Source organism: Camelus dromedarius, unplaced genomic scaffold (assembly GCF_036321535.1).
Source record: "Camelus dromedarius isolate mCamDro1 unplaced genomic scaffold, mCamDro1.pat HAP1_SCAFFOLD_18, whole genome shotgun sequence".
In the NCBI taxonomy this organism is placed as follows: Eukaryota; Metazoa; Chordata; class Mammalia; order Artiodactyla; family Camelidae; genus Camelus; species Camelus dromedarius.
In genome coordinates this window covers 221,352-293,440 of record NW_026989818.1, presented here as the reverse complement: position 1 = coordinate 293,440, position 72,089 = coordinate 221,352, and the positions used below count along the sequence as shown (strand labels likewise).

The window sequence follows — 72,089 nt, the reverse complement described above, 5'->3', positions numbered from 1 at the left end:
AATTTTGATAGGGATTCCACAGAATTTGTAGATCACTTTGGGGAGTCTTAACATTTTTAACAATATTGTCTACCATTCCATGAACATGAGATATCTTCCATATATGTAGATCTTGTAAATTTTATTTCGGTGATACTTGAAAATGTTCAATGTAAAAATCTTGTAAATTTTTGTTAAATGTATCTCTCATTTAATTTTTAATGCTGTTGTAAATGGAAAGGCTGAGCTTCTTAAGGGTGGGACTATATATCAATTTGTTTATTTCTAGGATTCCCACACAGCAAATACACTAGGTTTATATTTGCTACATAAATCTATCCACAACTCTTCTGACCCCCATGTTATAAGAAACCAAGACTCACGTTAAGCTACCTGAACACCTATCTGGAAGTGAGAAATGAGACCCTTGGGTGGGGCTTTGTGCAGATGATACTGAGAGCTTATTCAGGATGGCTTCATCTTAATTCCTTTTAAACAATCCTTTTGGTGTATTTAGACAGATACATTAAGAACATGACCTTTTGATGTGCAGAGGAGCTAAGACTATAATTTTCAAATAATTTCGAGTGAGAGTGTTGTTCTTTAAACCTAATTTTCATCAGTCTTTGAAGATTTATGTTTCAGGAGCTTTGACTAAAGAACACCTGTCTTTATTCAATAACGACAACTAAATGCTCAAGCAACATGTAAGAGTTTGAGCAAACTGCCCCCGCCCCGTAGTGCTGGTTGGCTGCAGTTGTAACTGGAGTCAGCACTTACCTCTCCCAGTACACTTGTGCTGATCTGCTCAAAGGGGTTCGTCCAACAGTTTGTCAGTCTGTTCGAGAAAGCCATAAAACATTGATTTAAGGTTGCTGGAATGCAATATATTCTTATTAATATTAAGTAAGCACATATTGAGTGCTTACTGTATGTTGGGAATTGTCCCTCAGCCTCACATGAAGATTATTTCTCTTAAAACCTCACATATTTCCTTGTTATTCTCACTTTACAGATTAGGAGACTGAGAATTAAGTCTTCTCTCTTTTGGGTGGAGCTCATTATCAATGACGGGAAGTTGTAAGGAAAAAGATATTGATTCATCCTGAGAAAATATTTTTCTGAGAGTCAGCAATGAAGAGGGTGACCACTGAAGAGGGTGATCATTGTTCGATTGAGATGAGCCCCGGGTTGTACGGAGTCAGCATCCCTGTCCTGGACACGGCACGTGTAGGGCTGCGTGGTGGGTGAGGCGGCGAGGCCGTGCAGGGAACATGGATGCTGGGCCGTTGGGCTGTGCTCAGGCCGGTGGGGCTTTCTCCTAAGGGCAGTGGACCGTCATTGACAGATTTTAAGTAGGGGAGTGGGGTGCTCTCGTAGATCACTTTTGTCTTGTAGAATGCTTAGAAACATTTAGAAGTCTCGGAAGGAGGTGATGTGATGAGTCAGATTATGGTGGCTGCGAGGTGTAGCAGTGTTCAGTTTTCAAGTGGTTTTCAGTCCCAGGCTTGTGGCTCAGTAGCCGAGTCATTTTGGATGACACACTCAAGGAAGTGAAACAATTTATCTAATCAATTAAAGCAGTGATGTACCGACTTCCCAAGACTGCTGTGGACATCCAGTGAGATTACGTGTGTGCAGTGTGCAGCGTGGTCCCCAGCAGAGAGTCAGTGCTGAGTGAGTGCCATTGAGTACCTGGTAGGACAGGTGTGGGTGGTGGGACTCCATGACTGAGGAAATCTGGGCCCTGAACGAGGGGTCCAGTCACATCTGTGAGTGATGGGCCTTAGCTGGGATAGGGAGGGAGACCTTGTCCCCCGACCAGGGGCCCTGGGCAGGACTGCTATTGGAGGAGAACCATGAAGTCAGCTCTTTGCAGGTGGAGTTTGGGGTGCCCTTGAGACATCTAAGTGCAATGTCACGAGCTCAAAGAGGAGGTCTGGGCCCGGGCTGTGCATTTTCCTATAATCTCAATCCCTGAGGATGCTGAGATTTGATCACTGAACGTGAAGACATACTTTACAGGACAAGTGAATAGTAGTATCATCTCTGTCATCAAAGCTCGCGTCTCTTTATTCATCACTCACTTTGTTAATTGAGTACTTACAGAGCTCACTTTACCACCCTCACTTGGGTTCAGGCTCCACAGTAAAGAGCTGGTGAGCCTCCCTCTTTTCCAGAAGAAGACACATTTAGCTGGTAGCCTTCTGTACCTCGCCAGACTTAGAATTTTAGTTTGTTGTATTAATACTATTTTCTGTTGGCCATCTCCTGACAGGAGAGACGTTTTACCTCATGATCATGTTTCAATTAGCTGTTACTGAGAATTGCTGATCTGATCCATAGTGTATGTATTATATTAATTTTGTACAGTATTTATCATTTTTCTGTCTTTGTCCTTTAATTTTGTATGCCCCTTCAATGTTCTATCCTAATTGGGGCGTTATTTTTTTAATTAAAAAATGTCTGTTAGCAGTTAAGAAAACAAAAACAAAGAAAAATGCACATGATATCTAAATTTAGAAAATATCTAGTGTGTTTTCTGTCTCGGCAATGGAGTGTTCTAGAATCTCGTGAAAGCCTTCATTACACAAGTTCCTTGAAATGCTGATTAAGAAATAAAACCTTCCTTCCTCATCTTTCAAGCTGCACAGCTAATTGTCAAGAAAGTGAGGGGAAATCCTCAGAAGCCAAGACAAACCAGAAAGCAGGGATTCTGGGTGATACATGAGCCTTAGAAGCCCTGGGGTGCCTGTTGGCTCCTGAACTGAGATTTAGTTGCCCTGACAGGAGGGCAGGAGGTGAGCCCGATTCCTCTCACACTGGGAGTTGGATGGCTGATCATATGTAAGGCCAAGCCCATCCCGAGAAGCCTGGTTTACTAAAGGTTGAACTAGGAAAAAAATCCTCAAGGCAAGAAAGTAAGGAATGTCAATATTTTTGGAAGAGGGGAAAAATAACAAATCCAAAGTAAGGATATAGTTTAAAGCTGTTCTGGCATGAGAGTGACCACAAACTCCTGGCAGAAAAGCACAGCTATTCCTGGAATGAGAAGTTGTGTTTTGAATGGATCAGTGAACAGCCATTCTGAAAAAGGCCTCCAGAGTATTGTGGATCAAGATACTGGACCGCAAACACCTCTTTTCCAAGGGTCATTTAAATAATCAGAAATGTTTTAAAGGAAAGAAGCCACAATCATATTTCTATTTATTGGCATTACTGTATGCTAGGAATTCAGAGGTAACTATGTGAAGGAGACTTAGCATAGAAGCTGTGGATGTGCCTGCACGCGGGACATTTCACAGAATTGGCCGGACTTATCTGCAAACAGAAATTCCTGCCAAGGGACTCTGCCCATTCCCAGGGGAAACATTGCTTGCAGACAAGAATGTTTATTAGTTCCTCAAAAGGAACAGGCCTGGGAACAGGAGAGTCTGAGTGTAATTAATATAAGGAAGCCTTAGATGTAGTACACATGCGTCAACCTAAAAAATGTTTACTCTCTGCTTGGCAAGAGTTACTCCTTTGTGTAGATGGTATAAAAAATAAAGGAACCCGAATCTCGGGAGACAATTTGCACCACAGCAGCTCTGTGATTCATTTCGTCGGCAACAACTATGGAGTTGTCTCCTATTTTATGGACCTTACTTTCTCTTTGGGGAGACAAACTGACATAGTCGGGGAGCTTGGTAGAGGGAGGTGTTAGTCTGTTGCAATTAGCCAGGAGAGGAGATTAAGAAAGCAGTGAAGGGTGGGTGAACATTTTAGATGAGGACAGACAGCCTTGCTTAGTTGACTTTTAATTGCAGGCTCAATGAGTAGTCACTGGAGGGAATAGATCTTACGGAGGATGGACTTAGCACAGGCCTCTTTAGAATGGACAAGTGAACCTGGAGAAAGACAGTCAAATCTCTGCAGACATTGAAGTTCACTTGAACGTGCTGTATCCCTGAGCCAAAGATCAGACAAGTAGAAAGCACTTCTTGAGGACAGAGTGTTTTTTAAGGTTCTCCAAGAATGAATCCCAGGGAACTGAGATGGCAAGTTGTCAAACTGTGACTTTGCAATTTGGACGGTGTATCCACCAAGGTTATTGGCATTTTATGGGTTTCCATTTCTCGTTAATACATGTCAGGTGATGAGGACGTGGACACACGTGATTGACACCTTGTCGAGGTGACTTTGGGTTCCTGCCTAGAAGCGCGGTCACAGCTGCGGCTGCGTCAAACATCTTGCCGCCCATCCCGCTCCCTGGCTCCGTGATCACTGCAGAGTCATCCCTTGTTAACCTGTCCATCTCCTCTGTGACATCATAACCCATGAAAAGACCGGAGCGTATTAACTTGGCTTTCTTAAAGTCAAAGGAACAGATCTAATATGGAGTCAGATTTGTTCTTTCCTATTTCAGTAGTGCCATGGAGAAGGAAGTTTGGGCAGCTTTTTGTAGGGTCCTGGAGGATTTCTCTCTCAGCGTCTGGGTGCCTCTGTTGAAAACCCTTCATAGCTGTCTGGCGTGCTGTAAAACCACTCCACCTGTTTTGCTCTGAAGATGTGATCAGTTTATAACTCATCTCTACTCCTTGGAATACAACTCAATAAAAACTCAGTTGGTTTTCCACCAGCCATGGGCAGGGTCGAGGGATAACATGTTACTATTTTATAAAATAATAATAATAATAATTAATAATAATAATAATAATAATAATAATAAAATCAATAATAATATTAATAAAATCAATAATAATATTATTAATAATAATAAAATAAGTTTAAAACAGCACTGGGCACATAGGAGAGAGTCAATAAATGCTTCCTGGCTGAAATCAAAAGTGATGGCTCAGTGATTCCATGGCTGCTGTATTTGCTGAGCTTGTTACTCCTTTGCTCCATTACACTTTTTTTAAACTGAAAAAGAAATACATGCATATGGTTAAAAACAATTCAAACAGCACAAAAATACACAAGTGAAAGAAGTTTTCCCTCATCCCCTGTTCTTCCAGCCCTCCCTGGAGATGTCACTGTTTACTATCCTTTGTGTGCTTTTCCAGATATGCTATGCACATTCCCACCTATGTATGTAAATTCCTTTAAAGTTTTAGTTATTTTTAACTTAAAGGGATTTAAATCCTCAAGTGGCTTCTGCCTCGGTAATAGAAAAATCAAACCTGACTCCATATTAGATCTGTTCCTTTGACTTTAACCCTTTGCTCTGTCTCCTAGGCTTCATCTTGCTTGTAAAACAATGTTGCCTAGAGCCTGAAATATACAGAAGAGCCTATTCATAAGGCTCTGACCTTTAAGGATATTTAACACTTTTCCATTCATAAAATGATAACAAGTTACAGAATAGAAAATAACTTTTGTTTTGTTGGAGGTTTACAGAGATTTGACCCAGGCAGATAGCTGCAAGAACAAAGGATTCTAACAACAAGGAATTCCTACACCAAGAAGTTTGCAACAACCAAGCACATAGGAAACGAGCCTGAATTCTGACTTGGGGAGATGGTTTTCCAGGACATTAGTTTGCCATCTAGCTCTACAGAAACTTGCTTTTCCATGCCCCAGCAGCGGGTCTCCCAACTTATTGGCCTGTCCTGCACTGAGGAGAATGAATTTGGACTCGGTAACACTCCTATCTACCTAGCAAGCTGGGCACTGGAACTGAGGACAGCTCTCCCACACCCAGGAACCTACTGTGAGCCCTTGATGCTTCCACTTGGGTTAGGTGTGTTTTACCCAGGAGGGATGGGACTATGCACCAACACTCAGGCAGTCTGCTCTGTCTGGGGCTCTGATCTTGTACCTCCCGCTCCCCGCAAGTCCAAAACCTGGGACAGTGGAGCTAAGGCAGAGATCGTGCCTGCCTTTTTCCCAGCCTGTAAAAGGGGAATATGTACACTTCCCAAGGTAGTTCTGAGAGACAACACCTGCTGGTGCTTGGTTCCCAGAGCAACAGGAAACCCAGCTTCACGTGGGGACAACGGGTTTGATCCCGGTAGGGGATATGCAGAGGCATCGCCTGGAGGGCTGGACCAGGGAGGTAAAACTTGAGCTGCGGGCCTTGAAGGGTTACAGAATGGTACAGAGGCAGGTCTGCCGCCTCCTTCGGGGTGCCCCAGAAGTAAAGCTTTTTCTCTACATCTCCGCTACTACCCTCCCCTCTCCAGATCCCTACCTAATCTCTGCTCCTCCTGTCCATCTGTCTCCCTCCACTTTTCCCCTCCTCTCCTCCTCCCCCATCTTCTCCCTCCCTCGATGCCCCAGCCTCTATCACAGAACCAGGAGAGGATCTCTGGCCCTCCTGCTCATGTGCAGTCGGTGCCAGCTGGACCGCGGGTTGGAAGCTCCAGCTCCGTGCTGGGAATCGGCCCCAAAGTCTTCTCAGCTCTGTCAACCAGTAGGCCTTTAGCTCCTGCCCGGGGCCAGGGCCTCTGGCTGTGGAAATGCAAGGTGGGGGGCTCCCGGGAAAGGGGTCAGGCGTCTGCGGGAGGGAGGTCCTCGCGTCAAAGCCCGCGAGGGCGCGAGTTAGCCTGTGTTCAGCTGAATTTCTCGGGCCAGACCCCACTGCCCGCGCCACCTACCGGGCGCCCTGGCCACAGCTGTCCAGGGCCAGGTGTGCACCTGCCGCCTCTCGCCCAAGCCGGGCTCCCCTCAGTCCGCGGCTGGCGACCCCTTCCCCTCTCCCGCCCACAAGTCCTCTCCTCCCGGGCTTCCTCTCCTTGGCCGCAGGCTCGTCCCTGCCCATGGGAGGGCTGTGTCCCGGGTGGGCGGGTTCTGCGGACCCGATCTGGGGCGGGCGGCTGGGGCTGGGGCTGGCCTCAGAGCGGGGCTGCAGCCCGGGTCCCCACCCCCGCTTTCCCTGCCCTGTGACCCCGGGGCTGCCCTCCTTTCCCTTTCCAGCTCCCTGAGGACCAGCTCAGCGGCATGCGCACTGCTTCCCGGGCTTAGAGCCTCAGGCTGTATAGCCCAGTTTCTCCTGATGTAGTCTGGAAAAGTGAGCGCCAGTGCTGAGGGAGTTTCCGTCTCCCCCTTCAGTGTTTCTGCCCCAGGTAAGTACCTTGAACAATTTCAGGTGTTATGATGGCGGTGCTTGTTGATGTCATGTGTTTTTATATTGCCAGGGATTACAGTGTTGAAAGCAGGGCTTGGTTCAGTTAAAAATGAGCTGAAGGCATGAGGCTGTGACATGCTCCTTCCTTCCCTCTCCCAGGGTGAAACTTGTGACCGTCGATTTTAAAAACATACTTACAGTCCCTAACTAGCCCAGCCCAGCTAGTGTGGGTTAACAGGAACAGCACCACCAGAGGCGTTGGAGACCCAGGGACATTGCAGTCCTAAAAACTCCTGGCACAGTTTAGTTTGTTTTGGTTTTTTGTTTTTCTTAAATTGTGGGGTAGACTAGTTGTATAGAGGGAAAAATAATTGTCAAGGAATATTTTTTCATATAACAGCTTTATTGTGATATTGTTCACACACCATGAATTCCACCCATTTAAATGGTACAATTCAGCAGCTTTTAGCATATTCACAGTGGTGCAACTATTATTATTCCAGAACGTTTTCATCACTTCAGAAAGAACAGTGGAAATGAATGACCTATCCACCCCTCACCAGTGGTGGTTCTAAAGAAGTTTCTTGGCTGTTCCTGACCATAAATTAACTTGTTACATTCCATGAAAAGTCTCGTAGGAATTCTAATCAGAATTGCATTGAATCTGTCTATCAAAACAGGAAGAATAATTGTCTTTATGGCATAAACTTCTTCTACCCTTGAATATATCTGGGACCCTATCTTTTCATCTCTCCAGAGCCTGGCCCATGGGAAGTCCTCACTAATTGTTGGGCTTGTGAATGATGAGATTCTATACATCATTAGTTGCCACTGTAGCCTTTCACAGAAGAGAAAAGTAACCTCAGTGAAGCCAAGTGACTGCCTGATGGTCAGAAAGAGTGACAGTCAGTGCTGGAGTGATCCAGTGGACTTGGTGCTTGTAACCAGAATTCTCCACCACCTACAGCTAAGGGGATAAGAGTGTTCTTTTATTTTATCTTAATGGCGTTGATTTTATTTATACTTATTTTTTAAAATTATTTTTAATGAACTGTAGTCAGTTTACAATGTTAGTTTCAGGTGTACAGCAGAGATTCAGTTATAAACATATGTATATGTATATACATATGTTTTAGATTGTTTTTAGCACAACTCATTACAAGAAATTGAATATAGTTCCCTGTGCTATATAGTAGGTCCTTGTCATTTATTTTATATTTATTAATGTGTATCTGTTAATCCCCCCTTTCCTGCCTGCTAACCACAGTTTGCTTTCTATGTCCATGAGTCCATTTCTAGCAGCATCATTTTTCCTAGTAACATACGCTGGTTGACTGCTTTCAGCTTCAGTAATTCCATCTTATCTGTGGGCACTTTTCTTCTGGTGGGCCTTTATGTGGTTTGCACACGTAATAGAGATTTGTACTTGGGAGAACTCAAGGCCTCGTGTAGTCCCTGGAACATAGTGCCCACTGAGTTGATGCTTGAACTGGGGAAAAAAGCAGAGTAAATGTTGGAATTTGCACTATGGTTGAGACTTCCAGTTTTCTATAACCTGTTTAGCCCACCTTAATATTGGCTGCCCCCATACTGGGTAATTTGGTGGAATTTCATGATATGGTGGTGTAGAGACAGGGCCTTGTATGCTTCTTCTCTTTCCTTTTTCTAACACTCATTCTCCTGGGTCTCCCAGATCCTCCCCCAGCAGTGCCCAGGGCTGGCTTGGTGCTGCGCTGAAGCAATATTTGTTAATAAGTCCCTTTCCTCATCTCTTCTGAACTTCCGTTTCTTTCTCTGCACAATGAGTGCTTAGACTAGATAAGTGCTTTTCAGTTTCTTTTAAAGCCATGTTTCCTTTGAGAAACAGAAAATGCAAATCTCTCCTCCCATCCCAACCCTTTAGATTTTGATATGTCCTCCAGAGAGTGACATAGCTCTTTGTGGAAAATTGAAGTTATTGTGATTCCAGATGGCACAGAAAAGACTCTTCAGAAATTTATTGCAGGGAGAGGGCAGGAAAGGGGCAGCATGTCACAATTTCTAGTGTGAGCCCTGGAACAGGGGCTTGGGTTTAAATACGGTGTCTGACGTGGCCTCTCTCTAATCTTGTATAATATGATAAACTTCTCTACCTCAGTTTCTTAATGTGTCAAGTTGGGGTGATAATATTTTAAGGCTTTTGTGAAACATTATACACATAAGCCATCTGTGTCTCGGTAGAAACAAGACCTGCTAGGGAGTCAGGGATTTCTTTAAAAAAAATCTTGTCCATAGCACTCTGTCGGTGTGTATTTTGAATTACCTGGAGGGCGAGGGTTGAGTCTTAAGTCCATCGTGGGACAGGTGGCCTATAGTTCTCTGTGCCCCCAGATTGCCCCCTCCTCCCCAGTCCTCTTCCTCAGTCCAAGATGAAGTTCCCTAGTAGATTTGCACAGAGGTCTTGTGGAAATGGTTTTTCATTTTATTGTTTCACCAAGGAGGGCTGCCATCATGATCTCTGTGGTCAGGTTTTGGTGACCTGAAGGCTATGCAATTGGGGGTTTCTATTAAATAAAAAAAAATATTACAAATAGAAAATTAGAACAAGGGTGGTGACAGGGACTCTTGGAAGTGGGGACCATTAGTTTTGTCAGCTTCAGGTGCAGTGGCCTTTGGCCACGAGGACCCATCCTCATGCTCTGAAGTTGGAGGGATTAGTGGGTTCAGTGGGAATGTTAACTGAGTGTATCTCATGGGCTAGGCATTGTCGTACTTGTACTGTGTGTTCCTTATTTGAGACAATGAGCTCATTTAACCTCAATAGCCTCTTTAAAATATTAGACTTTTTATTTTGAGATGTAATGTAGGTTCCCCTGTACTTGTAGGAGATAATATGCGGAGGGCCTATGGAACCTTTGCCCAATTTTCCTTAATGGTTTCATCTTGCAAAGTTGGGGTACAATTAATTACTGACTCACTAACCCCTTGAGGTTTGTGTTACTGCCCTCATTTCTATCTATGATTAAACTGGGGCTTAGAGAAACACACAGGCCTGCCCAGGTCACCCACATGTTTAGTGTGTAGTCGGGTGTAAAGTGGGCTTGGGATTTCCAGGAAGTACCATTATGATGGTCTGTGGCAGGGAGCAGCATTCACTTTGCTTGTTTATTCATTCATTCAACAAACATTTATTGAGTAACATCTGTGGGTCAGATGCTTTCACAGGCTTATCTGATTCTTCAGCAGTACTGAGAATCAAGTATTGTTTTGTTTTTTTTAATCTGAGAAAATTAGCTCTGAGAGTTTATAACACCCCCCAAAGGAAATATAGCTCATAAAATAGGGATAGTAAATTTGTACAGTCCCCCCTCTTTATGCAGGTGGTACTCTAGTCATTTTACATTTGTAAACTTCCATAATCAAGATATATTATTGTAAGACAAGGATTTTTTTTTTTAAATTGATGTATAGTCAAGTTTACAATGTTGTGTCAATTTCAAGGTGTTTTTTGAATTTTGAATTAAAAAATATTTTTTGAGAAGGGTAATTAGGTTTATTCATTTGTTTAATTTTTTTAAAATGAGGTACTGGGGATTGAACCCAGGACCTCGTACATGCTATGTATGTGCTCTACCACTGAGCTGTACCCTCTTCCCCAAGGCAAGTTTTCTTATCCATTATTCTGCAGTTTAGGAGTTCAAATAAATTGGTGTTGAAATCCAGATCTTTTGATCCTACTGCGGTTCTTTTCTTTATAATCTACTGCAGGGGGGTGGGGAAAGCAGTTCCTTTGTTCATTTCTTTATTCCGCAGTGTTGAGCACTGACTTTGCATCAGGGTCTTGCTAGGTGCTTGGAAACAGAAAACAAGAAATGACCCTTCTGTGCAGGGGCAGGAAGCCTAGACCAAAAGCTGGGTAATGTGATCCGAGCTACGGTAGCCATGTACAGACTCTGAGGACAAACTGTACCCCCTGCTTTGCTTGTGCTTCCCTTGCCTTCTGGCTGGTACACACCAGGTCACCACAACCCAGAGGCGCCCGCAGCCCACAGCACAATATTTACCTCGATCTCCTCTCCCCTCTCGGCAGGGCCTGCAACATGCGCATCCCTGACTATGTGCAGTGTGCTGAGGAATACGAGACTCTCCCCGTGGTCGTCCAACCCGTGGGGATCATTTCAGAGGACAATTTCTTTTGCATCTATAAATGAATCTCCTTGGTGAGCCAGATCAGCCCGTGCGGCTCCCAGTGGGCACTCTGTATCCACTACAGGCACCACTATGCTTTCGAGAATGCGTGGAGTGACTTCCAGACCAACCGCACGGTCGTGGGCCTTGTCACCATTACCGACTGCCTCTCGGCCAAGGCCTTCGAGAAGCTCCATGTACAGAGGAGCTGTATGGCACCACGCTTAATGACTCTCAGCTCTTTGTCTTTGTGCTGCATGGGGAGGTAGCCGAGCAGCCGCGCACCAACGTGGCCTTCAAACTACGAGGACTGCCGGGTGGTGGAGAAGAGGATCGAGGACTTCACTGAGTCACTGTTCATCTTGCTCAAGTCCAAGTGGCTGGATGGGACCCTGACAAGTCTGGGGAAAGGATCCCACTCCTCTGCACCTTGTTTGAGAAGGAGGACTTCATGGGACTGGACACAGCAGGTAAGTCTACCTGGAGGCCCGGCCACCCTGGCTGTGTGCCGGGTTCCTTCCCTACATCCAGGAAGGGATCAGCATGGAAGAGGTCTGTCTTGTAGCCAAGGGTGGAGGGAGGTGCAGCCCGATGGCTTACAGACATTTAAAAGTGAATCTGCCTTTGTTTCAGAGAGATCCTTTTAGGGTCATTGTGGAGACTTCCTCCCGCTTTTCAGCCAAGACCCCTGGTGGGACCCCTGGAGTTGCTGTCCAATAGAGTAGCCACAGCCACTGATGCTATGAGCGCTGGGGAAGAGGCTGGTCTGAGCTGAGATGTGCTGTAGGTCAAATGCACATCAGATGCTGAGACTTGTCTAGTAAAAAGTATGTAAACTATCTTGTTACTTTCATATATTGATTACATGTCAAAATGATAGTATTTTACATACAGCAGATTAAGTAAGATCTGTTCTTAAAATTAGTTTCTAGTATCTGTTTTTTTGTTTGTTTGATTGTTTCTTTGTTTACCGTTTTAAATGTGGCAACTGGGAAGCTTTCTTTACATGGCTCTCATTTCAATTTTGTTAGGCAGCCTGTCCTGGGACAGTCTCATCCCTTTGCTTATAAATGAGATGCTGAATCCCGAAAGGCAGAACGAGATGCTGGTTGAGCTGTGTCTGGAGCCGGTGTCTCCTGCCTCCCAGGCTCAGCACCTGCTGGGTTCAGGCCCTCACTTCCTCCCCGACAGCCAGCATGCCAAGTTAGGACATCAGAAACACCTCCAGGGAATTCCGGATGAACTCCTTATGCAGGGAAAGGCGTATCACGGAGTATGAGACAAAGCAGGGAAAGATTCATCCTCACTTTGTCCCTGTGATTAAGTCAACGGCCCCACTTTTGCCTTGGAAGTGCAGACGAGCTCTCCTGGGCTTACTACCCCCCCACCTTCTGCTCTGTTTCCCCGTGTATCTATCATGCATTCCCTCGGGCAGAAGAGGTGAGATGCCTTTGCCCAGAGGTGGTCCCCCTTTCCTGGGGAGATTGAGGGAAGCTGTGCCCCCACGGCCTACGGCCTCGGGCCTTGAGTCTGGAGGGCACTCATGGCGGTACCACAGGTGACGGTCGGAGGACCTGGCACGGGCCTGCTGTGGAGGCAGTGCTCTGTGATTCTTGAACTTACCTAAGATCAAATCCTACTTTCTGGTTGTTGGTAAGTTGGAGGAGAAGATGCCAGAGAATTGATAAAAAGAAAGTCCAGACCAGTCCTGTGAGTGAGAGGCACAGGGGGCCCGAGTCCCACCTGCGTGTGGTGCCTGGCGGGCTCTGGATGAATTTTCTCTTCCTCCCGGACATACCTCTATGACTTTAGTAAGGGGTGAGACATGTAGTGGCCATGATCTGTATTTGTCCTCGCAGAGCCCTGTGATCTACACGTCCGCACCCCCTTCTGTTCCTTGGGGATGAGGTGGCAGGTTTAGGTGCTTGGGCACTGCTGTGGGCACAGCTGCCAGCACCGGGCTACACCGAGGCTGGCTCTGTTCACCTCACATGTCACCTCCGGCTGAGCCCCCAGGCGTTGGTCAAGGTAGGTGCATCAGTGCAAAGTAAGCAGGGACCATGTTCTCCCCCTTGACAGACTGGTGGGTGAGCAGTGGAAGCCTGGAGCCCTGCCCGAGCCCCATGGCCAGTGCCTCCTCTTTTGTCATAGGAGGCACTGGTGACATTTTTGCTCAGCAACTGCTTGGTTCTGAGTCTGCAGACCCACCAGAGAATTCCAGCTTGTATTTGCGTTTTGAAGTTTGCCCTTTGGATTTGGCGGAGTAGCTGGATGTGTGCTTAGCCCATAGTGTTGACACTGTCACCATTGTTTACCCAGAACCTCGTGTACCAGGCATGGCTCCCGGCATCAAAATACAGCAGCACATTAAACTCCCTCCTGGTGGATCTGTCTGTTTTGGTACCATAAGGGCTCAGCCAGCATCTGAACGTCAGTGAGATAACGCGGCCAGTGAGCTCGGGTCAAGCACGTTCTCCTCCAGTCACTTTTACTCCATTGTTGCTTTTACTATTCCACAGTCATTAATTTTTAAAACAATGCTTTGGTGCAGGAGCAGAGACTAATTCTCTCCTGCTACTCTCGTTGGGAGTGAGTAAAACTGTCCAGCCTGTAATGCTACCACATTTTGTGGCTTAAGACCTGCCTAGACGCATGTATGTGGAGTTTTGGTTAGGGGCGCTGACCACGTTGGGGTCCCCAAGCAGTGTCGCTCCCCTCAGGCCCCTGCCTTCCCTGGAGCAGGAGGTGAGGGTGGGTCTCACCATCCCCACGTCCCTGGGCTCACACACTCACGTAAATTCTTGTACATGCTGTCAAAGTCATTTTTGTTCTTGTGTGTTTCTAATTTTCGCTTGTTCCTCTTTTCCTTTTTCTTTATTCCTTTTTCTCTTTTACCGCGCAGTTGCGTCTGAAAAGGTGGCTGTGCATATCCTGCATTGGAAATAGCTAGATCGCCCTCCGTGCTGTCTCCATCGCTTTAAAAAGCAGAAACTTTTCAGGTGCCTTGATCCATGCATTATCCTAGTCATCTTGTTATTTTCTAATTTTTTGGAATATTTGCTTTTTTAGCACATCACCCACTGGTGTTTGATATCTGTTAAAATCTTTTCTTTGAGGAACCTGTTTGGTCCTCCTTATATTTGGTGACAAATGCACCCTTATTCAATTAGTTTAATTGTTTTGAAGAAGTGAGAAGCGAATTGATTTAGGCGGCTGTTGAGGGATTCTTTTCATGGAGTATTTAAACTTGTCAAGTCAAAGTCTGCAGCATCTTGCTCGATTCCTGCTTTTACACAAACGTGCTCAGCACGCGGTTCCTGGCAGTCTCTGTGTGACGTGCGTGACGGCGCTTCCTGACCGGCGGTCACTGGTGAGGAAGTGGCAGGCTTGGGGGTGAGCAGCTGCAGGGGACACTGTTGGAGGAATCAGTCACCGTTTGGTTATTTAATTTTTTTTTTTTTGCATTCAACTTCCCCGTGCCATTTACTTTATTTTGCCTTCATAAAGGGGCAGAAGTGGGTCTAAAATCCATGCCACTCTTTTGTTCCCTTTACGAGGCTGGTTTTTCTGAGTATCAGGACAACATATACTTCTCCTAAGTAGCTGGATTACATGGATCTGGTGGACACAGGGACTGTTAAAGGGACCGTAGCTTCCTCTCTGCTCCAGCCAGTGGGCATTCAGAGCCGGGTCTGTGGTTTGCCTCAGCAGCCGTGCAGGCCTCCCTGCACCGGCCTTTACTTTTAACCCATGTTGGCATTAAAGAGCTGACTCCGTGTTTGTTGCAGCTGACGTCCCCCACTGACAGCCGTGTCGTTAGTTTGCGGTAGTGAGTCTCCAACCCCCAGTCAGCCATGAAGGAAGATGCTTTGGCCAATCTAAGACCTTGGATTCTCACCCCCACCCTTGTTCATCTCACCCAGGGGAAGAGTTTGGCCACCACCATCATGCTGATCATGAGGTCTTGTTTCTCCTCTCATGCTCTAGTCCAAATGTGAACACTTCATCCTTCACTGACTTGGTCTCGCTTGAGACAGGCCAGACATTCTGAAAGAGTCCATCACATTCTCGGGGGGGAACAGAACAGAAGTATGTCTCGCAAGTAGAAGGAGTCTAGGCTGTCCGGGTTGGCAAATGCAGGCTGGGGTCTGTGATTGTTGGGCTGTGCCCTGGACACAGGCCTTTCCCGTGGCTCCCAAGGGCCAAGGGGTCGGAGTGAGGACAGCCTTGCTTGGGCTCCTCCATCCTCATCTGCTCAGTGGCAAGTGTGTCTGCTAATAGGAGCTCCGCCAGACCTCGGGATCTTCAAAGCTCAGATCACGGGAGAACCTTGAGTCCCTTCTCCAGAGCCTCCTTTGTGAGAATCCAGTGCCTTCTGTGGTGACCGGCGGCAGGAGATGCCTCCCCCTCCAGGGAGCACCCTTTGGAGGACTGTGACTCAGTGCACCTTGCTGTGAGCTTGTGGGGATCCGGCCGTGGTCCCTGCAGAACCAGACTTGAGATGGGCTTAGCGACAGAAATGACAGGACTAATATTCCAGGCCAGGGCTGGAGTGAGGGAACAGGGGAAATTGAATGTGACCTCAAACACATAGGTGAGTGCTGGGTCTGTTACTAAAATGGGGAGCATGGGAGGTACCTGCCAGATATTGAATTCCAGAGTAAATGGTGGACATGAGGCATTTTTAAGATGCCATTTTTCATCCAAGTTAGGACTTCAAAGAGGCACTCGGGTCTATGGCCCTGGGGCTCAGGTGAAGGAGCCGGACTAGAGATACACGTTGGGAGTCGTCATTCTTAGCTGGTGTTCACAGCCGCGCATGTGAATTAGATCATCTTGAGAGCTGCAGACTGAGGCTGAGGCGGGGCAGGTCTGTGCCTGGGTTGGAGGAAAGCCCAGACCATGCAGCTTTGGTGTGTCAGTCAGCGGCGTTTAGGATTTTCAGGGCAATGTCATTTATCCTTAAGGGGCCGGGGGTTGGTCAGGGCCAGCCTGGAAGAAATCTGAAGGGAGGGTCGTGGCCACGTGTGTGTCTTGGGAAGTTGCAGAGTCTGCAGGGTCCGGGAGGGTAGACTCCTCAGAAGCTGGAGTTGGAGTGGGGCGTGGGTTGAAGGTAGTCACAGTAACATATCAGTGAGGGAAGGAGGCCTAGGGAGTCCCCGCTCTTCCTGACTCGCTTTCCAATGAACAGAAGGCAGACAGAGGATCTGAAGTGAGAAGGGATGGGCGCTGGGAGGGGAGCCAACCTGGAGAATGGTGCTTGAAAATTTCTGGAATAGTCTCCCTGCAAAATAGAGGTTAAAAAAATCCAGAATCTTAAGAATATTGATAGTGACTGGGGAGAAGGCAGTTGTTTTTCTGGCCTCCTAAGGGTAAGGCATGTATCCAGGGATACACAGAATATTCGGGCAGTCTATTCCGGGCGTTTGGTACCTGGGAAACAGCACAAGTTTAAAGGGGGACAAGGGCAGTGGAGGGAAACTAGCCAGGCCCCGTGTCAGGTACCAGTCGGCCGCCCTACTTGCGTTTTGCATTCTCATCCATGCTTCCCAGGTGGGCGGTGGCAGCCCCCTTTTGCAGATTGGCAAGCCTTCTCAGAGGGGTTAAGTTATTGGTCCATTTAGAGGGTAGTAAATGCTGTAACAGGATTCAAGCAGGGTCTTGTCAGACTTCAAGAGCGTGTTTTCTCTACTAATTCCTGTACCTCCCTGTTGTACGTGAAATCGTGTAGTGGGTCAGTTTTGGGCCTTTCAGAAAAAGTACGATTTAAGTGCCTCAGGACTGATTCACAAAGCTCAGTGTTCTTTGATTGTTCTGAAGCACCGCAGTGCTTTATGCCCCACAGGGGTAAGGTCTTACTCCTTTGACGATGAAGTGGTTGCAAATGATGTATAGGTGCAAAACCAGACTTAGCAGCTTCTGAAGGGAAACTCTCCAGTTCTCCTTTGATAGACTTTCTTCTACGGGATGTAGCTGTGCTGCAGCATAGGCCTGAGCTGTCCGTATGGATTGTGGGTTTGATATCCAAATTTAGCATAAAACAGTCAGATGAAGAAAATCAACGTTCACAATTTATTTTTGGGTTTCATTAGACAAGATATACTATCAGGTAATGGCCCATATAGCTAATGAAATTGAGTACAGAACATTGAATTTCTTACTTTTTATTTAGAGTTTTCTTACTGCATAAGTTTGCCTGCTTTGGAACATCAGCTCCTCCACAAGGGAACTTGTCAGTTTGTTGGTGTGATTGCATTTACACAGTGAATGTAATCTGGGCTTCCTCAGCCCAAACTCTCCAGTGCAGAATCACGGGCTGTAGCCATCTCTTAGTCACGCAAATACTTCTAAAATTATATGATGCCAGAAATGAAAGAAGAGAGAGAGAGAGAGACATTGCCTTTATCAAAATTCCTTTCAATTCTGACTGTAAACTGTTGTTGAGCAGCTCTGGTTTCCTTTGGATATGAATATATACATTTCTTTGCATGTAACCCGGGTTTTGGACTAGAACACCAAGCCCTTGCTTTCCGCAAGCCACAAAAATAGTAGCCAAATTGCACTCGTGTGAAATATTTTATTCTTTTTCTGAGAAAGAATCCTTGAATTTGGGACTTCAGCTGTGATTTTTGCTTTTTGCTTCTCCCACCCCTCTTGTAATCTCTCACTCCTTCCCACGTGGCCCCCAATAGGTCGTGGTCCCAAAGGAGCAAGCAAACACCCAGTTGGACACCATGCAGTGCTGCAACAGAGGGAGACCTGCCAAGACCTAAAGGATATTATCAGAGAGGACTTCCTGGAAGAAATGGGCTCTACATTCAGTTGTGAAGACAGAGTAAGGGTCAGCCAGTAGAAAGCATGAAGACTGTGGCTCATGTGGCAGAGCAGCCCGGGTAGAGGCCTGGAGGCTTGTGCGGTGGGGACTCGGGGAGAGTGCCATGTGTGGTCCAGGGTTGTGGGTGCCCCTGCTGGGGAGGACACTGGAGAGGGCCTGGGGTGGAGGGCTTTCGAAGAGCTTGGGTTTTACTAGAACTGACACAGGAGGCAGTGAAGGGTGTCAGCAGGAAGTGACCCTCAGGAAAGGTTCTTCTGGTTTTGCTTCTGATATTCTACAGTAGGAAAGGTCGGGATGGGCGAGAGCAGGTCTGGCTGTCCCTTTGAGACCCACCCCATCATTCATTTATTCATAACACACACACTTCTGAGTGTCTAGGGGAGAGAGGATGGACCCACATTAGTAAGCAAAATGCTCCTTGGGAGCTTAGCAGTGTCAGAAGTTGACTTAGCCTAGAATGTTCTAGGAACAGAGGAACAAATTGCGGAGGTTGGAGGGAGGGAAGGCTTCCTTAAGAAACAGTCAAAATGAGCCTGGAGGCAAGTGGGAAGTAGGAGCAGGTCAGGGGGCCACTGAGGTCACTGGGGACCTGGGTACTGAGGTGAGGATGGGCGAGCAGGGTCGGGGGTGGGGCTAGAACTCTACCAGGGAGCCTCTGAAGGGTTTGAAGTGGGGTGATGTAATCAAATTTATGCTTTGGGAAGGCTGCCTTGGCTCCTTGTGTGTGTGTGTGTGTGTGTGTGTGTGTGTGTGTAGCGGGGAAGAGGGGGAGGGTGCCACCAACTGGGGAGTGACATTAGAAGACCATTCACAGGCTGGGAGGCCACAAGTGGGAGAGGGGTATCGGGGCTGCTTGGGGACGGCAGGGGCAGTGTGGATGCCGGATTTCCTTATGGGGAGGGCTTGTTAGCTGGGCCGCCCTTGCGGCGCCTTTTGGCTTGAAGAAAACAGATGGAGGCCGCCAGGTGGACTTTCCTCTTCTCTTCTTCCCTGCCTTGTGTGATGATGTTAGCTCAGCCAACATTTGGAAGAGAAGAGCTAAGTTCCAGGGTAGCCCAGGACTTTGTTGAGCTGGTTCGAGTGAGATCTGATAGGATTTATGTTTGTGTTCAGATCTGCATGTTCACTTAGCTAGAAACGTCCTGTCTTTTGAATTTCCATAGGGGTTTTTACTCTTGATAAAGATTGCTTTCTTGGTGAGAGGAAATTTAATACAGCTGTTGTCTTTCTCAAAAAAATCATATCTTTTAAGAACTTTAATATTCAAAAAATAGGAATATTTAAAAATGATAAAGTAAGGCTTTGGTGTAGTTTCTTTGGTTTCCTAGTTAATGTGGACTTAGAGCCTTTGCATTACTTAATAGCACATCCTTGTCAGTATTTAAAGGGCTGTTAGTGAGCGCCCCAGGCCCCACCTCTCAAAACATCATTAAAGTTTGCTCTGAAATAGTGAGGTCATAAAGGTCTTGTTTGCAGAAGCCAAATACTTGGTTTATAATATGAAGCATTGCTCCATTTATAAAATAATAATAGGTTCAAAATTAAGAAAGTGGAAGATAATTGAGTTTTTTAAAAGCTGAAACATAATCTTTCTTGTGCTAATTTTGAACTGGAAGTTTCGAAAATAAAAATCCTACTGTAATATCATCTACGTGGAATACATATATGCTTTCCGGTTTGAAAAATAAGTCCACAGTGGTTTTTGAAGTCAGGAGCATTCCAGCTCAGATACTGGCATTGATGGTTGCTGGTTTTCAATGGCAGAGCCTAAATTTGCCTTCTTAGCTTTTTTTTTTTTTTTTTTTTGTAGTGAGAGGGTTGAGTAGTGCTTTACCAGCATGATTTTGGGGCAATTTGGGGGCAGATATTGTGCACCAGCAGTGAGATATTTCCTTGCATTTTATTTTCTGGACATCACCAAGGCACATGTGGGGTTTGTGCCTGCAGGCTGGGATGCTGCAGGACTCCCTGGTCCATCACAGTATTGTCCTGGAGCTGCTCCTGTCAGTGAATGATTTTCTGTGGCTTCAAGGTAAGGTGGTCTGATGCACATGATCAGATGTGTAGTTAAAGTGCTATTACATGAAATAAGAGAATCCTAGAAAGATGAGGGAGGAGAATTGGCTGAGCTGATTTCGGTGGGGAGTCTTCTTAGGTGACTCCCTCCCCGTGATTCCTGCCAATATCCTCCCCAGCCCTGCACGGTAGTCCTGCCGAGGCAAGCATGCACTTTGCTCAGAAACGGACTGAATTTCTTTGTGCCTCTCTTTGTTGGCTTTTTTTTTAAAGCACATCTTGCCCTTTGCTTAAATGCCATCCCTGCTAGTCACCTCTTACACTCATTCTTCTGGAAGTCGTCCATACATAGCTGCTGAATGGATGAACTGAATGTAGTATCTCCATGTAGTGGAACATTATTCATATGTAAGGGTGAATAAAAAGGAAAAAAAAAATAAAGGGGAAGATGAAAAAGGCCACCTGTTCTGGGAAGTCCACCCTGACTGCTCAACCCAACCTTTTCCCTTTGAATCCCCACCCCTTATGCTCCACTCTACTCTTTTTGATAGTACTTACCACCTTTTAATAAACTAACGTTTTCAAAAAAAAAAAGAGAGAGATGCTGATACCACTTCAACATGGAAAAGCCTTGATAATAGCACGTTAATGAAAGGAACCAGACATAAACGGCCACATATTGTTGACTTCAGTGATCTGAAATGCGCAGTATAGGCAAATGCAGAGGCAGAGAGCAGGTGATGGTTGCAAGGGGCTGGGTGGAGGGGGATTAGGGAATGATTGATAGTGACAGGGGGTTTCTTCTGGGATGATGGAGTGTTCTGGAAATAGATGGTGGTGAGGGCTGCACAACCGTGAGTGTGCAGAAGACTGCTGAGCGCTGTCTCTGGGAGTGCCTGTGGTTGGGGCGGCTTTATTTTATTCTCACCCTGCAATGTGAACAGTCATCTTGTGCTGAGGCAGTTCTACTCCTGTGAGTGGTGAGGCTCAGAGACTTTGCAGAGTCATGTTTCTTTTCTCCCCCTTGCTGAGTGTAGGCAAAAAAGGTTTAATCCTGAGAAAGTGCTCCATCTGCAGAAATGTCTTTCAGTTTTGCATGGTGTAAAAATCTTGAGAGCTTTTTAATCGTTGAGGACAGTCTGTGAGGGGAAACAGCCCGTGAAGCCTGGGTGCGACCTGGAAGAGCCGCTCTTACCTCCCTGACAGGGGTGGGGATTTCACCGCCGTTCAGGCAGTGAAGGGCCCAGACCCGTGAGCAGAGTTGGCAATCGTGAATATTTATGTGTATTCGCTGCTTCATCTTGGGTATTAATTTCAAGCTGAGTCAGTTTGTGGCGGCAGCCTCATCCTACATCAGGAATCTATATTATGTGCTCTTTGAGGTGGAAACCAGACAGACTTTATTATTTAACAGTCTCCCTTGAATTGATATCTCAGATTCCTTTGTAAAAAGTAAAACAGCAGAAATACACACGTCCTTTAATGCCAGTGTGACCTGGATCGGGTTTAGTCTCTGTGCCTTAGTGGCCATAACTGCGGGTGGGGAAGATGATAACAGTGCTTCCCTCAGAGGGCCTGGTGAGGGGGGAATGAGAAGCACAAATTGAGGACTTACACGAGATGCTCATGAATGTCCGAAGTTAGTGCTCTCAGCCTGGTGAGGCCTCAGGGGCAGAGATGTCAGAACAGAGCATTCCTAGCCGGAGCTACATCCGTGTTGGCAGCTGTTATGATCACTATCACCACTGTGGGTTATCAGGTAGTTTTAAGACTTGGTAATATGAATTCTTGAATAATGTTAAAAGACTAGACATCTCAGATCCAGTTTACATAGTTTTCAAGATTTCCTCTGAGAAATGGATGTTTTATTCCCCATCAGAAGTCTGAGATGAGTCTCTAAAAAAATTCTGTATTCCTCCATCTTTTTGCTTTAATTCTCCATTTCTTAAAATAAAAGTTTTTAAATGGAGTTACTGGGGACTGAACTGAGGGCCGCATACATGCTAAGCACATACTCTCCCAAATGAGGTATAATCTCCCCCAGAATTCTTTTTAAACTTTACTTTCTTAGTATTCAGAGGTTAGAGGCCTCTAATTCTTTTTCTGGAGACTTGTCCATGAACCTGTAAATCTATTATTAATGGACAAATCTTGGTTTATTAAAAAAATCAATAGAATATTCTGCAATCCATCCAAAAGAAAATGCTCATTGATTTAAATGTTTCTCCTTTATGGTGATTTCTACTTTCTGGTCTAGCTTAATTTATTAACACCCATCCTCATCATCATAATGACAAAACTCGCTCTGAATGGACACCTGCCTAAGGCTAAAATACTTTCCTCATGTTTTACTTCATAGCAGGTGTTTGAGGGTAAGTATCAGTGTCTCCTTTTTTGCAGCCAAGGGATTGAGAGATGGAGCAGCTTGTCCCAAATTGCACACAGCTGGCAGTGGCTAGCTCAGTGCTGGAACCCTGGCTGCACAGAATGCATTTTTAATTGCTCCTCTAATCAGCCTCCCGTTGAGTGGTTTCCCGAACACCTGTGACTCCATAAATGGCCAAATTTAGTGATCTCAGCCTGATGAGGACTTCAAAGGAGAGACACCAGTGAGAATGTGAGACAGAGTGGCATAAATTAAAATTGTACATTTTTACAAAAGTTTTATTCTCAGGTAATGACTTAAAAAGTTAATTTTTTTTTTTAATTTTAGTGCTCTTTGAGCACTAAAAACAAAACATTAAAAATAATTATAGTGCAAAAGAGAAGTGGGCTTTGAAAGTCCAACCATTGCTAGTGATGTTACTTGCTTTTCTCTAGTGGCCCTTATTGACAGAAATACTTAGAAAGACTGAATTGGTTTTATGTAGCCTTAGTATGGAAGAAAAGATAGTCAGTGAATATTGTAAGTAAAATCATTACTCTTTTCTTTCCTGATGATGAATAGGTAAGTTGTTTTTATGGCTTAAGTACATTTCCTCATTTGTGAAATTTGAGTAATATCGTTTTCCTTGTCTGTGAGAGTTAGACGCCTTGTATACAAAGAACCCAAGAGGTGCTTAATAAAAATGTGCTGTCACAATGACAGGTATTTTAGAAGGATCAACTCTGAATACTAAAGGGGGTGGCTTATTTCTGATGCATATTTAATAAGTATATATATGATATATATGAATTTAGCTTAAAGTAACAAGGATTCATTTATTTTTTAGTGCACTATGAAGTTTTAATGAAATCTGTATCATTCTATTGAGACAGGGATTAGTTAAATTGCCTTAAGCAGACTAACTTGAAGATTATTTACACAGAATGTGTATTGTTACAACTCAGAATTCGTGTTGCCGTGTAACATCCACTCAGACATTTAAATTCGTGGATTCTGACCAGATCCATTAAGTTTAAAAAATCCACATTTATCATTTTCAGGGAATAATATTCTCCCTTTTGTGATTAAAGAAAATTTTGATTTTTTTTCTTGCACTTTTAACAGGTTTAAAATATCAAAACATTGATTTGACATGTAACTTTTTTAATAGAATAAATCTCATGCTGTTTTAATATGTAAATAAACGTTTTTGTATTTCAAAAAACTTTTACGATTTCCTGGCTCTTTGAGAAGTATTTTGCAAGATACTTAGATTACCTACTGTTGGAAAAATACAGACGTTACTTTTATGAATATAGGCCTAGTAAAGATCTGTTGGTTTTTGCTACAGTGCAAGACATGAGGCCTAGGAGAGCTTTGCTGCCGATTGCAAGGAGGACAGATCCCAGGTCTCAGTCTCCCCTCCTGTAAACTGAAGAGGCTGGACTGGTTTCTTTCCTCCTCTAAGATGAGTTTCCATAAGCCTATGTCTTTTGTTTATATTCAGGAGTATTAGCAATATCAGATTAAATACTGAATACCCCTCCCTTACCCCGAAACAAAGTGCAGTATGTGCTACAGAAGCTTTTAGTTATCTGATTCTCGTTTCTGATCCTACAGGCAATTTTTGTGTTGCAGGTTTCCCGGCAACCTGGAAGGTCTTTTTAGCCATAGGTGGCGCTGTTGCACCTTCTTACCTTCTTAATTTTCCTATTTGTTAAAGAAAGCTTAAACAACGTTATTTTATTTTGATTCCTTTGCTTAATGCTTCAGAATAGCACAGTCTCCATTATGTCTGTCTACCTGGAAAAATTATTCTGCTTATATCTTAGATTTATTCTGTCATCTCGCTGTGAACATCTCAGACTTGCTGTGCAAACAATGGCAAAATCGGACTTTTCTTCCAGTGCTAGAAACCAGTGAGCCGGGAATTTATAAAACAGCTAGAAGCGGCCTCTGGAACACCTTAAAGCTGAAAAGTGTACTGGGTTCCCTAAGTATTGATCCCGCCGCTGTGTGTTAATTAGTGGTAGGAGATTTGGTACATATAGGAAGGGGTGTAGTTTTTTGACTTGGGTTTGCGTGCACGCGCTGCCACTGAGCCACGTGAGCCTAAGTCAGTTCGTTCTGAGATTTACCTCGTCTGTGAGATGGGGATGCTCATATCTGCTGTGTAGAATTGTGAGCATTAGAAATTATGTAAAGTGTTTACCACAGTGGGTATGTCAAGAGGGCTCATAAACTTTAGCTACTGTTTTGTGAGAAGCCATCATTTTATAGTCTTTGGCAATTACTAAGAAACAGGAAAATAAGGAAAGCTGGTTTTATGATGAAAGATATCTGAGGAGGTTCCATATTTCCTATACCCATAATTTAGCATCAGCAAAGTCAGAACTGTTACACAGTCGCCCTGAACCAACGTTAAGCCACAGAATTTTTTGTTACTTCAAATATGTTGGGGCTTAATGGGATCCAATACTTATACACATGTTGTCTCCAGCAGCCAACTGAGAGATGACAGAAAAGAGTAAGCAGGCGATATATGTCTTCATTTTTACTGATGAAGCCACGTTCTCCATGAACTTCAGGGCTGTGGGAAAATGCGTGTCATTATACTGTGTCCCAGAAGTAGAGACTCACCCTGTCCCAGGTAACTCTGGGCCACAGCGAGCCTTCCCTTGAGAGGACCTGCCCCATCATGCACAGGGCTGTCCTGCCATGGAGCTGAGCATCCCGGGTGCTTCCCAAGTGTGGCCAGCACTGGAAGGAAAGGAACAGTTTCACATACTCTGCTTGTCTCTCTGGACTCACACCTCACTCTGTTAGTGTGATAAAGGCTAGCTGTGGGCCATGGGTCTGTGGTGTGGAGAAGCACTCTCTGTGGCCAAGAGGAGTGGGGAGGAGGCATCCCCTCCCTCAGTTTAAACAGGTGATGATATGGAACAGAAGGGTGCTCCCCAAGAGTTTATAAAAGGAGAAATAAGGATTTTCTTTGGGACTTAGTCTAGCCAGGAAACACAGAAGATGATTAGAAAAGAGACTTGTAAATCACATTAATATTAAGTTGACATTTGTTGAGCACCAATAATGTGCTACATTTTTTTCTGAGAGTTTTACAGAAATGAATCCTTCAATCTTCTCAACAATCGAGTAAGGAATGTTTGATTTTTATCCCAGTTTTACATTGTGGAAACTGAGGCACCCAGAGGGTAAGTTGGCCAAGGTCACAGAGCTAGTAAGTGGCAGAGCTGGTATTTAAACCCTGGCTGTCTGGTTTTGAGGCTACCAGGGATGGGCTTGGGTGTTTAGAGATATCTGCATCCCTGGATCTCTGTACCTCTGTGCATCAGTTTGCCCAATAAGGACAGGGAAAGGAGAGTTACACAGGTGCTCACAGTCGTGTCTCAGCCACTGTCCACGAAGAGTGCACCGTGATTAGTGTTAATTGTTTTCCAGGCAGTAGATCTGTTGGTATAACAGAAATTTAGTCCATTGAGTTAATCTAGAAACCCTTCCTGCTCTGCTTCTGTCCATGTTTGCCATGTTACAGCCTGCCCGTGATTAGGCCGTGGAGGAGAAACTGTACTCATGGTTGAACTCTGATATTTCAGTCTGGTTCATAGTTTCACATATTCTGTTACATTAATAAGTTAAGTTTCTGGTTTTCTTGCATCAGTGTCTGGTGAGTTTGGTTAATGTGAAACCAGTCCATGGGAGCCCAGGTGTGCTGACGGTATAATTTCTGAGCACGTTGTGGCACTTCTACACGTGCAGTCCTGACTGGAGGATGTCCGCCTTGCTCACTGATTTCTCCAAACAGCAGGGCCCTCTCCCACCCCCGGATGTGAGGCTGGGAGCTCTCTGAGTAGGCCAGTCAGCGGCCAAGTCCACCAATCAGAAAATGATGAAGTACCCGGAAGTGGGTTTAATAGAAGAAAAGGGCTTCCAGGTAGTCCGATGGGCTGTTCGAGTCCATTTGGTGATAAGCTGTTCACTGTCTGTGGTTGAGCTGATTCTTTGCTGTTGAAAAGTCTGGATTAGATGAAGGGATTTTAAAAAGCAGAAAGGAGTGATTTCAGGTGGTACGTCCACACCAGTGAGAAATGATGGATGACGGCCTGTGTGAGGAATAGACAGAGTCTTACAAACTTCATAAAACAGCTTTAAAAGCTCTGCCATCTGAGTGCACTTCATAAGGGGTCCAGATCATCACTGGTCATGCTGAGAGGGCAAATAACTGATGATGGCATAAAGGACACGGAGGCATCAAAAAGGTCTCAGTCATGTTCCCTGTTTAAAGAATGTGACACAGTGTAATATATTTGAGCTGGTTTTTCACGGAACAATTTTTCATGTTTTCTGGGACTCCCAGCTCCCGAAGTTTCCACGCAGCTGGGTGTCCCCTCACTGCAGCTCTGTCAGCACTTGTCCTGGGCTGACGTGATGTCACGGGGAGCAGGACGGTCAGCGTCCCCTGCTCCTCCGAGCTCCGTCTCCTCATCCGCAGTGCTGGGCTTCTCATCCGTGTCTACTTAGAAGGGTTGCTGAGAGCCACACCTGATGGTTGTCAGGGGTGATTTGTGGTTGTCCCTGTGTTTGACATATAGTCAGTATTTGATAGAAACACATGTTTTTTATTATAGTTCTGGCTCCTACATTGCAGTGGTTTTTAGTCTGCATTTTTTTATAACTTTTTTCTTATATTTAAATAAGCACTTTTGGGGGGGGGGATTACTGGGGATTGAAGCCAGCACATTGTGCATGGTAAGCAAGTGCTCTACAACTGAGTAATACCCACCCTCCTTGTCTTCACTTAAAAATAAATATTGCAATACACAAAATAGCTCTTAAACACCATCATGGGACCTATTTTCTGTATAGACAATTGAATACATATGCTATTTCAATAAGAATAAATGTTGGGACATACCTTTCTGAATCTGTTTACTTGTTTAAAAACGATAATAGCTAGTGATAAACACGAGACTTGGATCCAGTACTTCTTAGGGTCTGCTTTGACATCATGGGAAATTACATTCTACAGAGAAGGCAAATTGGGTCTCGTTGATATTTGGATGATTTAGCAGATGATCAAGTCTTTCAAAACTTGACAGTTTTGTATTTTAAACTAACTGCAAAGTTATCTTCTAGAAGTTGGACTTCCTAAGCTTGTGAAGTGCTCAGTAATTCAGTGTGTATGTGTTTGTGTCTGTGTGAACGTATTTGTGTGTGATTTCAGGAAGGTAGAAATAAGTTCCATGTAGCCCTCTGATACCTTCCTCCTCCAGTTCAAGATGTAGGCATATATTTACACAAGTAAATTGATATTCTTTAGTCATTTGACATATTGGTGGGAATACGAGGTTCTCACACTTGTTTCAGAAGGGTTGGGGAGCATCAGGTTTGAAAACAGGAGGGGAAAGAGGCCGGGAGGCACTTCACACTCTGTGCAGGGTTTGAGGAACAGTAGCTTTTCTTTTTTCTTCTAAAGCAAACTGGCGCTGAATTGTAACATACTATTACTCAGAATTGCTTTTCTGATCAGATACAAGTGCCTCAGAGTTTTCAAGGCAACATGAATGATGAAATCCGTTTTAGGAGTTATCTTTAAAGTAGTGTTAATTTTCAAGTAAAAGGCTATAGCCTGTTCTTTCTTCGAAGGGTAAAAGACGTTCTCATTGATCCAAGTGCATGATCAATGTGCTTAGTTTCTTTGGGGTTTTTTTCTTTTTTTTTAAGTGCTTGTTTCATTGTGGTTTGAATGAATGTTTAAAATTTCTGAATTTTGTTCTTTAGAACATGCTGATTTATCAGAACTGTTAAAAACCTGATTGATCTTTCGTCTTTGTTTGGAGGGGCACCCTTTTGATTTCTGTTGTCTGTTAAAGAGGGAAATTCTTCCTCTAGCCTGCAGATCATTAAGTGAATGGTTTGCAGTGTGCCTTTAAAATTCTTTGAATGCTTTGAGCATGCTTGTCTAGTGAATTTTGAATTGACTCATAGTAATGACTTTGCTTTGATTCTGTGGCTTTTGCTCCTCTCCGCAAGAATTTGAATTCTCTGCTGCATTTTGTATACGTGTTCTTAACAGGGGAAGAAATTTTACATTTTTTACAAAGGTGGGTTTTCCTATCCCCTCTGAATGCCTTCTATAATTGATACAACAAAAATCTGTTATTGCAGTGCTTAATTATTTCATAAACTAATTTTTGGCTTAATCAGAAGCAATGAGAAAGAGTGATAATAAAAAATATGAAAACCTTCCTTCCTTTGAAGAATAGAAATGAGGTGGTCAGGTTCACGCATGTTTTGTGCTTGACACACTTACTTTCATGTCATTGTGTATCATGATTCGGAGATGGAGTTGCTTCAGGTTTTATAGATTTTTGTTTGAACATTTTTGTTGTATTCTTTCTCCAGGCTGATGTTTCCTGTTGGGCTTGTGGAAAGCGTAGAAGGGAAACAAATTCTTTGTTTTATTTTCAGGAGGCCTGAGTTGCTGATGAGAAAAGAGGGTGGGCTGAGGAACAGAGTGACACTCCCTCTCCTCCCGGCTGAAACTGATGAACAATGAAATCAATTAAGTTTATCAGTATTTGACCAATAGAATTCAGCGAGCCCAAACTGGCAAGTTATGCCCAATGGAAAGTACTGAATTCACCTGCAGAATTAGGTGCTTTGCCAATTAGAAGCAGCTTAGAGCAATCAGAAAAATTAGTTCATATGATGAGATATAAAAGAATGTAATATCTTCTATTTCTGAAACTTTTCTTTGTTAAGTTGTGTAGAGCTAAAATTAAGTTTCAAGCGCCAGGAGTTAAGAGTCTGGGTGGTTCTGTGGGATCGTTAGTCAGGGATGTGTCTAGATCCTGCTAGAGTGTCTGAAGCTGGCAGGAAAAGACCCAGAGCTAGGATTTGTTATCCTAGGGTGTCCTCCATAATGGTTCCATAATGGTTACATGTCGGAGCCCAAGATTAGGTTAACAAATTGTAACAGACCCCAGCCGCCTGTCAATGTTCAGAAGAAAAATGTGTGCTTAGTAACTGCTTTGCAAGGAGGAGCCTGTGCATCCTCACTCCTGTCTCCTTGCCTTAAAAAGCAGAGACAATGCTTTGCTTGCATAGTTGATGCTTTAGATAGCACTCTGCTCATTTCAAAGCAAGGACCCAGGCCCTCAGCTATAAAAGCTGGGCTTGTGTGCTTTTAGATAGTCTATTATCCCCAAAACAAGGACCTGGCTGGTCTTGTGGTCTGCTTTGTAATTCACATATCTAAAGAATGTATCTTATTCCCCTCACCCCATGACGTCCCTAAAGATACTCTAAGCCTTTGTACTCATTGTGGATTCTACAATCTCTGTCTCCTCCCGTCTTTCCTCAAGTTCCTACTTACGATCACACAACTGTTAATGACTTTTTCCTTTCGTTATACACAGTAAATATAGGAGCATTTGAGAGGCTCGTGCAGTTGGCTCCCTACTCCTTCTCTTTTTCTGGACTTTTCCCACAGAGTCTTGAATAATCATCCCGTGTCGGTACGACTTCTGCCAGCCATAATCCACAGTTCCAGGTGAGAATGATGCAGGCTTTATCTCTCCTACCCAAGGGAGAGAGAGAAGAGAATTGAGATCTGCTCCCTTGTGGTCCCTTCCTTCCCCAGGGCCACTCCAGTTCACCTGCAGCCTTCTGGCCTCTGCTGTCAGGGCCTCTGTCCCAGGACTGACTGCAGCCATTTTTTCCCTTGTCAACATTTCCTGTGCCTTTCAGAAGTTGGTCTCTTCTCTGCAATTCAACCCTGGCAGATGTGATGGTGGTCAGCGTGCTGGTGGGCAGTCACCTGGGGACTCCCAGGAGCCATGCTGATTCTCCTGAGTCTCTCATTCGGGGTTACAGAACTGTCGAGCAACGTAGGAAGCCCATTCACGTGAGGGCAGCGCAGCATTCCATCACTTTCATTTTATTTTTGAAATTTCAGTGGAGAAATTATTTGTAGCAAACTGTTCCAGTTTTTTGGCTGACTGCTTTCCTCACCACCATTTCCTTGTTGGATGTGGTGCTTGTTTTAAGAACCAGGTTTCTTCTCTGGTTATTTCTAGCAGGTGGGCTTGCCGAATCCTTGATCTGCATTTGAAGCAGAATGCTTCATCTTGATGTCAAACTGATTTTCTTCATTCTGAATATTTCGTATACACTCAGCAACTGTTTCAAGTGAACTGCTCTTGTCCAATTTCGGTTAACTCACATTTGCTGATCTCCTGCTTTCATGCTGAGGGCAGTTTCTTCTTCCTGTAATAAAAGTTAGCAATTTGCATCTACTATGGGAAGGTACTGGCCTGAGGTGCTTTTGTTCTTAACAGTTTTAATACAATTCACCCATTAATATTTACACCGGTTTTTACTCTATGCCAAGAATTGTGCATCCCAGTCAATCTTAGAATATTTTCATCCTCCTAACAGGAAACCCCATATGCATAAGCACTCATTCCCATCTTCCCCATCCTCCCCCAGCCCCAGGGAGCCACTCTTCTCTCTATGTGGATTTTCCTGTGCTGGACATTTCATGTAAATCAAGTCAATTCATGTAAATGGAACCGTCTATCGTGACTGACTTCTTTCACACTGAGTAACGTTTTCAATGTTTGTCCATGTTGTTGCCTGTGTCAGTACTCCATGCTTTGGTATTGCTGAATAATATTCCACTGTATGGCTGGGCCCCTCTGTTTACCCATTCATCACGTGATAGACATTTGTGTTGTTTCTTCTTTTTGGCTGTGATGAATAATGGCACCGTGAACATTCCTGTAGGAGTTTTTATGTGGACATTTGTTTTCAGTTCTCTTACGTGTGTGCACACAGAGCAGAATTGCTGGGTCATTCAGAAACCAACTGTTCAACTCTCTGAGGTCCTGCCAGGGTGTTTTCCAAAGTATCTACGCAGCGTTACATCTCACCAGCAAGGGCTGCTATCTCTGATTCCTGTGTGTCCTCATTAGTTTTTGTTATTCTTTTTTTAAATATAACCTAATGTAGTGAGTGTGAAGCGGTTTCTCCTAGTAGTTTTGACATGATTTCCCTTACAGCTAATGATTTTGAACATCGTTTCATTGTGCTTATTGGCCATTTGTATATTTTCCTTGAAAAATACCGTTTGGGATCCTTTATTCATTTTTTAATTTAGTTGTCTTTTTTGTTGAATTGTAGGAGCTCTTTTTTATTTGGAGATACAAATTCCTAATCAGATAAATTGTTTGAAAATATTTTCTCCTGTGTGTTGTTTTTTTCACTTTCTGGATGGTGTCCTTTGAAGCAAAGTTTTAAATTTGATGAACTCAAATTTATCTCTGTTTTCTTTTTTCCTTGTGCTTTTGGGGCAATATTTAAAATCTGAGGTATTTTATTTAAAATTTACGTATAAAATAATCTTAATTTTTAGGACCGTCCTAGGAGACTGGTGCTGTTGTTGTCCCAAGTCTATGGATAGGAGGCTGAGATGCAGAAAATTTCACTGACTTATGAGTGTCAAAGCTACCCAGTGCTGTGGGAGTTCAGAGCCTCATGATTGTCCCCAAGCATCTGTGCTCTTCAACACCATGCTCCACTACTGCCTGGAATCGTTAATTAAAAAAGTATTTCCTTTTTTGGTTTCTTGTTTGTTTGTTTTCTCATTGGGAACCTCATCTCCTTATTTTCCTTTCGGATATCAGTGTAGGTTTATTTTAGGTCTCATGTAGGCAGAAGCATTGCTATCAGTTAACTTCTTTATTACTCACTCTCCAGTGATGATTGTTGCTATTTGACCTAATCAAGTCATGTTTAAGTCTTTCCTGCTCATGACACTGAAAAGAGTCATGACTTACAGAATGCTCAGAGAAGAAAATAATTGATTGATTTTATTTTGCTACCCAATCAAACCAATCAAATAAAAACCCCGGTGTTGACACAGACGGTAAGCCCTCCAGGATAGGGTCACTGTCTTCCTTGCGTTTCGTTTGTTTGGTCACAGTGTCTGGATAGTGACTTGCTGTCCAGCAGTTTTGTGAGGATACGGTGTTCGTGAATCATTGTAAGGACAGAATTTTGACAACAGACTGTATTGGTCATTTCACTAGGGAAAAGATAATATAGAAATACTGCTCAGATCTATTTTAAAATTAAGTTTGGAATGTTGAGAAGAGTTCAAGAAACCATACAAAGATCTTTTTCACTTATTTTAGATGTATCTTAGGCATATTATGATTACATAGCAGAGTAACTTATCAACTAGATTTGACAAGAGGGGTGTATTATTGATTATTTGTTTTAGTTGAAATATTCTACCTGGGAAAAAGTAATCAGTGCCCATAAATGAACAAATATGTTTGTATTTCTATGTAACATGGGAGCAGACTTCATATGTTTCTATATAATATATATGACTGTGTGTTTTAATCTGTCTGTCAGTGTATTTATAGTTTTTCAGCAATGTTCTAACTTTAGAATTCTTCTAAGAAAATCACCCCCGATTCTAGCGCAGTTTGTACTGTGTATCCTGTCTTATGCATGGGATTCCACTGTCTCCTCAGTGAGGAATTTCCTCCCCTACTGAGGTAGTATCAGAGTTAAAGGAACTGTGATTTCTAGGCCTTTGCTCTCCATGTGTTTGCATTTGGCTGTCAATCGCGATTTTCCCTTTCTTGAGTTTTCATTGTTCAATTAGAATTTTTGAAAATAAGTGTTAATATGTTGTATTTGTCTCCCTAGAAACATGTTGTGTTTGTGCTTTTCAGTTTTCAATTTCTTAAAAATGTAAATGCACTCTTGTTTTTAAGTAGTCCTTTTTCACTAGATATTTGTTTACCTCTTTATAGTTAAAATACTTTTTTTCCAATAAATGAATCTGTGTGCATGATTTAAAAGATACCTTACTTTTTATTTTCCTTATTATAACAATTATTTTCATTCTAGAGAATTTAGAAAATAAGGATAAACACAGTAATAACTTAAAAATGGCCTCTAATCTCACCTAGAGATACAGTTGTAAAGTTTCAAATTGAGAATTACAAGTCCTCTCATGTTGTTCTTCTTTTTCAAGATCGTTTTGGTTACTGAGACCCTCGAATTCCCATATGAATTATAACAGCAGCTAATCAGTTTTTGCAGAGTAGCCTGCTGGGATTGTGATCGAGACCACTTAGAATATACTGATCACTCTGGGGAGCACTGCCATTCCAAGAGCACTGTCTTCTGATCCAGGAATGTATGTGGCGTGTCTGTCCAGGTATTTAGGTCTTCTTTAATTTTTTTACAGCAATGCTTTGAGTTTTCAGTATATTATCTTACTTTATTTCTTTGCCTTTATACTGAGGACAAGTGTGCAAGGTACCGGGATCAGAAGTGTATTTTAGCCCCGCCCCTTGCTGCCAACATGGTCGCTGCACTCTTGCTTTGCCTTGTGTACAATCTTGCACAAAATAGGACCTCAGTAACTCTCTCTTGAATGAATGATTATATGATTGTAGGATGATGCTTGAGAGTCCTTGTGATTTTTTCCTCCAGCTTTCCCCAATTCTTAACTATGCCCTTTCTCTTCCTAAACTCCAGCCTGGTTTTCAGCCTGCCTGTGGCATTGATTTTCTCTATCTGTAGACTCTTCCTTTCACTGGTTCACGATAATGTTACATGTGGGCTGTAGAAACTTGCTAGATGTCAAGAAAGAACAAATCCATTTCATGCTAGTATTTTTACAGTGTGGTATTTTTTATCGATTGAAATTAAATCAGGCTGACCCCCTGAGCCCTCCCGTGAGCTCTTTTCACTTTCCTACATCTGATACTGCTCTGGTTGCTACATGTGCCCTTCCCGCAGCCTTGGTTTTAGGGTTGAGTAAGTCATCATCAGTGGAGCCCTCTCTTTAATAGATGAAGAGAACATTGGCTCCTTCTCCCTGGTTGGGGACTTGGATGAGATGAGATACCAGATAAAGAATGGAGCTCCACCTCATTCTGACCCCTGTTCTTTCCGTTCCGTTCTCCAGAGGAAAATAGTGCAATTCAACAGTATAAAGGTTGATTGTGAGCTAATGAGACAGACAAGACAATCAATCATTTATTAAATATCCTTTCATGCCAGAAACAGATGTATTATACACACAAATATCACACAAAGCATGATAATATCGTGCTTACAGACGTGTGTCCGAGTTCGAGTCCTGCTCTGGAGTGACCAGTCCTGTGAGATGGAGAAATGGTAGGTTGGCTTAGGCTCTCCAGGACTGGTTTTCTGTCCTGCAGACATGGGGCTCGCTAGGCTTCCCTCCCCCGTAGAGGTGCTGTGGGGTGTAACTGTCACGCGTGCACAACTGCTCGTTCCTCGTAAGTGCAGGATAGCATAAATTTTGCGGTGATGGCATATGACTGCCCCATGTAGACTCTCAGTGCTCCAAAGGGATGCCTTGTGGTTTGGAGATGGGATTCTCATTTCTGTAAATACCCAAGGATTGTGGTATTGGGCCCTGCTGATTTGAATCTATTCTTTAGAAAGTACATATTGTAGATATATTTTTCAAGCATGTGTGCTTTTTTTCTTTTATTATTTATAGTTCTACCCTCTCATCTCTTGGTGTGACTTTTCATGGAATCCAGGAAACAGTCCTAAGCTACCTGCCTCTTCACTCTTCTCCGTGGTGGTTTTCTTCCCTGACTAGAAGAGGGTTTTGCACAGGAAATTTTATTTGTTCCCCTTTTCTTGGAGTCTCTCTTTCGGTCTGCCCATCTCTCACCTGCCCATCTGTCCATTTATCTACCCACTCATTCTTCTGACTTGTTCCAAAAAGCATTTCAGGCAGCTTACAGAAGAACAGATACCAAATAAACAGGTTAGAAAATGGGGCCAAGTTCAAACTGTGAGGCTAGGAGGCGAGCCTGTGTGAGGGTTGCAGCCGTGAGACACACGCCTCTGCCCTGTGACTTATAAGATCGACAGCAAGAGTGTGCCTGATGCTCCCAGCAGACACAGGTTAACAGGGTTTGTGGGAGATGCTCACTGGCTGTGAAATAAATAAGTGGCTCAGGAGAAGCCCAACCTTTCCAGCTACAAAGGCTTAGGAGAATATTTTGAGTGTCTTCCAAAATCAGGGTATTGCATTGTTTCTTTTGTCAGAGTTCAAAGTATAGCTGGTTACATTCTATACCTGGAAATTTCTCCAGAACTCCTTACCAAGTGAGTGCCATTGCTCGGGAATGAGGTGGTTCTGCTCATTGACGGGGGTTGGCCAGAAACCGAAAATGACAGCTTCAAAGGAGCCTGGGATTTGTCAGTTATGTTTTGTCAGTGCTGTACATTTCAGGAAATGCTTTCACACTTTCTCTCCATCTGAGGCGGCAGCGTGCTCTCTTAGCAGCATCAGGAGCTCAGAGCCACGGGATGTTGGGGGCTGACTGCACTGCCGTCAAGACAGCCAAGCTAGTCACTGCAGGAGTGGTCCTTTCACATAGTGCATTTCATGTTCTATAGTAGAAGGTTTCAACAGGGAGTTAATTAACTGAGTTAATTAACATTTAATAAATATGAAGCTTTGATGAAAAGACGGTTATAGGCAGAATATAAGTTGTGAACACTTTGAAAACGGTTTCATTACTGAAATTTCAGTAGGGAAGATACACAGTTTATCTTATTTGTGCCTCTCTTTTAAAGTAACAAAGAAACAAGACAGAAAAGGCAGAGGATGATTTCTGTTATTCCTCTCGGCTTGCAGGTGCCCTCACATCCAGTGGCATCGATCCAGACACCAACACTGACACTGGCCATGCTCAGAACTGCCTCAGCCCTGAAGACACAAGTGACAAATAGAAGGGGGCCGCACCCTGTTACAGCAGGTGCTCTCACTTTGTGGGTCCTTATGTAACTGCGCGGTGTTAATCAGGATCGCCAGTTCTACATTGTGTGGCGCTGCTGCAGTGTCTCCTAGTTATTTGTTTCTGTAAGTACTCGTGTATTATTCTCCAATGTGTGGTACTACACATCTAAAAATGCTTTTTTCAGATGAAAAATAATGTATATTTAATACAATAAGTCTGAACAAAGGGACATAAAATGCTATCCAGGTCCCACTACTCAGAAATAATAATTAACACTTTAACATCTACTTTCTGTTCTTTTCATCAGTGTGTATCAGCTCTGTCATAAAAACCAGTGAGCACTCTATGCCTGTTTACTGTGTGGAGACCTCCATTTTCCATTCGGCTTATTACATGTTTTTCTACAATATTCTATCTCCCCTGGCATGATTTTTAATGACCAGTATAGCATTATGTCTTGTGGAGGCATCGTCCATTTCACTTCGGGCTTAAATAAACTTTTAAATTCCAAGTGTACTTAACTGAAATACTGAAAAGAGAACTGTGATGGTACCGAAAGAGCCCTACCTCCCTTCCACTTATTTCCTGAGTGTAAAAGCTGTTGCCAATGTGGTGTATATATTTCATGACCTTTATGCCTATGACATATATATATACCCATACATACCTACATACATACATATGAGAAGTCTATGTATATGTGTGTATATATTCTTTTTTGAAAAATAAGGCCATACTATATGTTTTCTGCAGCTCGCTTTATTCACTCAGGGGTATATCATAGATGTCCTCCCACTCCAGACTCACCCGGTCATTTCAGATAGAGTGGAGGGGTCTCCTGATGTGCAGGTATGGTCTCTTGTGCAAGGACACCTTTGGTGGGAGAGTGCTGTAGACAAGGCCCTGGGCCACGGGGAAACGCCGGCCCCTCAGTGCCCACAGCTCACCATGATTTACCGCATCATTGTCTTGATGGTGGACACTTAACTTTTCTCCATTTTCCACTGTCAGAAAGGATGTTTGACTGGCATCTTTCTTTAACAGACATTCCTGTGATCTTGTATGAGCATGCCTTTAGTTAAGTCTTCTGGAAATTTAGTCCCTGGATGTGACATTTACTTTCATCACAGGCTACTTTCAAGTGACTGGAAATTCCTTCTCCAGTGTGGAATGAGAAATGTAGAATTACTTATGTAACCAATTCTCCATCGCTGGATATGATTTCACTTCAGCTTTTCTTCCCACCAGTGTAAACAGTACATCTATTTGAAGTGATTTTTTTTCTAAACGAAACGATTCCTAGAAGTGGGGTTGAATCAGTGTGTACACACGTTTTTCAGAGTTTACATATCCATTGACATATCATCCTCCAAAAAGGTCGCTCACAGTTTTTCCTCCCACAGATTGACACTAGCTACAATATCTTTTAAAAATATTTACCAATAAGATGAGCAAAAGTGCTTTTTCATTGTTTTAGTTTGCATTTGATGACCAGTGAGGTATTGAGCATTTTTCACTGATTAGCCATCTGACTTTTGAAAAGTGAATGATCCATTTTGTCCTTTGCACAAATTTAAGTGAGGAAGCTTCTTTTTGCTTTGTGACAGCTCTTTGTATGTTATGAACATTAATCCCTTGTCTTCATCAACATTTATCACAGAGTTTTTCCTTGTCATTTCTTTCGTTTCATTTTGTTCAGTAGGTTTATTTTTGTTGTGGCTCAAAATAATCTTAAGATAGTAAATGTCTTCCTTTTGTGTTTTATCTTTGTTATTATTCTTAGAAATACTTTCTTATAATGGTATAAATTTCCTATGTAGGTTTATTTAATGTCTAAGATGGAGATGATAATAGTACTTGTTATAGTGAGGAGAAGTTGAATTAATATGAGCAAAGAGTTGTATTTGCTGTTATTAGTATTTTAATATTTACATCACTATCTGTAATTTTTTTTGTGGTCATTATGACAGGAATAGAATTTGTTCTTTCCAGGTGATTCTCTGATTGTCCTAGGACAATTATTGAATTCATACTTTGCTCTTTGATTTGAAATCCCACATGTATAAAATACTTATGTACACTAGACTCTCTTTTTGAGCTCATGCTTTATTTCTGTCAATCTTACTTCCTTACTCCAGCGCTATATCTTACATATTGTAAAAATTAATTATTATCTGACAGTGCGATTTTTTTTTGTTCTTTTCTTCCATCCCAAACTTTCTTGGCTATTATTATGACTTTATTATTCCTGAAGAATTCTAAAATATATTGTTCAAGTTAAAAAAAAAATCAGATAAGAGTATTCATGGGATTTTTATTAAGTTTTGAATTATTTTTAGGAGAACTTCCATATTTACAAAACTGTTTTCCTCCATGCAATATGTTGATGTCTCTACATTCACACCTCTTATTTACCCCTCAGTACAGTCCTGTAGTTTTCTCCATGTACAACATGGGCATTAATTGTGAGTTTATTCCAGATTATTGTTGATGTTTTTGTTAATTTTGTAAGTGAGAATTTTTTGCTATTATAATTTTTAACTGTTTAAACTGACACCTAGGAAGGCAGATTCGGTTTGTAAATACTCACTTTGTAACAAATCATTTAAAATTGTAAGTATTAAGTAATTGTTCGAGGATCCTTTCCTTTGTGTTTTTAAAAATTTGTTTCCAACATTATCAAAGTGGTCATAGCTAAGAAGTATATGTGGGGAGACAGATGGAGAGAGGTAGTGTGGCTCATGTACAAACTGTGAGCACTTTCATGGCTGCATTTAGGCTGGAGAAGCCCCAGAAGAGCCCACGTTAGACCAGGGGTGGCTTTGTATACACTTGAAAGCCAGCTTTCCTGCCTTTATGGTGAAGCCTGGTGGGCGTGGCAGGTAGATGATCAAGATCTGATCAAGGTCATTGGCTGCACAGAGCGCTGTGTCTGTGAGAACTGGAGTCCATCACCATGGGAAATGCTTGGTGCCAGGAACACTGCAGGGGAGCTGTGGAGTTTGTGTGTTAAGGATTTTCCAGTCCTGGGAGTGGGAAGATCAGACTCTGCATTCAGATCTGAGTTTGAATTCATCCTCTCTTGTTTACTGGTCCTCTGACTTTTGTCAAGTTATCTACTCTCTTTGAACTCCTATTTTCTTGTCTCTCAAAATAGGAGAATTACGGCCTGCTGCTAGAGTGTTTGATCAGGATAAATGATTTGTTTCTATAAGATGCCACGTACAGTCACAAGCTCAGTGAGAAATGGGCTGTCACCTCTTCATCTGCAACTCAGTGCTCGACAGGACATCGGGGCAAATCCAGTCCGTAATTTGTTTGTGATGCAAGTAGGAACAAAATTAATGTCTTGCCTTTCCCTAGCAGTATTATTACTCCTTTGCTTCATTTACTTCTTTCCTCCTTTCCTTTCCCCTCCTCCACCAAAAGATCCTGAGACTCTCTCAGAACACTAGATTCAAATTACTTTAAAGGTTGTCTCATCCTCATGAAATGACAGTAACTTAAAAAAAATCTGTACAGATCCCAGACGTCATTGTATTTGATTTACACACACACGCACACACAGCCACACACACAATCAGCCTACCTCTCACTTGCTGAGGGAGAAGGACCAATTTTTCTGAGTTTTCATTCACTGAGCGTGAGAGCAAAGTCTCTTACGCAGATTTTCACCTTGCTTAGTGCATGGTGATTTTAATTGGATTTCTGCTTTTGGTCATAGAACTATTCTCCTTATAGAAGAGAGGATGTGGAGACTTAGACATTCTGCTGAGATATTGGTTTCAACATATTTGAGTTGGAAAGGACTTAGGACAGCATAGAGTCGTAACATTTTATGGGTGAGAATTCATGATAGTGTAACTTGGACAAGAACCTAGGTCTTCTGTCTTCATGTCCATGTGGATGAAGAGGCAACAGGGCGGGAGATGGCAGGGATCCTTCTTGCTTGAGTTCCAGGGTCTTGCTAGTTTTCATTGCTCAGCTGCCTTTAGTTTAGGTCCATGTGGCCTCTCATGGGAAGGTCACTCTGTCCTGATAGACTGAGTTTCTAATCAGCAAAAAGCCCTGGACCCACTCATATTTCCCAGAGTTTTTCTGCTGTCCTGATGACAGTTTATATAAATGATACCTAAGAAACTACTGGATATAAAATCCTTATTGTTATCATTTGCCCTCAAGTTCCATAGGAATGGGGTGCTGTCTCAGGCTGTCTAAGGCTAGATCTGAACAAAGATAAGGTGATAGGCTGTGCTGCTGGTCCCTCCCCAGTCATAAGCGATTTCCACCTTAGTTTTTAGAATCAGACAGATGAGTTCAAATCTTGCCTTTACCAGTTATTAACTTTGTGAACTTGGGGAAGAAACTGTACTTGTTTGTGTCCAATTTTATTTATCTGTAAATAAGTTCAGTATTCACTTTAGGGTTTTTGTTTTAGAATTGAATGAGCTAATTCCCTCATTTATACCTAAAATACTGATCGCGTGGTTCTATGCTGGTGCCTTGGTAGAAGATTACTAAGGGACTCAGCAGTGAGAATGCAGGTGGGGGACCCCTGGATCATAGAGCTTATATTCCAGGATATGCTTGTAAAAGACTGGATGTGCAGTGGATTTTTAGTAAATGTCCATTCCTTTCCTTATCCACATTGATTGTGTATATATCTTTGTACAATATATGAACAATTTTTTATTGCAATTTAAATCTCTTTGTAGTATTTAAATTATGTAGCTATAACAAAATACGTGAAATAAAATGATTTGTCTTTTATTTTCTTTTCAATATGCAAAACATAATAAAATAGAAAAGGAAAAAGGTTTTGAAGGAGTAGAAATAATTTTATTTCTGTGGAATCAATTCCCTATGTTAGGTTTTTTAGTTGTGTTGTTAAACAGCATATAAAGTTGATAGGTTGTGACTTCAGTGTTGATAGCTAGGTGAGTGTAGTTTCTTTTTGTGGTAGTCTTTGATGAATTATTTGCACTAGATCATAAATGATGTGCATGTTACATATTGGAACCGAGGAAAGAGTGGAGACATACTACCTCCAATGCAATCATCTTGTTACCAAGTCGAAACTCGTACTGCTTGCTGCATGACAGGCCAATAAATCGGGAGATTGAGGTGTTGGAGCAAGGAATAGTGACTTTATTTGAAAAGCTGGCAGACCCAGAAGATGGCAGAATGACATGCTAGAGAACCGTCTCCCCCAAGTCAGAAATCAGTCCGCTTTTATACTAAAAAGGGGCGGGGATGTGGTTGGTTGTTGCAAACTTCTTGCGGTACGAATTGTTTCTCCTTGGAATTCTTTGTTCTTGCAGCTGTCCACGTGGGTCAAATCATGGTGCCCCTCTAAAACCTCCAAAAAAAAACAAAGTTGATTCTCTATTTTGCAACTTGCCATCTCTACATAAGTGCAGAAGAGTTAACATCGTGAAAGATCAGAGCCCGGAGAACAGGCTCTCCTGGATATTTCAGGCTAAAGGCAACTTTCTTTTACAAAAGGTACAGAGCTACCAAGTCTGAGCCTAGAAAACAGCAAAGGTTTAAAGCCAAAGGAACAGATCTAACATGCAGTCAAATTTATTCTTTTCTATTACAATTTCTTTTTCCACCTCATAAATAATTTTAGTAAGAAACATGAGCAATTTTTTTACTTTTGCTTCTTAGTAACGGATAAGTGGGCCAAATACATTTATGAGAGCAGGGATGCTGTGCGGGCATTGGGGTCACAGCAAACTCTTGTTGGGGGTGGTCAACTCTGCAACATGTCTGATGCCCCGTGGGTGTTGGTGAGGGACCCCATAACCAGGGGCTCTCTTCAGGAACCAGCATATGGGCATTGACCTCTGGAAACCTCTTTTTCAGCTGCCGGAAATTTTTTCAGATACTGTGACTGAAAAACCACTTCAGCTGGTGATAATTAGGGAATAAAGGAAGAGGAAAAGGGCTTGGATTAGATTAGAAGAGAAGGACAGAATATCAGGGAACCTGGGGGCTTGGCAGTGGGTCCTTGGGAGAGAGGGGAGCAGAGGTGGGGAGGGGCACGGCTCTGGAACCAGCTCCTGCACATGTCCCAGGGCCCAAGTCACACAACTTTTAATTGGCCCAGGATGCTCTCCTGTCTGGATGTCACCCTGGGCAGAACCTTGAGAATCGAAGGTAAGGGGTGGGCAGCACTCACCTAGGGGATCCCTGAGGACTTCGTTCAAGTCCACGGTGCCTTTTCTGGTCATGTGTCTTCACTTGCCCTTTATCTTAGGATCTGAGGAGCAGGAGCAAGGAACGCAGGGAGAGATCCAGGAAGACATCTGACTGTTTTAAGAGATGACAGTCACAGCCACACAGGGAGCGAGGACACTTGCAGCAAAGTAAAACGACTTCACAACTATTGCATCAGAGCTGCCGGTGTGAGAGAGCCTAAGCCTGTCTCAGAGTGCAGGGGACAAGCGGAAAGGAATGGTAAATTTCCACTGACAGTTGAAACTTTGTTAAATAGCCTGCTACTGTTGCTTGTATCACTTGAATGAATGCAGGCATATTTCTATGGGCATTTATATGTTCACTCAAACCCACCAGCCCCTCTTGCCCCCATCGGGGATGGGCTTTCTCAAGCCCAGTGCACCTCCTGCTTGGGTGGGCCATGCTGCGGGTCCTCGCCTGGGGCCGGGCTGCTGCAGGGCACTGAGTCTCCGAGGCACGGCCTGCGAGACACGACAGGAACACCTCTGCTCTTGACTGAGGGCCTCCGTTTCCCCCTGCAGTGTAAGAATGCTGGTGACTGAGTTAGAAGCATGCTTCAAAGCTGTCCGTGTCCTTGCCATCCAGAAGCGGAGCCTGGGAGCTTCCGAATTTCTCCAGAATGCGGTTTACATTCATCTTCGACAGGTGAGTTTATGTCCTTTTACAATTGGAGGAATTACTGCAGTTTTCCTGGAACTTACTCACCACTAGTCCATCTGATTTTTCTGTGCTATGATTCAATATGGCATGCTAAAAATTCTGGAGTCAGATCTTGAAACACTGATGAAGAGGATTATTTTATTTCTTTATATGATAGAATTTTACTTTCAAAATTCAGAGTTTTCGGTTCTTTCAAAAATTTTTTGGGGGGTTGGAGAAACAACTTTGCTCTTACCATCTTTGTGACCTGTTGCTATATGCCTGTCACCAGTCTTCTGTCACTTGTGAGGCGGTTCCATTTGTGACCCTGTCCGGGTTGTTCATGGTATAAAACATAAAGTCTGTAAAAGTACAGTCCCTTTTACTCCGAAGACATTCCACAAATAGTATTTAAATCTGGGTGTGGTTTTAAGAAGACAGAATCATTAGAACATGTACTTGCAGGTTGCTAGTGCAAAATCCCCAAACCAATAGTCTAGCTCAACATCTAAAATCTTTCTAATCTACCTTGGGTTTGTATGGATAGTTGAAGCAGTTTGCTAAGAACTCAAGACCAGGGTTAGAATACAGGCTGGTGTAGCTCAGCAGGTCCTCCCAAGCTGATGCTCTGGCAGAGGGCAGGTCCTAGGGGAGAGGGCGTGTCCTCCCCTCCCTGAGCTGACAATTTGATGGCAAAGACATTCATCAGGTGAAGAACTTGGAGTTTCTTCTAAGAACAGTGGGTTTGAAAACAGTCCTAAAAGCGTGGGAGTGACACAATCCCATTTGTCTCAAGTAGGGGAGAGTGGCTTTGGGGCCACTTGGGAGACTTGTGTGTCCAGGTGGGCAGTGTTGGTGGCTTCCACTTGAGCGATGGGACGGTCAGCGGGTAAAAGCGAACAGATTGAAGGCATGTTTAGATGGTAAAAAGGAAAGGATGAATGATGTCTGTGAAGGTAGGATGGAGTAAGGAACAGGTTTCTGGGTGGATTAATGAGGTAAATGATGGTCCTGCTGTGCTCTGAGGAGGGAAAGCTGTAGAGGGAGTTCTGGGGGATAACTAATGAGTTCAGCTGTGGGTAAAGTGAAAGGCTGTTAAATGTGTGGTTTGGGAGCTCAGGTGAGAGCCAGTAGTGAGTAGGGGGAGGGGAGAGAGACTTTCAAATCAGTTTGTCTTGTGAACATACAAATAAGGATGAGTAATGACACACTTAAAACCTCTATATTCTGTATTTAAAGCCCAGTAACATTTTGCTATATTGACTCAGAGGTTCTTAATTTTTTTTAATAGAAATAAAATAAATAGAAACAAAATAGTGGAATTAATGAACATCTTACAGTTGATGTGTGTCCTTGTATGTATTTTCATACCTCATCTGTTTATAACCATAATCTACAAAAAGTTCGCTTGCTTAGCATAAGAGATAAACAGAGGGACGTGACACACTGTGTTGGGGCTTGAAGCTGATCTTCTCGGGCAAATTATGTCACCTCTCTGTGCCTTAGTTGCATCTTCTGTGACTGCCCCCGGGCCCCTCATCACAGCTGATTTCCTAGACTAGATGTTGGGAGGGAGGCTGCTGAAGGGAATAAGAAGCGGCAACTTCTAGGGATATTGAAGAGAGAGACAAAAACAGATTAAGGCCGATAAACTGAGTAAAAGTACCCTCAAAAGAGAAAGAATCCCGCAGTGTTTTGAGCCCCTTAGCGTAAGGGAAACAAAATCAGGTTTACCCAAAGCTCTTGAGCATGTGAGTATTGTGGGTGGGAGGGTGTCATCAGAAAAGGGTTGAGAAAAGGCCTTTTCATTTCCCTAGACGTTTCCAGTAAGGATGGGGAGCAGAAGAGAAAACCCCCTGCTTCACAGTGTAAGCTGCTGTTTTGTGCAAAACTGACCAAAGTTTGGAGACCATTCATCAGCGGTGCTGGCAAATGAAGAGACTTCGGGATTGGGTGGGGCACTTGCTGTGACTTTCAGGTGACCTGCTGGCTGGGGGCTGTGAGGCGGGCAGTAGGTTTGCAGGGTGACCCGGGCATAAACCCTGGCTCTGAGGCTGCTGCTCTGACTAGCAAATCTGGGCACCCGCAGTCCTAAAGGGGCAGCTCGGGATGTGGCCTGGGACACCTGCTGAGCTGAGGGCGAGAAGAGGGCTTCCCTGAGGGGGTGTCATGCGGAGAGTGGGAACGTGTTCATGCAGGGGAGGAAGAGCCTCTGAGCAGGGTGCTGGATGCACAGGCAAGACCAGCCTGAGCACGGAGGCTTCTGGGAGCCAGAAGTCATACAATGGCCTGAACCGCCTTGTTCCTGCGAGACTGCAGGGAAAAGATGCTGAAAAGGTAGGCTAGGGTCAGACCCTGTGGTGTTTTATGAGTGACAGTAAAGGACTGGTCCGGCAGGCAGGAGAGAACCCTGTGGGCATCCCAGCTGGGGCGTCACGCCGGAGGGAGGAGCAGAGTTATAGACTTTGCCACTTATTAGCTGTGTGACTTTGAGCAAGATCACCCCACCTCTCTCTATATATATCTTCATCTGTAAAGTGACAGAGTGACAAGCTCGTGTCATCAGAAGGCTTAGTTTAGCTCTGATCCTCTTTGTCCAGTCCTGTCAGTGCTGCCCTGTGAGGTTCTGCAGCGGCTGCTCTTAAACTTAGATGGGGGGGCGTAGAGGGACATTGTAGTGCCCGAGGGCAGGAAGGGGTTGCTTTAAAAGCAGACATGTTGCCGCCTGCAGCTGCAGGCCTGCAGGCAGTTTGGTTGAAGGTCCTGCAGGGGACTTTGGAGGCCTTAGGTTGTGGAGAGTATTTTGGACGCCTTTGCTTCCTCTTAAGTCTTGTTTTCCCTTGCGGACCGGATTTGCCTTTGCAGATTGATGCTGAAGATTTGGGCTTCTAACAAAGCTGTTTCCAGAGATGGGTATATACGTAAAATATCGTATAAAATAAAATGATTTATTTAACGTGTGGGACGTCGCAGCTGTTGGGAACAGCTCTGTTGTCCTGGTCGTCACGGAGGACACCAAGGGTCAGCAGAGTGTGCGGGAGGACAGGTAGCCTGCAGTGCTGCTGCGGGGTGTTCTCCCGAGTAGAGCACTCTGCTGAGTTGACTCTTCTCTGAGTTTGGTTGCCAGATGAGCAGACAGCAAATTAATGAGTTCTGGTGGGATTGTATAATGACAGGAAGAAAGAGGAAACCGTAGTTTTTCCAGACTAAAACACGCTTTTGTTTCCTGATCCAGTGTGTCCCATTACAGAATTGATGAGTTCTGTCTATTCTGGGACTTCATTGAAATAAACGTTCAGCCTAAATGTTAAGAGTTATGTTTTATTTGGCTGGAGGACTCGAGCCGGGTTGGCAACCTCTCATATCACTCTGAGGGACTGCTCCCAAGAGGTAGGGGAGGAGCTAGGATATATAGAAGTTTTACAAGAAAGACCAGGTAGTTGGAACAATAAAATATTGCTTGTTATCTAAAGAAAACCAGATATCTCAAGATCAAGTATTTAGTGCTTTTCTATATATGGGAGGAAGCAAACATTTGTGTCATTGAATTCATCCCTTTGGCAGGTACCTAGGTATCTAGGGCCAGTGTCCTGTCCTTTCTTACTCTGAGTCCACTCAGAGGGCACCACTGTGAGTGGCTGAGAGGCTGGGCTGCAGGCATGCACTCGCTGGGGGGTGGCAGCAGCCGCTGATGACTTGGTTTCAGCATTCTTTGTTTACTGACATGGTTGCAGTATTTTCATTCACATTGTAGTATTTTCATTCACGGACTGATTATGGAGAATCTGCAACCTTGGAAAGCAACCGAGATGGAATTACTGCAGGTACCTTCTACTTTAATAAGCCGTGTGCAAACATAAACATGGAGGAAGCATACATTTGTATTTGGTGGTGTAGTGAAGGGTTTCTGCACATTACAGGAGAACGCAATGCAGAATTCCTTAAGTCCACCTTTCTTTTCTGTAGTGGTTTCTGAGAACAGTTTATGGTAATTAACCAACATTGACAAATGGTGGCACACATTGCATTTAAGAGCTGGCCAGCTGCAAACTTGTGTATTGGACAGGTGGAATTCATAGGCAAGTGGTCAGGTGGATGGGAGAGAGATGGAGCCTAAGCCTGGGCCCAGATTCCGGTTTAAATCGCCATTTCCTCACCATACGGCCTTGGGCTAGAATGTAACCTCTCTTAACCTGTTGGTGAATCTGTGAAATGGGCATGATAATATTCGTTTCTTCCTGGGATTGTTGTAAGTTCTAAAGTGTATTGTAGCACACATGAAGCACTTAGCAGTGTTCACTGTGTGTGGCCGCCACGCTTGGCGTGTGTCAGAGCTGTAAAGGCAGCATTTGTCTGTTGAGGATGCACTGGTAGCCCCTTGAATATGTTGTGAATTTGGTGATTTCCTTTAATCTTGGTAACTCTGTGTGCCATGGGCAGTTATTTTCATGGACAGATGAGGAATCTCAGGGTAAAGGAGACTGTGTAATTTGCCCAAAGTTAGACCATAATTTTGGGTGCATGGGCCTCGGTTCAGCATGGGCCCCAGGGCCTTCTGCCCTCTCCATTCAGCACCAGAGCCAGATGTGTGGTCGGCTGTTTCCCAGCCCAGAATATCGGGCAGGCCGCAAGATACACCTGGCCCTGCGCTGCTTGAGCAAAAAATCCGGAGGAGAGGAAGTTGAAAAAGGGATAAACATAAAAACAGATGACAGCAAACTGTGATCAGCACTGAGAAGGAAAGGAACACGCCTCACAATGCAGAGCTGCGAGCTTACCCTTCTGGGCTGCTCTGGGGGCGTTCATCTCAGCTAAACAAACTCTGCTGCTGCACCAAGGCAGGAAGGCAGGGAGCGTGTGGCCAGGTAGACAGGGCCTTGTTAATCATACTCATTCCCCATTAAGCTGCAGCTGTCACGGGCACTTACCTAGTAAACAGATGTCTTCCATAATCATCACGCACTTTTCTTGGTAGTTTTATTGCCCCACCTTTGAGATGAGGTCATTGAAGCTGGGGAGTTTGCTGCATGCCCGTGATCACCATGGAAATACCCCCACTGGTCTTTCAACCTAGACTGGTGTGGCTGTCATGTGCCAGCCCTGTGAATGGCATCATGTTGCCTCTCCCAAGCGGCCCAAATGACTGACATTGATATTCTTTATTCATAGGAAATGGTATGTGACAATAGGAGAAAAAGGTATTAAGAAATTGTTTGGAAAACTTGAACAAAATCCAATTCTTCCCCAGCTGGGGGAGCGTACCCTGTGTCACTCACCCCACTCACTGCTTGTCACCTCCTCCCTGCCGACTCCACGTTCAGAAGCCACTCTGAGTCTTTGAAGAACATTTTGCCTCATGACACTGTTGACTAGGACCTGCGACCTCTCTGTCCCTGGATAACTCTCTCTTGAAAGCCATTTAAATTTCTTGCAGGCTCCTCCGCTCAGATGTAAGAATATCCTCTTTCAACTTCTTGATGCAGCTCCTTAATGAAGATCTCGTGAAGGAAACTTAGTCAAAACCTGGGAGGTATGCACACAGTGACTGCAACCTCAGCACTTTATGAAGTTCAGAATCAGATTTGTGGGTGACTCAGGAAAGGCTTTTTTATGGTAACAAGGGGAAAGTGAAAGGATGCAGGCTGTGTGAGACTGAAACATCTCGGTCCCAGCCAGCAAGGCACCTGCGTTCAGGATGGTGTGTGGGGAGTGCAGAGTTCTCATAAAGAAAGAATTGTTGGGATGGGAGGGAGGACAGTTAGGTACTTTACTGTGGAGGGAAAAAGTGGGTTAAGCATTTCCTGGTTGAACAAGAGGATTGTGACATGATTTGCTTGTATTTTGGAGAGAAGGGTTTTGTGGGGACAGGCCTAGGGAGAACGCTCTGTGGCTGGGGAGTCAGCACAACAGAGAAACACAGAGAACCGGGCAGACCCCAAGGCCCCTGCTGGGGAAGAGGCTGCCCGCCAATTCGAGCCCTGGGGGCGGCTTCTGTCCCTTAGCTGGGGCCTCAGAACTCCCTTCACAAACCAGTCCTGTTGATACAAGGAAAAAAACGTGAGGCATGAGAAGGGCTGTGTCCCAGGCTTTGGTTGAGCCCCTGGGATGTGTCCCACCAGATTTTGTTCCTTGGCTTCATGTAGTAAAGTATTCAAGAGCAAGCCAGTGTTGAGAAAAGGTAGATTTATTCACAGAGACACATTGAAAGGCAAGAGAAAGGCCACGAGGTGTGGGGTTTGGGTGCTCAGATTAAAAGTAGGTACACACTCCACAGAGTGTGGGCTTTCTCCGAAGAGGGAGAGAGAGGGGTGACCGCGAGGTGGCGCTGTGTTGCCCGTTTTCTTGGGCTGGGTGGTTTCATTTGCTAATATGTAGAAGGACCAGCCTAAGGGCAAGGGGCTGGGATTCCCAGGGAGTTGGCCATTTCCCACCCTTTGACCTTTTGTGGCTAGCCTTGGGACTGCCATGGTACCTTGGGGCATGTTATTCACCATGTTACTATTACAATGGGTGTATAATGAAGCTCAAGCTCTGCTAGAAGTTAAATCTCTTCATCCTGAGCCTCAAGGCCTACTGGGGGTTGAATCCTTCACCATTTTGATGTTAATTGCTGTGGCCTTCCTTGAATGGCTGTGCTCTGCCCCTTCCATCCTGTCTCACTGTGATGACACAGAGAGAGCAAAGGCCGGGCCCTGCCTGTGCTCCTGCATTTAACAGGGGGAGGGGTGGTGTGGGCTGAGGATGACTCTGAGTGGTGAGAAGGTTGTTTCAGATTTTGCCACGTGAGACATGGGGACCTGCCAGCAGCCATCACAGATTTATCTCAAGGGCATTATCGCTTGTGTTGTTACGGAAAGAACAGGCCAGCCAAGAAACAAGCACTGAGATTTATTACGCTGGCGGGCTCAGAGGGGCTCCTGTTCCGAAGCTCTGAGCACCTCCAAGACCTGCACATGAGGTTCTATAGGGTTAATTACAAGTAAGGGGCTATTAGCCAATAAGGCTCAAACAACAAAAAGCAAGGAATCAGTACACTGAAGCTTATGAATTTGGAACAGATCACGTTACTGACAATTGTTGACCTTGGATTTACGAGTTAGCTTATTAGCCCAGTAAACTGACACTAAACTTCAGATTTACGAGTTAGCCCAGCAATACTTAGATCAGTAAACCGACACTTATCACACTTAGATTTGTGACTTAGCTCGTTAGCCCAGCTGGGCTTTTCCTTCACAGTGTCACTCATCTTTTCTAAATTTCCTTTTTTTTTTTAAGTATTTAATCCAAATTTAATATCAGGATTTTTTGGAAAGAAATTTCTCTTTTTCTTTTCTTTGGGACTCTTTTGGGGGGGTAGGTAATTAGGTGTATTTATCTGTTAGCGGAGACCCTGGGGCTTGAACCCGGGACCCGTGCACGCTAAGCACACGCTCTACCACCCCCCCATGATCTTTTCTTTTTGCTCTAGCTGCCAAGAATCTTACAGCTGAATTTCTAGTCGGCCTTTAACACTTGCCCTGACTCCAGGGAATCCATTTTTAAGACTTTACCTCCCCCTGGTTTCATTTAAGTATTGAATCTCCAATTTCTCTTCACTCTCAATTTTGCCTTTTTGTTGTTATGGTTGTTAAGGTGTGTTTAAAAAAATTGTTTAATTTCTCTTTTAGCAGGAGGCTGAAAGTAAATAAATATGTAAACAAACAGCACACTTAAATGCTTTTATACATTCTAAGCTGTTTAGTAGTTACTTAAAAACCGAATTGAATATTAAAGTGATAACATTTTTAAATTATTTTTTAATTTTTTACAAAGATATAGCTGATTTAAAATGATATGTTTCAGGTGTACAATAGATGTTCCATTTATAGTTACTGTAAACATTGGCTGTATTCCCTGTGTTGTAAGATACATCCCTGTAGCGTGTTTACATTACATGTTGCAGTTTGTATAAGAAAGTTGGGTAACGCAGAGTCTGGGGCATGGTTGTGTCTGACCCAGGGTCACGCTCACCCTGCCTGTCAGAGCCCAGGCCCTCACTCCTGTCTGCAGGGCAGCGAGTGGAGGAAGCCCTCATCAGCGCTGGCACCACCCTCTGAGCGGCAGTGACAGCAGTGTCTGTGTGTGGACGTGCAAAGTGTTTTTCCAGGAGCTTTACATGCATTTCTGCATTTAATAATTAAAGCCCTCCTGTGAGGAAGCGTTTTATGATTTTAACGAATAATACATTTTATTTTGATATTGATAGACTTCAAACCTCAAGAAAATTTACAGAAGTAGTACAGTAAACGCTTAGATAAAGTTCACCTTAAAGGGAACTATTTGTCCTTTTGTGTCTGGCTTATTTTAGCATAAAGTTTCAAGGTTCATCCATACTGTAGCCTAAGTCAGTACTTTATTCTTTTGGTTTCATAATATCCTTTTTCTTTTTTTTTCATTTTTGGTCTATTTAAAAATATTTTCATTGAAGTCTAGTCAGTTTATAATGTTGTGTCAATTTCTTGTGTACAGCACAACAATTCAGTTAAATAGGAACATACCTGTATTCATTTTCATATTCTTTTTAAACATAAGTTACTATAAGATATTAAATATATTCTCCTGTGCTATACAGTATAAACTTGCGGTTTATTCTATACATACTCAATATCTGCAAATCTTGAACTCCCAATATATTCCTTCCCACACCCTCTCCCCTCTGGTAACCATAGTTTGGTTTCTATGTCTCTGTGTCTGTTTCTGTTCTGTAGATAAGTTTATCTTTTTGTGTCTTTGTTTTTTGATATTTTTTTTTTAAGATTCCACATGTGAGCGATCTCATATGGTATTTTTCTTTCTCTTTCTGGCTTACTTCACTTAGAATGACATTCTCCAGGTCCATTCATGTTGCTGCAAATGGCATTATTTTGTTATTATTTTATGGCTGAATAGTAGTCTATTGGAGAAATATACTACAGTCTCTTTATCCAGTCATCTTTCAGTGGACATTTAGGTTGTTTCCATGTCTTGCTATTGTAAATAGTGCTGCTGTGAACATTGGGGTGAAAGTGTCTTTTTGAGTTAGGGTTCCTTCTGGATATATGTCCAGGAGTGGGATTGCTGGGTCATATGGGAGGTCAATTTTTTGTCTTTTGAGGAACCTCTATACAGTTTTCCACAATGGCTCCACCAAACTGCATTCCCACCACAGTGTAGGAGGCTTCCTAATTCTCTGCAGCCTCTCCAGCATTTATCTGTGAACTTCTGAATGATGGCTATTCGGACTGGTGAGAAGTGAGACTTGATTGCAGTTTTGATTTGCATTTCTCTGATAATGATATTGAGCATTTTTTTCATGTGCCTATTGGCCATTTGTATGTCTTCATTGGAGAAATGTTTCTTTAGGACTTCTGCCCATTTTTGAATTGAATTGTTTGTTTTTCTTTCTTATTAAGTGTAAAAGCTGTTTACATATTCTGGGAATTAAGCCCTTGTCAGTTTCATTTATTGCAACTGTTTTCTCCCATTCCATAGATTGTCTTTTTGTTTTGCTTACTGTTTCCTTTGCTGTGAAAAAGCTTGTAAGTTTAATTACATCCCACTTGTATTATTTTGCTTGTATTTCTATTGCTTGAGTAGACTGCTCTAGGAGAACATTGCTGAGATGTATGTCAGATGTTTTGCCTATGTTTTCTTCTAAGAGGTTTATAGTGTCTTGTCTACATGTTTAAGTCTTTAAGCCATTTTGAATTTATTTTTGTGTATGCTGTGAGGGAGTAGTCTAACTTCATTGATTTACATGCAGCTGTCCAGTTTTCCCTACACCATTTTCTGAAGAGGCTGTCTTTACTCCATTGTATGTTCTCACCTCCTTTGTCAAAGATTCAATGACCAAAAGTTTGTGAGACTATTCTTGGTAATTTTGTTTATCCGTTCATTGATGGATGGAAATTGTTTGTAACCTTTGGCTACTCTGAATGATACTGCCATGAATATTGATGTTCAAGTTTTGTGAGAATATGTTTCATTCTGTTGGCTGTACAGTTGGCCCGCCTTATCTGTAGTTTCCACTTCATGGATCCAGATGGCTGATTGTAAAGGGACTCGAACATCCTTGGATTATGGTATCCAGGGTGGGGGTTTCCTGAAACGAAATCTCGAGGATACTGAGGGATGACTCTATATGTAGGAGTGGAATTGCTGAGCCATATAATTCTAACCTTTTGAGGAAACCCCAGGCTTCTCCAAAGAAGCTGCACCATTGCCCCTTTCCAACGGCTGCGTATTGAGGGTTCCCATTTCTCTGCCTCCTGACCGACACTTGTTATTGTCCATGTTTTGATTATAACCATCCTAGTGAGTGTAAAATCAGATCTCATTTTGATGTTGATTTCGCTAGTGATGCTGAGCATCTTTTCATATGCTTATTGGCCAATTGTGTATCTATTTAAATACTTGGCATATTTAAAAATTGGGTCGATTTTCTTTGTATTGGTCAGTTGTAAGCATTTGTCTTATATCCTGGATACTAGTCTCTTATTAGATATATGCTTTGCAAAATTTTTCTCCTATTCTGCAGATTGTCGTTTCACTTTACTTTTTTAAACATTAAAACAATTTCTTTCTAGGGGAGGTAATTAGATTTATTCATTTTATTTTTCTTGCTAAGGACGCACTCTATCACTTGAGCTACCCCCTTCCCCTTTCATTTCACTTTCTTGATGATGTCCTTTGTAACAAATGGTTTTAATTTTGATGAAGTCCATTTTATCTTTCTTTTTTTTCACTTGTGCTCTTGGTATTGTATCTAGGAAGCCATAGCCTATCCTAGGACCACAAAGATTTAAACTATGTCTTCTTTTAGAAAGTTTATACATTTAGTTTTTACATTTCCGTCTGTGATCCATTTTGAATTAATATTTTATTTGTTAAATAAAATACGGGGGTCCAGATTCCAGATTCATTCTTTTGCCTTCAGATACCCAGGTGTCTCTGCACCATTTGTTGAATAGACTATTCTTTCAATGGAGTGTTGTTGGCACATTTCTGGAAAAATGACTCTAAATGTAACTTTCCCCCCTGGATTTTTTATTGTGTCTCATAGATTTATGCATCCAAACTTATGCCAGTACCATAATGACTTGAGTACTATAGATTTGTAGTAACCTTTGAGTGAGTCCTCCAACTTTGCTCTTCTTTTTCAAGGTTGTTTTGGCTGACCTGGGTCCCTTGCACCTCCATATGAATTTTGGCATCAGTTTTACAATTTTTGCAAAGAAGTCAGCTGGAATTTTGATAGGGATTCCATTAAATTTGTAGATCACTTTGGGGAGGCTTAACATTTTTAACAATATTGTCTACCATTCCATGAACATGGGATGCCTTCCATATATGTAGATCTTTTAATTTTTTTTTGGTGATACTTCAAAATGTTCAATGTGCAAATCTTGTAAAATTTTGTTAAATGTATCTCTCATTTTATTTTTAATGCTGTTGTAATTGGAAAGGCTGAGCTTCCTAAGGGTGGGACTATATATCAATTTATTTATTTCTAGGATTCCTACACAGCAAATACCCTAGATTTATATTTGCTACATAAATCTATCCACAATTCTTCCCACCCCCGTGTCATAAGAAACCAAGACCCAGGTTAAGCTACCTGAACACCTATGTGGAAGTGAGAAGTGAGACCCTTGGGTGGGGCTTTGTGCAGATTATACTGAAAGCTTATTCATTATGGCTTCATCTTAATTTCTTTTAAACAATCCTCTCAGTGTATATAGTCAGATACATTAAGAAAATGCCCTTTCGATGTGTGGAGGAGCTAAGACTATAATTTTCAAATAATTTCTAGTGAGAGTGTTGTACTTGAAACTAATTTGCATCAATCTTTGAAGATTTATGTTTCAGGAGCTTTGACTAAAGAACACCTGTCTTTATTCATTAGTGACAATTAAATCCTCAAGTAACATGTACGAGTTTGAGCAAACTGCCCCCGCCCCGTAGTGCTGGTTGGCTGCAGCTGTAACTGGAGTCAAGGCTTACCTATCCCAGTACGCTTGGGCGGATCTGCTCAAAGGGGTTCGTTAAATAGTTTGTCGGTAGTCTTTTGGACAAAGCCATAAAGCATTGATTTAAGGTTGCTGGAATGCATTATATTCTTATTAATATTAAGTAAGCACATATTGAGTGCTTACTGTATGTTGGGAATTGTCCTTTAGCTTCACATGAATATTATTTTGCTTAAAACCTCTCATATTTCTTTGTTATTCACACTTTACAGATAAGGAGACTGAGAATTAAGTCTTCTCTCTTTTGGGTGGAGCTCATTATCAATGACAGGAAGTTGTAAGGAAAAAGATATTGATTCATCCTGAGAAAATATTTTTCTGAGAGTCAGCAATGAAGAGGGTGACCACTGAAGAGGGTGATCATTGTTTGAGTGAGACGAGCCCCTGGTTGTACGGAGTCAGCATCCCTGTCCTGGACACTGCACATGTAGCGCTGCATGGTGGGTGAGGCGGCACGGCCGTGCAGGGAACACGGATGCCGGGCCATTGGGCTGTGCTCAGGCCTGGTGGAGCTTTCTCGTAAGGGAAGTGGAACGTCATTGTCAGATTTTAAGTAGGGGAGAGGGGTGCTCTCGTAGATCACTTTTGTCTTGTAGAATGCTTAGAAACATTTAGAAGGCTCGGCAGGAGGTGATGTGATAAGTCAGAGTAGGGTGGCTGTGAGGTGTAGCAGTGTTCAATTTTCAAGTGATTTTCAGTCCCAGGTTTGTGGCTCAGTAGCCGTGTCACTTTGGATGACACACTCAAAGAAGTGAAACAATTTATCTTATTAATTGAAGCAGTGATATACCGACTTCCTCGGACTTCTGTGGAGATCCAGTGAGATAACGTGTGCACGATGTGCAGCGTGGTCCCCAGCACAGAGTTAGTGCTGAGGGAGTGCCAGTGAGAATCTGGTAGGTGAGGTGTGGGTGGTGGGACTCGTTGACTGAGGAAATTGGGCCCTGAAGGAGGGGTCCAGTCACATCTATGAGTGATGGGACTCAGCTGGGAGAGGCAGAGAGACCTTGCCCCTCGACAAGGGGCCCTGGGCAGGACGGCTATGGGAGGAGCACCATGAAGTCAGCTCTTTGCAGGTGGAGTTGGAGGTGCCCTTGAAACATCTAAGTGCAGTGCCACAATCATAGAGGAGGTCTAGGCCCGGTCTGTGCATTTTCCTATAATCTCAATCCCTGAGGACGCCGAGGTATTGATCATTGAACGTGAAGACATACTTACAGGACAAGTGAATAGTAGTATCATCTCTGTCATCAAAGCTCACGTCTCTTTATTCATCACTCACTTTGCTAATTGGGTACTTACAGAGCTCGCTTCACCATCCTCACCTGGGCTCAGGCTCCACAGAAAAGTTCTTATGTGTCTCCCTCTTTACCAGAAGAAAACACATTTAGCTGGTAGACTTCTCTACCTCGCCAGACTTAGAATTTTAGTTTGTTGATTTAATTCTGTTTTCTGTTGGCCGTCTCCTGACAGGAGAGACATTTTACCTCATGGTCAGGTTTCAATTAGCTGTTACTGAGAATTGCTGATCTGATCCATAGTGTATGTTTTCTATTAACATTGTAGAGTACTTATCATTTTTCTGTCTTTGCCCTTTAATTTTGTTTCCTCTTCAATGTTCTATCCTATTTGGGGCCTTATTTTATTTTTTAATTAAAAATGTCTGTTAGCAGTTAAGAAAACAAAAGCAAAGAAAAAATGCACATGATAGCTAGATTTAGAAAATATCTAGTGTGTTTTCTGTCTCGGCAATGGAGGGTTCTAGAAACTCTTGAAAACCTTCATTACATAAGTTCCTTAAAATGCTGATTAAGAAATAAGACCTTCCTTCCTCATCTTTCAAGCTGCACAGCTAATTGTCAAGAAAGTGAGGGGAAATCCTCAGAAGCCAAGTCAAACCAGAAAGCAAGGATTCTGGGAGATACGTGAGCCTTAGAAGCCCTGGGGGGCCAGTTGGCTCCTGAACTGAGTTTCAGTTGCCTTGACAGGAGGGCAGGAGGTGAGCCCCAGGCCTCTCACACTGGGAGTTGGATGGCTGTTCTTATGTAAGGCCAAGCACATCCTGAATCCTGCTTTATAAAAGGGTGAATTAGAAAGAAAAGTAAAAAAGCATTCCTCAAGGCAAGGAAGTAAGGAAAGTCAATTTTTTTGGAAGCGGGGAAAAATAACATATCCAATGTAAGTATTTAGTTTAAATCTGTTCTGGCATGAGAGTGACAACAAACTCCTGGCAGAAAATCACAGCTCCTCCCAGAAAGAGAAGTTGTGTTTTGAATGAATCAGTGGGCAGCCATTCCGAAAAAGGTCTCCAGAGTCTTCTGGATCAAGATACTGGCCCCAAACACCTCCCTTCCATGGTCTCATTTAAATAACTGGAAATGTTTTAAAGGAAAGAAGCCATAATCATAGTTCTATTTATTGACATTAATATATGCTAGGAATTCAGAGGTGACTATGGAGTTGTCTCCTCTTTTATGGACCTTACTTTCTATTTGACATAGTTGGGGAACTTGGTGGAGGGTGGTGTTAGCCTGTTGCAATTAGCCAGGAGAGGAGATTAAGAAAACAGTGAAGGGTGGGTGACATTTTTAGCTGAGGACAGTCCTGTTCAGTTGGTTTGTAATTGCAGACTCGTTGAGTTGTCACTGGAGGGAATTGATCTTATGGAATTTGGACTTAACTCAGGCCTCTTCAGAATGGACAAGTGAACCTGGAGAAAGACAGTCAAATCTGTGCAGATATTAAAGTCCACGTGAACATGCTGTATCCCTGAGCCAAAGATAGGACAAGTAGGCAGCACTTCTTGAGGACAAAGGAGTGGTTTTTAAGGTTCTCCAAGAATGAATCCCAGGGAACCGGGATGGCCAGTTGTCAAACTGTGACTTTGCTCTTTGGACGGTGTACCCACCGAGGTTATTGGCCGTTTATAGGTTTCCATTTCTCTTTAATGCATGACAGGTGATGAGGACGTGGGCATACACCTTTGACACCTTGTCGAAGTGACTGGGTACCTGCCTAGAAGCGCGGGCACAGCTATGGCTGCGCCATACATCTTGCCGCCCATCCCGCTCCCCGGCTCCGTGATCACGACAGAGTGGTTCCTTGATGACCTGTCCGTCTGCTCTGTGACATCGTAACCCAACAAAATACCGGAGCGTATTAGCTTGGCTTTGTTCTTTTCCATCCTTCCCTTCGATTGATGATGACTGATAATGGACCCAGTTATGTTTGCAGATGATTAACACGTAGGGCTTTCAGTACAAACCTTGTAATACCCACTGTGTGATCTAGAGAAGAAAGTTACATTCTTTCCAAGTTGTTTTGATGCACTTACGTGGGAAAATGATGTACGTTTGAATATGTATTTCCTCTCTGATTCATCATGGCTCGAGATGAATATTTGTAGACATGGAATGAGTTTTCTGTATTTGAACTGTATGGTCCCCTAAATTCTCCCCAGCTTTTTAAAGTCATCACTGGAGTGCTACCTCCAGAGTGTCCCAAAGCATCCACCACTGCCTGTTCTTCGGACACTGTGAGTTTCCAAGTTGGAGAAGGCTGCTGGCTGTTGAGGCATTCTCTGGCACATCTCTGGCTGGCTGATGTGAACTTAGCACACAAGACTTGGCAGACAGTATCTAACCATGGTCACGTCCATTACTGGAACATTCATGGAGGATTTTACACCTATGCTAGTGACATACGTTATTTCATTTAGTTTTCCCCAACAATCATAATTAGATTTTATCACCTGTATTAATAAGGAAACTGTCAAAGCGAGTGATGTGCAGACTTTGGACTGGAATACGGGTCTTTCTGATCCCTGTCTCTGTTCCCTCCCCGGCCTATCCTTCCAGATGGCCAGGAGACTCTTCCGCAGTCTTGAGTTTCCCGCTGATGTTACCACTCTCTTTGTTTCTGGAGAGGAAAACAAGTCTAAACTTACTTTCCAGTTGGAAATGGAATGGAGAGTTAACGTTGGAAGCCGGGAGAGTCTGTCCTGTGATGAAGCGGTCTCCGAGCCACTTCCATTGGGACGTCACGTCAATGTCTGGGCCCCTTGCACAGCCTGTGCACAGGTGATAAGCCAGATGTGCCGAGCAGTCCTCCCGGACAGGGCAGTGTGTTGGAAATGAGTTTGGGGATTTGGTTTCATTACATAAGTTCCTGAGGGCCTTGGCCTGGCACTTCAAGTGGGACCACTCCCTGTCCCACAGACTCGTGCTCTGGGCCAGTGCAGACCTGACGTGGCCTCAGCCTGAGGCTCAGGGCCCGTGGTGATGAGGAGCATTTTAGTCCAGGGTCTGCCGGAGGCTCTGACACTTCTGGGAGGTGGGAATTTGTCCAGGATGATAATAATTCCTCCCCGAGTTTCAGATTTGCTTGCCTGTGAGCCGGGGTAGTAATAGTTTCTGAAACGATTGTAATGATTCAGTAACGGGCACAGCGTGTGCTGGCAGGTAGCTGGTGTTTAAGGAGCAGAAGTCGCAGACACTCTGTTAGCCTCTCACTGTGTGCTCTGTGCTTTGAGAAGTTGTGTGTTTGGTGAAAGTCCCGCCCAAACCCTAGGGTCTAGATGAACTGTTGTTCCTTTACTTTCCCTTCCTTTTCCTCTTTCCCATCTCTGTGTCCCATGTTTAGGTAGCAGATTCCTCTGTTTCAGGGAATACGGACCTTTCTAGTAAAAGGAGAGGCGGAACTCGGAAAGGTGGGGCCCAGAGGGGGTCTGGAGCGTCTGCACAGCGCTGCATCCCTGCATTTCTGCATCCGGTCCCATCAGTGCATGAAGTCAGCCTTCCTCTTCCTTCCTGTGTCGTTGGGTCTCTGCTTTAAGGGAAAATTTTTTACGGGTCTTTTTTCAATTACATGTTTCGTTCAGATGCTTTTCTCCCTGTGCTTCAGCATTCCTAGGAGAGAATTCAGCAGTGCAGCATCCTCTCCGAGCTCTATGATTTGATCGGCTTTCACCGCAAGTCCGCCTTCTTCAAGCGGGTGGCCCCCGTGCAGCGCGCGGCCCCCGGCATCCCGGAGCCTGGCGGGAAGGCCTGCTACCGACTCCTTCTTCAGACGCTTCCTGGCTACAGTCTGTCGCTGGATCTGCAGGACTTCAGCAAAGGTGTTGGAACTAAAACATTGCTTCAGTCCCATTAACCATGCCTGGTTTGGGCCCTGCTGTCCTGTCTCATCAGGGTGAATTCTGATTCGTTTAGAACAGGGCTTAGCAGACTTTTTCTGTCAAGGGCTTGGGAGTAAGTATTTCAGGGTCTGCAAACCTCCTGATCTCTGTTGCAGCTGCTCAGCTCTGCTGTTCAGACGCCAGAGCAGCCGGAAATTCCACACACCCACAGAGCGTTATTAACAGCGGTGGCTGGGGCTGGATTGGGTGTATGAACTGCAGTTTGTCCCCACAGCCTCCTCACTATTGACGCCTGCACCAGAGCGTGCATTTGCGACAATGGGTGAACCTGCACTGACACGTCATCATCACCCAGAGCCCAGACGACACTAGGATTTACACTTGGTGGTGTGCACTCTGTGGGTTTGGACAGATGTGCAATGACATGTATCCACCGTCACAGCATCATACAGAGTAGTCTGTCTTAGTGACCTTAAAATGCTCCGTGCTGCACTTCATTCATTGCTCCTTCCCCTCTAGCCTCTGACAGCCACTGATCTTTTAGTCTCTGTGGTTTTCCCTTTCCCAGAACACCATACAGTTGGAATCAGACAGTTGCGGAACCTTCCCAGATTGGCTTCTTTCACTTAGTAATAAGCATTTAAGGTTCCTCCATGTCTTTCCATGCCTTGATAACTCATTTCATTTTAGCACCAAATAATAGTCCATTTTCTGGCTGGACCACAGTTTATCCATTCACCTACTGAAGAACAGCTTAGTTGCTTCTGAGTTCTGGTGATTATGAATAAAGCTGCTATTAACATCTGTATGCAGTTTTGTGTGTGGACATAAGTTTCCATTTCGTCGAGTAAACACCAAGGAGCACAGTAGCCGGATCATATGTTAGGAGTACGTTTAGTTTTGTAAAAAATTGCCAGACCGTCTTCCAAAGTATCTGGGCCCTTTTACATTCCCACCAGCAATGCAGGAGAATTCCTGACGCTCCACATCCTCACCAGCATTCGGTGCTGTCAGTGTTCTGCGTTTTGGCAGTTCTGACAGGTGTGCGGTGGTACCTCGCTGTTTCAGTCTGCATCCCCTTGATGACAGATGCTGTGGAGCATCTTTCCATAGACTTCTTTGGCATCTAGATTTCTTCTTTGATGAGGTCTGTGTTGAGGCATTTTGCTCATTTTTTAATCAGGTTGTTCATCCTTCTTGTTGAGTTTAAAGAGATTTTGGTATATTCTGGATATCAGCCCTTTATCAATGTGTCCCTGCCCTTCACCTGCAGCACCGGAGTTGTCCTTTGGGTCTCAGTAGAGTGTCAGCTCTTCAAAGAGGTTTCCTGTCTTCCGTCAGCCTAAATACTGTCCTTGTATTTTTCACTTTCATTGACTCATTTTGTTCTTTTTAAATAGCATTTCCCATAAGTTGTAAGTACATTTAAAAAAAAAAGGCAATGATTGAACACCACTTCCCCCACCAGGCTGTGTGCCCTGTGAGAGCAGAGGCCCTGTCCCCACTCACCGTTTCCCATGACAGCACATGGCACATGTCCATGTAAAAGTGTGTAACGTGGGGCCAAACCTGATGAGCAGCTATGATGACATATTTTGGCTACCATTTATTGAGTAGACTTTGTTTCTGATGTTAATTATTAAATCACATGAATGAAACTTGTTTGTTTTGAAAAATAAAACAACAAAGCACACCTCCATTTGATTGGTACTTTCTACTTAGCCTTCTGACCCAGGAGGGGATGTTCACCATCATTTTGTGGAGGAGGTTGGGGAGGTAAAGTAAGAGAGTGAGATCAAATAAAGTAAAAATGATAACTATCAGTTGGCTTTATTTTCACTAAGACATAAAAGTTACTTTAAACCCTATCTCAGCTGTTGTTCTGTTGTTTTAAACATTTCTCATAGAATTAAATGGAAGCCCACTAAACCCTGAAAGGGAAATTGTGTGCTCAGGTCCTGAAAAGTGTTTATGTCTATTTCTTGAAATGCACATTTTCCCTGCTGGTTACAGAAAGTCGAGGCGGGAACACAGCCGTGCACTGTGTGTCTGCCGGCTTCACGGGCTGCTCACTGTCATTTTCGTTTTCTTGTGTTGCAGTTTATGAAGGTTTTCCATGAGATATGTTGCTCAGCCTTTTCCTGAATGAACGATTGAATTTTCCACAGGAAATCTTATGAAAGAGAGTGACAAGGCACATGGGTTTCCCAAAAAGGAATACTTGATGTAATAAACTCTCACTATGGTGAACTTTTTGAATACAAGCGAGTTGAAAATTTTATCACTAGGTCATAGGCCACAAATCTGTCTTAAGAATAGAAAGATTCAAATTTTATATAAGAAGCAGTTTGAATCAAGTAGAAATTATAATTTGTACCCTATTTGGTGTTAGAAATTATACTCAGTCTTCTCATAATTGCCTGTGGTAGGAACTGGATTATTATTTATTTATAAAAAAAAATCCACTAGGTGCTATTTGCCCCATTCTTGATGCAGCAGTGCTGAGGTTAGTTAAGTTGGGCCATTTAGGATTGTTAGCTAGGTTTTCCGGACATTGATTTCAGCCTCTTTATCTTTTTTACAATCTCTTCTTTTGTATCGGCGTTTGGTCTTTTGACAACGTGGAAATACTGCACGGATCTGCCTTTCCCTTTTTTCTTGTCTTTGTGGGAAAAGATTTCTGAAAGACAAACTACTAGGATATTAAGGATTTTGTGTGGGGTAAGTTTGTTCAGTTCTAAGGTTTTCAATTGATACATATTAATACTTGCTATTCAGCTAATGACAGTAAAATTATAAACTAACTTAAGTATACATCAGTAAGTATAGTACAATCAGCCCATCACCCAGATTAAGGAATTCACAAACTTTTCCATATTTCCTTTATTCAGACCTTTGTTCTTTTATTTGTCCTTTGTTGAAGTATTTGACAGCAAATCCAAGAAGACATGTCATTTTACCCTATGTGCTCAAGTAGGCATGTCTGAAAAATGAGGGCCTTTTTTTGATCAGGTTTTTCCATTTGACCCATGTGCTCATTAAGTACCAGCTTTATCAGGCATCTCACTAGACATTAGGGATCCTTGGGGGCAATGAGACAGTCCTGGCTCCCAAGGAAGTTAAGGGCTGATGGAAGAAACCAACACAGGAGCTTGGGTGCCTCACTTAAGGTCCCTACTGGATGACACCAATTGGACAAAATTTGTGCACAATACAGTAGGATTCACAAAAGGGACTGGTCAGACTTGTAGGGCAGGCCGTGAGAGAGGCAGTCAGCAGGGCTACAAGAGGAGGACACATTTGATCAGAATCTGAAATCCTTTCTGCCAACCTTTCTACCAAGCCCCCAGGGCCCATCACAAACAACCCTGTGCTGTAACTGTTTTTGATTCCAGTTACCACATCTCCTTCAGTAAGGATTTTAAGGTGGAAAATATTTAAAATCCGTAATTGTTGCCAGAAGGGACATAGAACAAGGAACATGTAAACAACACAAATGTCCATCAGCACATGACTGGATAAAGATGAGGTGATACATATCTACAATGGAATACTACTCTGCCATAAAAGATGCCATTTGCAGCAACATGGATGGACCTGAAGACTGTCATTCTAAGTGAAGTGGGGTGGAAAGAGAAAGAAAAATGCCATATGACTTCATTTATGGGGAATGTAAAATTAATAGCAATAATAATAAGACCACAAATGAACTATATATTGTTTTGATTTCTTGAATATATGCAAGCACATCTGACTGTCCTTTGTGATTTGATTACCATATTCTGTTTATTCTTTTGTAGATGTCCTTATTCCTCTGGTAACTAATTTTAAAAATCTAAAGCTCTAATCTCTTCTTAGAAACAATAATTAGTACATATATGTAAACTAAAAAATGCAGTATGCTCTATACATGTCTTTACATGCAATATGTGTATGTGACGTTGAACTGTAAAAATTCTACCTGATAAATCTGAAAAAGGAAAAAAATAAAAAATTTATTTTAAAAAATCACCTCTCTTTAGATAATAAAACGTTCATTTCTGAGATTCTGTGAAAGACAGCATGGAAGTAGGTTTTTAAGATTTTCTCCTTGCTCCTCGGTGAGCAGCCTGGGCTGCACAGCTTGGCCGCCACAGGCACCCAGGACTTGCCGGCTTGCTCCTCACTTGTTGGGAGGAAGATTAGCTGCTTCAGGAATATTTATGCTCTTAGAAGTTGCTGAAAACCCCACAGAGCTTCTGTTTACATGGAGTGTATCTGTCAATATACACCATTATAGAAATTAGAACCGAAAATTTAAACCCAAGAACTGAAGCACACGCTGCCCCAGCACGTGGTCAAAGCAGTGCTGCCACGGTGGCGTGTGTTGGTTCTATAAAAAATGCACCATACACTCAAGAATGAGGGTGAACCCACAGATCTTATCTCAGCAATGCTATGAAGAGGTGGGACCCAAAGCCCCTAAAACAGTGCTGAAGTCCCCAGATGTCTCAGAACACACAGAGCCATGGGATCAAGAATCCAGTGTCTCACGGATCACCAGCTGTGGAGACCGCGTCCTGGGTCAGGAGGAGCAGAATTAGTGATAGAAGGCACACAGTCCTATTGACAGCAAAGCTTTAAAGGTTTTGAATTGACTGAAAGTTTGGCAAAGATTTGCATTTAGACTACTACATTTCCTCTCCTGGAGACGTTAGAAGGAAAACACTGATTAATATATGATGATTGTAATGGATTAATTATGATACTGATGACATGGACTGCGAACACTAACCCTGCACTCAGTGTAGACTAAGCCTTTTATGTACACAATTCATTAGGTCTCCACACCCCTGCAACGTGGCATTAAGCTCTCATACAACCATGAAACCAGTGACTATAAAAAAGTCACAAGCCTTCCTCTCCAGCATGAGGTAGCAAAACCAGCAAGGATTTTCAATGACAAAAGCCAAAATCATATATTTTTGGGAAAGAAAGCAAATGAAACACTGAAGAACAATAAACCAAAAGAGCAGATGGAATGGAAAATTTTATTGAAGAAAGCAATGATTGATTCAATTAAAACAGCTAATGTCCCTGGTATAATTGAACCATCAATCCAATTTTTTGGAAAAGTGGGTTGTGAAATTACTGTCTCATTTAATATTGGAATTCCTGTTTGGACCAATTTGATATGCACCACTGGTGTGAGGTTAGATATTTAGGTAAATAACAATATTCCTATTTTTTAAGTTAACAGGAAGCATAACACAGGACTCCAGATTTAGGGAGAGAATGCAAAAAACTACTATCATACTCCATCCAGTAAGGACAAGTGTCCCTGCGTCACCAAAGCAATGAGAATTTGCACAAAGAAAACACAGTTCTCCAATTGTGACAAATACGAGACCGTGAGCCATGAGTTACGAGAACAAGCAACTGTTTAAATGCCATGGGCAAATTTTTTTTATCCTCTTGAAAACATCACTGATGTTCTAGGTAAGAAAATAATTGTTTTACTAGCAAATCCAACTGACACAGGGGTTTTTCCAAGTGAGAAGGTGATTCCAAAAAGTGCAGTAAAATGAGTAAAGATGATCTGCGCAGTGACAGAGATGGTCTTAGACTAACCAGCACCACGATTCCCGGTTTTACACTTGCTCTCTGCTCGTCACCTCTGACACAAGAACTCATCAAATGATTGTTTTTTCTTTAGGGGAAAAAAGATAAATAAAATCTAACTACAAGATGTGGTATGTAAAGCGGTAATGAAGTTTTCTAACCTTATAATGCAGCCAGTGTAATGTAGCACTTATTCGGGCACTAGAATTTTTTAATTTATTTCTTTTATACCCTATTTCTGTCCTAAAGGAGACACTTAAAGTTTTCTACTTTATTCAACGTATCTTGTGAGGGTTGTGATATACACTGGTATGGCAGTTTTAAGGGATTCAAAATCGCCTCTGTGGTTGTGGTCAGGAAAGACAAGGCTCCCTCACAGCTGCGACGGAGAAGGAATCCCCGGAGTCAGCCTCCGGGCAGCTTCCGAACCGCATTTGCTTGCACTTAGCACAGGACACCATCAGCAAGTGTAACTCTGACAAGGATATTTCCCCGGGGACATGGGTGGTGCTCTAACATTCTGAAGCCACTTGTTTCCCAGTTAGGTAAGGCATGGAAAAATAGTTTATTAGAAGTGACTCCCTTTGTTTGTGCCTTTTGTCCTGAGAGGTCACTAATTAGCATAGAATATAAAATACCCCATAATATAAGAATTTAGACACCACATCTTTCCATCTACCTGTCTATTTGTTTATCATATTTATAGTTAGGTTACATTTTCTATGACGTTCACTTCCGGGCACCAGAAAAGAAAGGTTACAAAATATTTATTATAAATAGGGGGGACTGGGTCTAAGGGTTAAAAACCACTCCTGCTAACAATAAAAACCATATAATAATTTTAATCTCAGTTGCATCAGACCTTCCAGAATTACTCCTTCAATTTCACTGTTAAAACAGTAATGGAATCTCTGTTCTTCCAAGACTCGGGCCTGATCGTCACCCATCCAGATATCTGTCTGTGGGTCCCTACTTGTCCTCGAGGCCCCCGAACACACCTTATGGGGTGAACTTTCTTCAGTGTCCCTACTGTAGGGGAAACCTGGAAGTCCCAGGCACTATCCAGGATTCACACCTACCTGCAAAAATCAAAGTCATGTGACTGAAACGGGACAACCCAGGTGGTGTGATAGGGCTGAAATCTCACCAAAAAACAGCTTTGGGGTCCTAACCCAAGCCCTCCAGCTCCTAACATGAAGAAGGACAGGGAGTCCCAATTAGCCACGAGACTGGGGGGCTTCATTACTCCATGAATAAATGATTTGTGCCAGTGCCACCTTTAGACAGGGAACCCCAGAACCCAAACTTGGAAGCACCCCATCCCCTCCCCTCTGAACAAATATTCTCTCAAGACACGTAGTGAGAGATGGGAGCCCCGATGAGCTCTGGAATAAGATGTGACCTGAAAGACTGCTGGTAACAGATGGTGTGGAGCTCGGGCAGCCCCCAGGGCCACCAGGCCTTCTGGTACCACTGATGCCCACACTTCCATCCACAACAGTTTCTTCAGGACCCTTACGCACACATAACCATCACACAAAAATGATTGCTTAGACATATTTTAAGAGAAATAACATGAGAATGCCAAATTCAAGACAAGTCAGAGTCAAGACCCCAGAGTATTTACTGAATGAGATCTCACGTGTGCTCCACATTGAGCTTTAAACCCTTAGGACACAGTCATGGAACAGTAGGCATTTTCTTTCTTTCCTCCAAGTTGGCTTTACTGCAGAACTCCTTAGACACAGGACGACTCTGGATCCCACCTCTACTACTTACACAAAGGGCTCATCTCAACATTTGGAGTGGGATCAGCGATGGTGCGACCGGCTCCAATGTGTGCACTACCGTGCCCAGCTCCCTGAGGAGTAGAGCTCCCCCCACAGGAGCAGAGACCCCCAGGAGCAGAGCTCCCCCCACGGGCACTGCAGTGCCTGCAAGAATCAGGTGTCTGATGATTGAGCCTGGGGCGGGCAAGAGAGGAAGCAAGCACCGCTTCCTCACGCTCTGCAGGGGATCTCTGTGTCATCTTGAATAAATACAGTCAGCATTAAAGATGTTTGGCAAGAGGGTAAAAGGTAAGGCCTCCCCAAATCTCCTCGCATTCCTTTAGTGGGAGTCCAGTTAGAACACATGATGACAAGAGACGCTGGCTTTACATGCGCACGTTGCCCTCAGGGCTGCAGGGGAGGCCACGGTGCTGCCTCTGCCCCACCTCCTGCCTTCATCCCCCAGACCTCACAGGGGCCGCTGACTCGTTTCTCTGACTTTCTCTCCTTGGTATTGCTGCTCTTCCAGCTTTTAAGGGCTCATAAGAACCTCACCAGAAAATCTTTAACAATGAAAGCAAATCAAATGAAATCAACCACAGAAACACACTGCCTTCATCATTACTTTACATTTTAGGAAGAAATTCTTGAAGACGACTCCCTGACCTGAAGGGATGGATGGAGGAGAAAAGAAAAGAAGACAAGCATTTTTGGCCCACAAAAAATGAAAGGTAACCAGATGGTGGCTAGTTTTCATTGCACCTCTCTGCCCGCCCCAATTTCACATGCCCCTCCCAACTCAACTCATCAGAAATCGACTGAAGGAGACGGCTTTGCAAATTTATTGGAAGCCAAAGAAATCGCTCCAGAAACAGTCTCCCAAACCCAGCGAGAACACTGAAAACTGACCAGTGCCAGGATCTGAATACTAAAACACACAGATTCAAACTCCGACACCCTCCCTGGTGGGTGTACTTACCGTGCAGGTGTTGCCGTGAAATTTGTCAGCATCCAACATATAAAAATGAATGGGACACCAGTTTTCAACATCACAGTCCCTCTGAAACTACTGGTAGTCAATTAGCATTTGTCGGCAGCAAAAGTCGATTTTCTCCCCTGTACGTGGAGACCAACACACAGAAGAGACTGATGATCCCCGCTGCGAGTGTAGCTAAGTGTGTCTAAGCAAACTGGCTCCATCAGCCTCCTGATGAGCAGGGGAGTGTGTGAGCCGCGGGGCTCTGCAGACTAATGGCCGGGCAAGGAGGGCGCTTCCTTACTTTGGGGAGAAAAACGCGGAAGCAGCACTCGCTGTAAATAAATTCTAATTAAAATTTCAGGTGCAGTTACTGCAGCGTAACCCACGGCAATAGATGAGGCTCCCTCCGTGCTGTCCAGTCATGTGAGCCAGGCTCATTATTGTACCTGCGTGTTTGGTTTAGCAAGTGAATCATGTCTGTTTTCTGGAAATTACATGAGGGTGGAAAACCTTCCAAACATGTTCATTTATTTGCTGTGGAATTTGTTTAATCCTCTTAAGAACATTTACAATGACAACCTTCTTAAATAAGCATCTTTGCCCGAGAGACATTTCCAGGCACATGCGCAGAAACTTAGGACAACCCAGAAGCAAAATCAAATCCGTTTCAGCTGCACATCACCACAGAATGCGTCCAGTTTGCGAGTCAAGGATTTTTTTCTCCACATCCTTTTACTCTTCTGCCCAAATTAATCAGCCTCTGCTTCTCTTGTATAGTGAGTATCGTATGACTCATCTTCTCTGCCTGTAAAATGGAAATGGGAGATAATTCTACCCAATAAAATGTCATAGAACTAACCACCAAAATTATATATATTAAAAAAAAACACGCCAGGGCTTTATGCTGTCCAGGGTTTGAATCATTTATTTAATGTGTCAATTGTTACAAGAATAAACTTTTCTAAATGTAAAACCTCCTCAGAAATCTTCAAGTACTTTTCAAGAAAAATATCACAGAAAATTTCTGAAAAGTATTTAAAGGAAAATCATTTTTAACTGAATCATATTCTAGGCACACTGAATAAATTCCCTTTAGAGAACTCCTACTTTTTTTTAATAAATGACCTATAAAAATACACCCAGCAATAATCAGTAAATCTTCATTCCTTATTTTTAAAATTCTTAAGGCATGCTATTTTTCTTAAATTAAAATGAGGAGGTATTGTCAAGCCAATGGACAACGGAATTACCTAAGAGGACATTATAAAGCAGCAAGAGCAACTAGCACTTTGCCAAGCATTCTGCCTGAGAGTCACTCGTACCATCTCATTTTGACCTGAACACATGGAGGTGAGCCCCATCAGCCCATTTAACACATGAAGAAACTGAGGCTCTGGGTGGTCATGTTTCCAGTACTTGATGGAACCAGGATCCAAACCCGGATCTTTGTCTATAGAGCCTGCGCCTTTACCAGATCACACTTAACATTTCTCACTCTTCAAATTCACTCAGTCCCCGAGGTAACACACCTTCCTTGCGTTTCTGAGAGTTTTAGGAAGTACTGAATTACAAGGACTAAGCAGTCATTTGTGTGGGCTAATTTTTTATTTTCTGATTTTCCTGAATCAGCTCAGGCTGAATTCATACTACTTACGAGGAGAAGTCCTGAGGCAGAGGAGAGAGGGGAAGATAAGCCAGACATAAAAAATTTCAAGAGATCCAATTCATCAAGGAAGAAAAGTATTAAGTAAACCACTTCAGCCACACGCTTGTCAATAAACCTTGGTGTCTCTGTCTCAGCCTGAAGGAGGGTAAGCCCTCTAACCCTTCTGCCTTCCAGCCACTTACCCTGGATGATCTTGGTTCCCTCACCTGTGACACGTGTGTTCTCCAGGGAATCTTTGTAGAGATTAAACGATAAAACTATATGCAAAGGGGATACTTATTTGTTAGACAGTAGGCACTAAACAAATAATAAAATTATTTTATTTCATGAAAATGGGACGTAGGTCTCCCAATTAAACATTCCTGATAGAATCCCAACAAGGGCTTTAATTTATCTGCCAGAAATTGTAAAATAACTTTTCTTTTTTAAAGGCTATATCCATTCTCCCTACTTTTTACCAATCCTGGCTGTTATCCTGAAAATCTATTCCCAGAACTTGGCATCCATCTCCCATATTTAAATCCTTAAAGTTTGAAATTATGATGAAGCTTGGGCACATAAAGATTCACACCATAATTCACAGAAAAAACAAAGACCACAGGAACAGGGCCACCTCCAGACCCCATGTGCTCAGGACAGGATCCAAACTTCATAAAATCAGATGCATGCTGTTTGAACAGAAAGAAAATTGAATGTGATCAAGGAGGCTGACATAGAGCACTGGCCAGCTCACGAGACGACTCCTTCACCCCTCATCTGACTTAAGTCATCTAACAGCTATCAGTTGAGCTCTAACTAAAAGTAAAACAGGGGTAGGGTTGGAAAGTAACATTTTTCCTACAATATATACATGTTGTCAACTAAAAATTGGCACTTGTCATCTGCCTCTGATTTGATTAAGTCATGAGCCGCTGCAGCTGCTGACTTTGAACACTCTCTGAAAGTAGTTCAGGGTGGAGATCAGGAATGGGGCTCTCTGTGCTCTGGGAAAATGGGCAGAAAATCTTTCAGTTAGACATTTTCAGGAAATTTTATGAGCCCAAATTCTTGCATCTCCTCCTATCTAGAAAAGCACTAAAATCATTAACAGAGACACCTGTTCCTCGACTAGCAGCAGCCTCTGACTTAACGTATACTTGACTGCACATCACCATTCAATGAAATCTCATATAATGCTGAACTCCCCCTCAACTTCAGAGCAGTTCCTCCGAGCTCTCTGAGATGCTGACACCTGGGCTCTGGTCCTCACTTTGCCCCAGATAAAACTTAACCCACAACTCTCACGTTGTGTGGTTTATTGACAGTACCACAAAAATTAAGCTTACATACTTGAACTCATAGTAAACAATCAGTATCAAACATTTCTTGACTTAAATTACTTTTTAAAAGTAAATAAATATTCCATTTCTTAAATATAGCATCTTTAAATATAAAGTAACAGATATTTGTGAAATTTAGGAAAATATATTCTGGAAAAATTTTTAGCTAATTAATAAAAAAGCTATTGTGTGGAGTTATAGAAATTCAGAAGTGGAAAAGAATAGTATTGTAACTCAAGTTCTTGTTTTAATTGCAGAGATCCCGAGGCCTCAAAAGACACATAAATTTGCCTGATTTTATACACTGCCCTTTAACAGAAAGCCTAGAACTAAGATCCTGGTCTTTGAGAAACCAAGACTTGCTCTGCTTGTGCAGGGCTGAACCTGATGAAAATGGGTGGTGAGAAAGAACCAGAATGCGGGGACCTGGGCGAGGCAGCG

At 43.2% G+C, this 72,089-nt stretch overlaps 1 long non-coding RNA gene across 3 annotated transcripts; it reads left to right on the top strand.

The window, feature by feature from the left end:
- Window positions 1–36,148: 36,148 nt before the first annotated feature.
- LOC135320852 (uncharacterized) lies at window positions 36,149–60,469 on the top strand. 3 transcript variants are annotated; one of them, XR_010380200.1, is made up of 5 exons: window positions 36,149–36,370; window positions 41,570–41,753; window positions 42,511–42,710; window positions 43,013–43,136; window positions 60,080–60,469. It is a non-coding gene; the product is annotated as an uncharacterized LOC135320852 (long non-coding RNA). The 3 variants fall into 3 exon arrangements; XR_010380201.1 differs by lacking the exon at window positions 36,149–36,370 and having other exon boundaries at window positions 41,180–41,753; XR_010380202.1 differs by lacking the exons at window positions 36,149–36,370; window positions 60,080–60,469 and adding an exon at window positions 44,948–45,026 and having other exon boundaries at window positions 41,180–41,753.
- Window positions 60,470–72,089: the final 11,620 nt, after the last annotated feature.